Raw genomic sequence first — 72,089 nt, forward strand, 5'->3', positions numbered from 1 at the left:
CAGATGGGTGTTACCCATTTGTCTCAAGCTGGCAGACAAATTTTTACATGTCTCTGTAGATACTTATTCCAAGGCAATTTATGCCTCCCTACATTCAGGATAAAAGATGAAGGACGTTATTGCTCATTGTCTACAGGCTTTTGCCTATATGGGCATTCCAGATTTTCTCAAAACAGACAATGGACCAGCTTATACCAGTCAAAGGTTTGCAAAATTTTGCCAAGAATATCAAATTACACATAACTTTGGAATTCCACATAATCCCACAGGACAGGCCGTAGTGGAGCGCACGCATGCTACCCTTAAACAATTTTTTTGTAAAATAAAGAAGGGGGAGTATATCACCTCCCCAAATACCCAGTTATCTACAATTTTATACATTTTAAATTTTTTAACAGTAGATAAACAAGGTCTATCAACAATGGAGAGACATTGGCAGAAACCTTCCCAATCTCAGGGTTGGGTTAGATGGAAGGATAGTATCACGGGACAGTGGCAGTCACGCACACCCATGTTGGCTAGGGTGAGGGGGGCCGTTTGCATCTTCCCTCCAGGAACCAAAAAACTCATCTGGGTGCCGGAGCAGAATGTTCGGCCAGTGGAGCCAGGCCCTACTGGTCCTGACAATATGGATTCAAGTGAAGAACATCGAGGGAGCCCTGAGATGGGCACTGGTGAGGAATTCACCCATACTGATGCCAGTAACTAAAGTAAGGTCTGTTTTTCCATCCTTTTATTCCACCAATTATACTTAGGGGGTTCCTGCAGCAAATATAGCATTAGAAAGATCTTCATTGGGTAATTTAACGTTTGATATATCTCATGCCCTTTGCTTCCGGAAGATTAGCAATATTTCAGGAATGCCTAGTATCTCTCTTTCTGGACCATGTGTGGTCCTTAGTAATTATTCTCTGGGAGACTTTTCTTCTAATTCTTCTGGGCATCCTTGTTTTAGATTGAGAGATATCTTTTACCCAATAAATTTTATTTTTTTTAATATTTATGTATTTATTATGTATACAATATTCTGTCTGCATGTATGCCTGAAGGCCAAAAGAGGGCACCAGACCTCATTACAGATGGTTGTGAGCCATCATGTGGTTGCTGGGAACCGAACTCGGGACCTTTGGAAGAGCAGGCAGTGCTCTTAACCTCTGAGCCATCTCTCCAGCCCTACCCAATAAATTTTAAAAGAAATGTTTCTGGACTTCCAACTCCTCCGAGACCAGCTCCCTTATGTTGAAAGACGCCACAATCCTTCAGATTGTACTTACTATTATCTTGGGGAAATTGTACTCCCAAGGAACCATGGAAATTGGAGGGAGATAAATATATATGGTGGTTTGGTCACCAACCTACCTCTAAAAACTCCTTGAGAGGGGCCTTTGATTATTTCTATAGAAATCCAAATATGGTAGGAGTTTCACCTACGTTTGCGGGCATGTTTCTCTGTGGCCCTCATGCATGCACAGATATTAGGCCTTTAGCCCTTCAAAGGGGCTTGGCTTTCAATGCTACAGCCAGATGGAACACATCAGACATATTTGAAACATCCCTCCAGATTAATTATGCAGCGGAAATGAATTTCTCTATTGTCAGTCTGGCTTGTGTTCTGCCTCCCTTTATGTTTGTCTCCTTTAATGGGTCGGTCGGGGAGGATGGTGTCCTTGATTGTTCTTCCAGCTCCTGTTTTTTGAGCAACTGCTGGTCCCCGACGGATGAGTCCGTGCTGATGGTGAGAATTCCTGCTCTGGTTCCCCTGGTGGTAGAAGACCTACATGATGGACGAGAGCCTATCTTGTATCGAGAGAGAAGAGACTTTGGAATCACCGCCGCAGTCATGGCAGCCATCGCCATATCAGCCACAGCTGCCACCGTTGCGGGAATCACCGTGTCCCAGAATGCAGCTACTGCAGAGACTGTTAACACTCTTGCTGCCCGTGTTACCCAGACCTTAGAGACTCAAAATACCATGGACTCACATATTCAATTAGGGATGTTAAATTTAAATCAGCAAACAGCCTTATTGCAGGAACAGATTAATGTGTTGTGGATGGTGCAACAAGCCTCTTGTTCTTATTTTTATCATTCTGCCTGTGTGATCCTTATTCCTTATGGAAGTGAAAAATATGTCCTTTGAGGTGCAACACCTTAATGCTTACCTTAGGGAGCCTTGGAATGATTCCTTTGTAAACTTTACCCACTCTTTGGTACATCAGATTATTGCAATTAATGAAACCCGTGTTAAACCTATATCTGCTGAGGGATGGTGGAATGCCATGGCTCAGATTGGTGGTTGGGCACAGCGATGGGGAGGTGCCTTGTCCCTGGGGATCTTGGGACTAGTAGGGGTAGCAGTAGGTCTGCTCCTCTTAAAACAACTTCTAAACACCTTCACCAAGACTGAGCTTGTCCACCGTCAGGTGTTACTCAGTCTGGCCCATGACTCTCCCAGAAGTCATGAGGTATGGCTGCAGATGCTGAAAAATGAGGGTCTCCAAGAACGGGCAACCTGTGGGGTGACCCCCCCCCCCCGCCTAAGACAGGGTATGGGGGGCCCAGTGATGGGTAAGGGAAGGTACTTCCCTCGCAGGACCTAAGACAGGACCCCTCATTATAAAATAAAGTTGGGGGAATTGTGGGAATTGCTACCCTGAGTTATATTTCCCTGCCCCCATTCGAGATGCTTATCTGTAAAGAATCAGAACTTCGCTCTGCTCCTGGAGTTGGATGAGGAAGTTTGAGTGCACGTGATTATTCCTTGATCCCCCTCTGGGGTCAGGTGACAGTCCCTACTGGGGACCAGTGAACGTGGAGTGCATGTGATCAGTCCTTAACCCCTACTGGAGTCAGGTGACAGTCCCTTCGCAGCCCCCTCCCCATTTGGTGCCATGGTATAAAAACTAGCCCCAGCAGAACAATAAACAAGCTGCTGTTTCACCTAAACCTCGTGCTCTGTGGATTTCATTCAACCTGGACACCCTCCGCAGAGACTCGTGGTTCCAGACCGTGCTGGCGCACTAACTTTCACAGTAACAGTTTCCAGAGAGTAGGGCTGGGGATGTAGCTCAGTGGTAGAGTGCTTGCCTAAAGTGCATGGGGCCTGTGTTTGATATGCATCAACACACACACACAAACACACACACAAACACTGCTGTGGGGGTTTGATTCCCCACCGTACAACACAGCACTGGATTTTTTTTTTACCCTTGCCTTGTAGTCAGAGGTTGCTTGCTTGTTCCTGGCTGCCCAGCAGCTCAGACCCAAAATAGCCACACAAGAAACTGTACTATTTAAAACACTGTTAGGCCTATTAGCTCTAGTTTCTCATTGGCTAGCTCTTACATATTAATTTAACCCATCTCCATTAATTGGTGTATCACCATGAGGCTGTGGCTTATCAGGTAAAGGTCTAGCATCTGTCTCTGGCAGGGCTACATGGCTTCTCTCTGCCTCTACCTTCTTTCTCCTATATTCTGTCCTATGCAGGCTGAAGATAGTTTCTTTATGAACCAATGGTATTCACAGCCATACAGAGGAGAATCCCACATCATTGGCTGATCAACTTATAGTATAGCAAAGGTAGAACAATGTTGTGATAAAGATCCCTGAAGTCTGGACTCACTCCTAGGACCAAAACATACACTAGACCATGTAGGAACCAGGAGGATAGGTTTTGAATATCTTCTTCTGGACTGATTTTTTTTTATAATGCACATACCATTTCACTGTATCTGAAATACAGGTTTTATTTCTATTTGTTTATGTGTGTACATGTGGGTACCCCTCCATGTGTGTTGAGGTCTGAGGTCAAACTCATGAGCCCTGACTGTATTTTAAAAAATGTTTTTTGACACATTAATCATGCAAAACATGGTTTTATTGCGATGCATATATATACATCATAGTATATATATGTACACACATACATACATAATGTGTTTTGGTCATACTCACTCCCTATTACCTTCTCTTGTCCACTTTACATCTCTTCATTCCCTTCCTCTTCCCAACTAGTCCTTCTCTGTTTCTTTCTGGTTTTTTGTTTTTTTATAACTCAAAGAATGTTTAACATATCAGGACTGAGGGAGGTTATTCTCAGGCACCTTATCAGCACTTACACCAGTGAAGAAAATGTCTGTTCCTGTCCCCATCAACCATCAACTGGCTATAAATATTTGGGGAGGGTGAGCTTCATCACACTAAGGTGTTGACAGAACTGATTTGTGCATGATTAGCACAAGGTTTCCTTGGCTAGAAGAACCTAATTGTTTCTAGTTTTAGCTCCTTGGGAATAAAGGAGAAGTTCTCCCAGTTCCTTGTGGCACAGCATCTGATACAACTGAAAGGCTCCATGCCCTTGATAGGTCCAGCGTGTCATTGACTATGAGGCTGCACTGATAACCATCCATCTTGCCATCTTGACAGGTTTTACTGATTCTGGTGTTGAAATATCTGCTGCTTTTGTTTGAGACCCTTCTGACCATCTTCTCTGACACAGGGTATAGTCCTGGTTATTACCAAGTTCAGCTGGCCAAGATGAAGGGTATATTGATGAACAGTGTTTCTCCTTTGAAAAGACAGCTGACCATCTCTCTGATGCTGCCTACTTTGGGCAGAAAGACTCCTTTTGTGGTAGTTTTGCAGTGTCAAAGGCTTATTGATTACAGAAGCAATGGACTGTTTGTCCCTAGGTCCCAGCTAATGTACCTGCCATCAATATCTATTTACATACTTGTCTGTGTTTGCTGCTGACCCATTATGTACGTCACACTGACTAAAACATTGTTTCTGAGATCTCCATGTTTCACACTGTTAGGGATTAGAACTCCTGAGATGTGGCTGTAACTGTAGAACAATCACATATGATAAGGCATTTATTTAGTAATTATACAATCCGACAAAAGGGATTTCTTAATAAACACTCATCACAACATTTAAAATTCAAATAAAAAACTAATGAATTTTTTTTAATATCCCCAAAGCAGCATTTATTTACTCTTTTAGGTCCAAAACATTTATTTTAGCTGTCTGGCATTTCATAACCACCCATCATGATTGACACAGGCTGACACACATGACGCTGTCAGGATACACAAGAACAATAGCCAACGAGTTACAAAAAATAAATCCATGATTCTGAATACAACCAAAAAAAGAACGTTACACATATCAAAACTTCTGATGCATTGCATTGAAAAGAAAGTGTGTGCACATCATAATTTAAAGAGGCACAGCAAGGGTTGCTGAAAGCTCACGTTAAACAGTTTATAAAGCTGATGGTGAAGGAACAAGTTGTCGCTGTGTCAGTTTCCATTAGCTGAAGGAGGGGTGAGAGGGTCAAATTCATTTCTGCATGCACAAGATGTACTGCTTAACAGAATACTACCAGCTGGTTTTAAATAGCAGCCATAGCCTGTGTTGGCTAATTCTCCTTTCTACACTCCTCAATTACCATCACCTGGACTTGTCATACATCAACAGACATAATAAAATGCCTCATTCAGAACGCACTTCTCTGAACAATTCAAAAGGGAATGATGCCCTGTGGCTCAAAGCAACCATCAGTCCAGCAAATGCCCATGAAGGTTTATCTGAAACTGCTTCCCACGGGACAGGAGGGCAGATCTGAATAGCTGTGCTGCCAATATAGACAGGTTTAGCACTAGATATAGTGATTGTGGCAAGGAAGAATCAGTGATGGGGGTGATGGGTAAAGGAAGGGCCAGGGACCTGAAGGATCTTCAGTTGCCTTCTCCTGCTTCTTCATCCTGCTGGTCGCTTGTCCAGAGGGTGAGGTTGTCTCGCAGCAACTGCATGATGAGAGTGGAGTCCTTATAGGAATCCTCATTTAATGTGTCCAGCTCAGCTATGGCATCATCGAAGGCTTGTTTGGCTAAGAGGCAGGCCTGCTCTGGTGCATTCTGGATCTCATAGGAGAACACAGAAAAATTGAGGGCCAGGCCAAGCCGGATGGGATGCGTTGGCTGCATGTGCTCTTTGCTGATTTCGAAGGCTTTTTTGTATGCGGCCTCAGAAGCTTCCACCACGCTGCTTTTCTTCTCTCCAGAAGCCACCTCTGCCAAGTAGCGGTAGTAATCGCCCTTCATTTTCAGGTAGAACACTTTGCTCTCATACTGGAAATCATTGCAGTACTTGATGAGGAACTTTTCAAGAAGAGCCAAGACATCATTGCAAACCGTCTCGAGCTCCTTCTCGATCTTCTCCCGGTAAGCTTTAACTTTTTCCAACTTCTTTCCATTTCCATCTGCCATGGTTTTCTGCTCAATACTACTAATGACCCTTCAAGAAGATGGCCTGGCACCAACTACATTCTTGTAGGCCACAGAGAGGAGATTTCGATCTTCATTAGACAGAGGTTCATTCAGTTCTGTCACCGCCTTCATGGCGGAGGCCATGTCGTCGTAGCGCTCCGCCTGCTCCGCCTGCTCCGCCTGCTCCGCCTGCTCCGCCTGCTCCGCCAGTCGCGCCCCCTGCAGCAGCTGCTCTCGGTCCCCCTTGTCGCTCGCGACTCGGCCTCGCCACGCGCGCCCGAACCGCCTGCCTAAACGCTCGCTCGCTCGCCCGCCTGCCCGTCCGCTTCCCGGTCGCCGCCCGCTGTCCTCTCTCGGCGGCTCCGCGGCGCTCGCCACCGTGTGTGCAGCCAGCCAGCGAGAGGGCGCGAGCGGCAGCGCTGCCTGCACCCTCCAGCCCGCCGGCGAGCCAGTGCGCGTGCGCGGCGGCGGTCTGGACGGCGACCAAAAACTAATGAAATTTAAAGCTAAATTTCTTTACATTTTTTGAATGAACTGAAGATGTGACTAGTGGCACATTGGTTACCAAAGTCATGATCGCTTTTTACTCAATTAAATCATGTTTGCAGAAATGGAGAAATAGAGCTTGATCTTTAAAAGCTATCAGCTTTGAGTTAAAACAGTGGTTTTAGACACTGGAAACAGCAGAGTGAACATCTACAGCCACCTGTAAACCAATGAGGATTCCACGTGGGTTTCCTTGGCTCCTGAGGGGCTGACAGCTGGTACCAGCACTACTCATTGGAGTCTGTTTGAGAGGTCAGCGCTGCAAGGTTATGACTGAACAATTAGCTTCTGTGAAAAACCTGCAGCCACAAATAATATTTTTAAACAACCCGAGACAACACAATTTAGCACAAGAGATGGAATTTGCTAAGACCCTCATGGGAGAACACTTCATGTGGAACGAAGTCAGAAAAGATTAATTAGGAGGCTCTACCTGTCCCTCTAGAGCAGTGGTTCTCAACCTTCCTAATGTTGTGATCCTTCAGTACAGTTCTTCAGGATGTGGTGGCCCCCAACCCTAAAATTATTTTAGTTGCTACTTCATAATTGTATTTTGATAGTTATGAATCATAATGTAAATTTCTGACATACAACTCCTGTGATAGGGTCACGTGACCCCAAAGGGGTCAGAAGCCATAGGGTGTGAACTACTGCAGTCCACACCAAGATCCTTCCCCTCTAGAACATGCTGCTGGACTTAGTTGAACTCAGGCACTCAAAACCTTTATATATGCATTTTTATCTAGGGGTCATAGCCGATATCCTCAACTGATACCCTCTTGGAAGCTTTATAAATCCATTAATTCTTGAATTCAATATTAAACTATCTTGCTTAAAATGTTCCGCTGACCTTCATACCTAACTCTCACTGCTTCTTAGTAGCCTTCAGGTTTTCATTTTCCCACTGAGAGCACTGATGTAGCTAAATAGTAACCAGCCAGTTCAGTCTGCTTGAATGCACTGGTTTTCAGGTTCAGTCCTGGTTTTAAAAACCTTATGTAAGTGAAAAGTACCGAACTGCCTGTCCTTTGAAAAGTTCTTCCAATCAATGAGTTAATGTTTTAAAAATAAAGAAATTTTTTTTCTGATACTCTTGGAGCCTGATCTGGTTCTGTACACACACACACACACACACACACACACACACACACTCGTCTGTATGTATATACATGACACAGCTTGCTAAGTCAGTTATTGTGTAAATGGCTAAGACTGCCTGGAATTCAATAAAAATGATGCACAGCATCCCAGACTTATGGAACATAATGAGAACTCACTAAAAGGAAAGTTCATAGTGCTAAGTGCCTTCAGGAAAAGTGTGGAGAGATCCCACAGGAATGACTTAGCAGCATACTTGAAAGCTCTAGAACAAAAAGAAGCAGGCACTCCTAAGAGGAGTAGTAGATGGCAGGAAATAACCAAACTGAGGAATGAAATCAACAAAGTAGAAAGAAAGAAAACAATCCAAAGAAGTAATAAAACAAAGAATTGGTTCTTTGAGAAAAATCAACAAAATAGATAAACCTTTATCCAAACTAACTAAAAGTCGGAGAGAGAATACACAAATCAACAAAATCAAAAACAAAAAGGGGGACATAAGAACAAACTCTGAGGAAATTCTGAGAATAATAGCAGATTTGTGTCTCAACTCTATAACAATTCCTGCTATAAAAAATTTGGTATTTAATTGTTCTTTTTTTTCTAAAAATATTTATTTATTATGTATATCATATTCTGTCTGTGTATATGCCTGCAAGCCAGAAGAGGGCACCACACCTCATTACAGATGACTGTGAACCACCATGTGGTTGCTGGGAATTGAACTCAGGACCTTTGGAAGAGCAGGCAATGCTCTTAACCATTGAGCCATTTCTCCAGCCCCCATATTTAATTGTTCTTATCCCTATAGCGAGTAAATGGACTTTAGAAAAGCCCTCTGAAGGTGATTGCTTTCACTAGATTCTGTGTTCTTTCTGCCCTTCATTTTCTATTGCTACCTGTAGTGTAGACAAGAAACCTGGAGCTCTCGAACCCATCTGACAAATGAGAGATCCGTAAAATTTAAAATCAGAAAAACAGATGGGAGAAAGAAGTGGGTTAACAGAACCTAAAGTGTAAATACATGCTCTTTCAGACCAATACAACACTGACTGGGATAGTCCTTTATGAGTGTATAATCCTTTAACCACTGATTCCATCCTCATTCGTCTAGCGCTATATTCTTGTGAGGTTCCAAGCTTGTCCGCAGAAAGAAAAATTTAGATTATTTTCATATTTAGGTCTCCATGATTATAACTCCCATGAATATGATAATAATAATACTTCTTAATGCTAATCTTATTTCTACAGAAAATATACTGAGAAAGCTGCTGGTATCTATGGCGATTCTGTCATTATTTTAGTATCTGTGTATTGTAGACACACATAACACATGAATAGAAAGAGAATGTCTTGAAAACATTGTTTTCTCTTTCTTGCCATAATGGGGTTGTTTGGATGTAGGTAATATGTCCACATGCATCAGACTACATACACTAAATAAGTGTGATTTTATGTCACCTATCATAATTTAACATCTTCAAATGATTTTGGTTGGTATCTGTGGAAAACCCCAACCTACCGCTATCAGAAATTATTTTGCATGCCGCTACACAATCCCATGTCACATCCATATCCATTGTGAACTTCTGGAGCATCTTTTACTTTCACTCTTTTTGCTTTCTCAATTAAATTATACTTAGTAGGATACCTTTTCTGTGAACACAGCAATGCATTCTTTGTCACTAAATTACTGCAGTCCTCTTCCTATGTGTTGTACATCATTTCATATCACTTTCAGTTTCACACATTTACTGTAGTTTGCTAGACAAAGATGATAAAGAATAGTATCTTTTATCCTTTTATACTTTTGCAAACAACACTATTAAAATTATACATTTTCAACAGCAACGAAAAGATGTTGGGTATGTTCAATTTACAGCATAAATTCAATATAATCCAAAGGAAATTCCCAACAAATAATAACAGGAAAACTAGTTCCAAAGTTATGCACCATTCAGAAAGACAGAATTCTCAATAGGATTAAGGAAAAATAGCACAAACATCGACATAATGTGTCTTTTGTACTTAACACAAACCTACACTGAAGAACGTGTACGATATTTGTGAAAGAATAAGAGGATAGTGAGAAAAGGCAGGGAACAAAAGCACAAAACTAAAAGTCAGACTTTCATCAAAAGACATAAGAAAACAACTGGAAAAAATGTGAACTTCACCTATGTTACCTATAAATGTACATGTGCAGACTAACAAACACAGATTTCACAACTCCCATTGGGTTAGAGAGACTGTGTGCCTGGGCGCGTGTGTGCTTTCTCGCGGTCAGGAGAAACCTTGGTTCTCTCTTTGGAACTTGGAATGCCAGCTCCCAAGATTCCAGTTCCGCCCCATGCCCACTCCCACCCCTAGCCCCATCCCCAGTCCCATCCCTATCTCCTATCTCCAGCCAGCGGGGCCATCCTGTCCCCCATTGAAGATGCCTCCCTGTGAAGCGGGCGGCATGCCATTCTGCCCTTGGAGGGAGAAGAGAGAAAGGCAGGCTGTCCAGCGTGGAAGAGGCTCCTGGGCCGACCGGTGGGGCCCAGGGAACTTGGAACTTGGGTCTTGGCGCTCTCTGCCCGTGGACGGTGCGGGCGGGGGCGGGCACACAAGCACACGCACACTCGCGCACGCAGAAACACACTCAAGCACGCATGGACGCACGCACGCGATCGGAGCCTGCAGACGGACACACATCCACACAAGCACGCACGCACAGCAAGCGAACACAAGCCCGACCATGCTTAGCTTCCGAGAACAGAGGAGGTGGGGGGCGATCAGGGTGGTGTGGCCGAAGAGTGAGGCAGGTTGTCTCCGTGGCGCCACAATAGCCTCCCGCAGCTCTGGCCTGTGCTCCCTCATGCCAGCCCTCCCGCAGGCCCACCTGTGGCTGCCTACTAGCAACGGGAGCCAGGGACAAGTGCTATTGAAATGCAAATCTTCGCAGATAGGGGTGTAGTCTGGGTCTGCCCTGGATGGCTGGGTAGAACCTTTGTGCTGTTTCTTTAAGCACAGGGTTACCCAAAGGGAGGTGCTCTTGTCACTCAGACCTCACCAGCCCATCAGGGTTTCCACGCAAAACTGCGGGTCAGAGGCCGGGCAGGGTTCTTCCGGGAGCATGGATGTCGGCTTGGATTTGCTGAGGATCTGGTTCCAGTGTTTTTGTGTGCTGTGCTGTGAGCTCTGCTGCAAGCAGCTGTGAGGGGGCCATGAAGCCACAACACGGTGAGCGAGGGGCTGCAGTCCCCGATAGGGATGAGCAGATGGTGAGGTGCTGAACCCAGTGTGAGTGGGACTACCAGGGGCTGGGTTTGACTCTGCGGGCTGATTCCCTGTCTGGTGATTTCCTAAGCTGTCCCTGCAACTCCCTGTACCGTACAGTCTTCTGACTAACTTTGCTCTGTGCGCTGCACCTGTGCAGAGCCTTGGGAGCAGGGAGCTGTGTGTGGAACCGTGTTTGGAGTCAACACAATGTGCTTTTGGTGCAGGCGTGAAAGATGTGTTGCCTAACTTGGCGAGGCCTGGTTTCCTCAGTATCTTCTAGAAAGACATCTCTTTACATTTAACCTGTGCTTGTAAGGTCCGTTTACAGGTAATTTTGTGGAGGTTGTAAAAGGCATCTCGTGTGTCCACTACTTTGTTGTGATGTCCTAAGAATAGGATTTGGTGACTGGTGACATTAAGGACTTAATAATGCCGGCTAGGTAGTCTCAAAGTAGAATTTAGCTGCGGGAGGGCTGCTTCTAAAACACCCCACTCATAAGTATATGCTAACCTGGCCTGGGAGAGAGAAGCACACTGTTTGAACAGGATGATCCAGACATTTGGTGGCTCTAAACCATAACAAAGGAGACACCCCTGACTGATAACCAGCCTCTAGGCCCATTCCCATCTCAAGGAGGATTCTAACAAGCTGCTTAAGGCAGCAACACAGGGTCACAGCTGACCTGTGGCCTGGTGTGCCTTGAAGTTCCAGTTTTGTCCTTGAGAAAAGCACAGTTCAGACAGGAGTGAAACATGACAGCAGGGGAGGAGAATTTGAAAAGTAAGACAGTGTTGTGTTAAGGACTGGCCTGGTCAAGCAAGGCTTTCCTCTAGCCCTCAGGAAGGGAAAAGGAACATTTCTTTTAAAGATTTATTTATTTCATATATAATGTTCCGCCTGCATGTATTTATATGCCAGAGGAGGGCATCAGATCTCATTACAGATGGGCGTGAGCCACCATGTGGGTGCTGGGAACTGAACTCAGGACCTCTAGAAGAGCAGCCAGTGCTCTTAACCTCTGAGCCACCTCTGGAACATTCTGGGACTCCTCCTCTTCCAGTCCTTTTCTGTAACTAGCAAAGTTACAGGCACAGAATTAAAAATAGACTTTGGAGCCAAAATATCACAGAAATGACCTCTAGTTCAAACTCTTATGGAGTCTGTCTAGTTCTGACTGAAATCCTATCATCTCTATCTCCACCTTCAGCCATTACTCTCAATGTCCCCATCTTCCTGGTCCAGAAAGAACAGATAATTAAGTTCAGTGCACAGCTTTCTATGATTTTCGCCAACTAAAGTCTTGATATCTCCCACATTCTTCTGAAAGACAACATTCCCTGGCTTTCCCTAGGAACAAATTCAGTTTTGGTGTCCCGTTTTTGTTCTAACTTGCTTCTCTGTTGCTGTGATTAAATCGATTAACCAAAGGATTCCAGGCAAAAACAGGGTTATTTGGCTGATTCTTTTGGGTTATAGTCTGCCACTTTGGGAGTTTAGGATAGAAATTCAAGCTGGTCACTAAAAGGAAATTTCATGGGCAAAGATTGTTTCCTGCATTTCCTCTTGCCTACTCACTGTCTTATGCTCAGATAAGTACCTTATCCATCCCAGGCCCGTAGCACAATTAATAGAAAAACAGAGATAGATATTGGGGTTCAACCTGAAGGTCAATAAAGCAAAACAGTCAGTCACTGACTTTTACCTCTACCTCAGTCTGAAATGGCGATCCTGCCTCCAGGAATTCCAGAATGACACTGTCTGAGAACTGTCTCACCCCTTTATATCTTCCTCTCTAAAACTAGGATTAGAGGCGTAAACCACTACAGCCAGGTTTTTATGGCAAACTAGTGAGGCTACTATGCTTTGGTCTTGCTTTGGGCCTGACTTTCCTCATTGTATCTCCATTAATGTCTTTCAGAATATGAATAGTGTGCTGTGTGATTGTGTGTAGGAAAGATGTAACTTGTTTTCTGAATTTACAAGATGTTACTGTCAAGAGATTGACTTGTGTGTGTGGAGAGACTTGGGACATTGGAGCAGTGTAGGGGTTGTTGCAATGATGAGGATCATTGAAGTGACTAATTGTATTTTCTTCATGGATAACCATTAGCCTATAATGAGACAATGTAGTTGATTGAATCTAAAACTTACCAGATAATGATATATTTGAACATATGGGGGTTTTTTGGTCACTTTCTTTCAATTACTTGTGAACCCTTTTTTAGGAAGAGACATTCTGGATGGTTTTCCTCATGGGGGAGTGATATGGGTCTCTACAGCATCAATTCATTCCCTGTCCTTTGTGTCTACTGTGTTGTACTTGATACTAATCACCCAGCTTCCTTCTTGTGCTTTCATGCCTTCACTACCATTAAAGACTCTTATCTCTACATGTGTAAGATATAGGAGAAGCAACTGCTATTCAATGCTAAGCAGGTTTGCTACCCTTTCTGTTTTTTAATTGCTTCTTGTTTGTCAACATAAGGATTTTCTTTGTAGCCCTAGCTGTCTTGAAAGTAACTCTGTCCACCCAGCTGGCTCCAGAATGACCTCAAACTTACCGATCCCCGTGACTTGGTATCCCAAATGCTAGGATTAAAAGTGGGACCAATTTCCTGGCTTTTTGTTTTCATCTTATTGTGTGATGTGCCTGAAATGTAGGTTTTTGACCTTGTCAAGCATATGCTGTTAAACTGAGCTTCACTTACACTTTGAATTTTCAAATTTGGCAGAAGTTATCATGTGGTTTCCCAGGATGGCATGTATTCATGACAAAAATGCTGCCTGTGCCTTCTGATTCACTGGATTGCACATACATCACCTTCTTCCTGCCTGTTGCTTTTGTTTTTAATTTTTTAATGAAAATTCTTATTTCACCTATAAGCCTGGACATGCACTCCACAGGTACCTGATCCTCACAATGATCAAAGGTGTTTTCAAAAACCCTGAAATTGAATAATTGATATTTATGTTCCCTGAAGCAAATACTAGTAATTGAGCCCTCCTATATGCAAGACGAGCAAGAGCTCTTGACTAATGAGATATCTCTTTGACTCTGTGTTGATTATTTATTATCCACATCTAATTTGCTAATGTTTCCATATGTTCACTTGTAACTGTTTAACACACGTAGTGCCGTTTAGTAAACTCTTACTGATGTTACAGCTTAAAGTGGAGAAATTTAGGCTTTTGGAAGATGAATATGGAACCCTGTGTAGCAATGTCAGTAAGGTACTACTGAGTTCTGTCTATTTTTTGTTTGCTTGACTGATTTTTGCATGGGAGATGGGGTTGTAATATGTACTTCTGGCTGTCCTGGAACTGACTGAACAGACTAGGCTGGCATTAAACTCCAAGGCAGATTTACCTCCCTCTGACTTCTGATTGCAATGTTTAAAGGCATGAGCCAATAGACACAGCCTGTCCCTTTTGTTTTCTTTTCTGTATCTACCAATTGTTGATATAATTTCTCTCCTGTTTCTGCTATGCTGTTATCTATTTACTGGTCTCTCTTTGTTTTTTTAATAGTCGTTTCTCTTGCAAGATGATATCGCCTTTACAGGGTACAGTAATGAGAGAGGTGAACCTTCCATTCAGTTTCTTCCCAAAGTGACTTGGTGATTACATTATAATGTCTATTTAATGGAATAAGTATAAGGAGTACAAGAATTATATGACTATACTGTCAAAGAAGTGTATATTTTCAATGTTGCCATTAACATACTTCCTGTTGTACACATGTATGTGTCATTTCAGAATGCAGTGACCTATGATGATGTGCATGTTGACTTCACATGGGAAGAGTGGACATTGCTGGATCCTTCACAGAGGAATCTCTACAAAGATGGGATGCTGGACACCTACCATAGCCTTACTATCCTAGGTAAAACTGAATGTTCCATCATGGTTTTCAAGAAGGAGACAAGTGTTCCTTGGTTTTTTTTCATGATATTCTGTAATCTGATTGAGAAAGAAGAATGAGGTGAATAAATCCGTCATGGTTCTGAGTTCACTGACGGTAGTAATTTAAATGTTGCACAATTTTTAATAACATATCATATGTTTTCAACTCTATTGTAGGATACACTTGGGAAGACCGTAATATTAAAGAACATTGTCAGAGTTCTAAAAGACATGAAAGGTAATTATCATTCCCAAAACAATACAAATGTTCCTCTGAAGGAATTGTAATGTGTCCTGGAAATTTTGCACTAAAGAACAGTATAAATAAGAACAGCTTCATGTGGATGATGATTATTAAATTCTCACAAAATCATATGCCTCAATTTCAAGTAGATGAATTGCATTTGCAAGGCTTTTTTTTTAAGAAAAAAGACCAGAAACAATGCCTTAACAGATATCACCATTTGAATCACAGCTCAATGAGAGCTATTCGGTAGAATTGTTAATCCATTAACTTCTCACCACTCATATTACAAAAGGTAAACTTTTAAAAACAGATTTATTTATTTAGTGTGCAGTGTTCTGTCTGTCTGTATGCTTGCTGGCCAGAAGAAGGCAGCAGATCTCATTACAGATGTCTGTGAACCACCATGTGGTTGCTGGGAATTGAACTCTGGAAGAATAGCAGTCAGTGCTCTTAACCTCTGAGCCATCTCTCCAGCCCCCGAAAAGGTAAACATTTTGAAAAGGTAATGAGTCCATCCCTCAAACTTTCTAGTAAGCAAGCAGTCCACAGTAATCTACTGTTACTTTTAATCTTGCTGTGACTGTGCTGAGTTTAGTGAGATGGGCAGTTAGAATCAAGAGCCAAAAGGCAGTTGTTATGAAGAAACCTTACTTTGTTTTTTTTTAACTTTTATTTTATGTGCATTGGTGTTTTACGTGGTGTATGTCTGTGTGAGCATGTTGGATTCCCAGGTAGGAATTAGAGACAGATGTAAGCTGCCATGTAGGTACTGGGAATTGAACTAGGGTCTTCTGGAAGAGCAGTCAGTGCTCTTAATCCCTGAGTCATCTCTCCAGCTCCCAAGAAACCTCACTTTCTATACCATATGTCTATATATGAATTTTTCCATTTTTCTCCAAATACGTAAAAAATCTCCTATTGAAAAGATTCTATAAATGTGAACTCTTTATTAAAGTTTCTTTCCATCAGAGGCATCTTCAAAGATGCAAAACAACCCAAAATGAAGGGGAACAACATGAGTACAAACCTAGTAATAGAACCCTAAGATCTAAGTCCTCTTTACAATTGGAGTAAATTATAAAATGTATTCATAGAGATACAAAGATTCAATGGTGTATTGAACGTGGTTAAACTTTTACATGTGTCAGTTATCCTTACAGACCTGAAATAAATCATCCTGGAGAGAAATCTTCTGTTCATAATCGATGTGTTAAAGCCTTTGCATATGACAGACATCTTCAAAGGCATGAACGCACACTTATTGGAGAGAAACCTTTTGAATGTCATCAATGGGGTAAAGCCTTTGCTTATCACAACTATCCCCGAAGGCATGGAAGAACACATACTGGAGAGAAACCCTATGAATGTAGTCAGTGTGGTAAAGCCTTTGCCTATCAGAAAGGTCTTCAAATGCATAAACGAACACATACTGGAGAGAAACCATATCAGTGTAATCAGTGTGGTAAAGCCTTTGTAGTACAAGGTAATCTTAAAAAGCCTAAAAGAACACATACTGGGGAGAAACCCTATGAATGTAATCAATGTGGTAAAGCCTTTGCACGTCACAGTAGTCTTCAAATGCACAAAAGAACACAAAGTGGGGAGAAACCCTATGAATGCAATGAATGTGGTAAAGCCTTTGTTCAACATAGTCATCTCCTAGCACATAAAAGAACACACACTGGAGAGAAACCCTATGAATGTATTCAATGTGGTAAAAGCTTTGCTCATCACAATTCTCTTCAAATGCATAAAATTACACATACTGGAGAGAAACCCTATCCATGTAATCAATGTGATAAATCCTTTACATGTTACAATAATCTTCAAATACATAAAAGAACACATACCGGAGAGAAACCCTATCAATGTAATCATTGTAGTAAAGCCTGTACATCCCAAAGTAATCTTCAAATGCATAAAAGAACACATACCAGAGAGAAACCCTATGAATGCAATCAGTGTGGTAAAACATTTGCACAACAAGGTCTTCTTCAAGTGCATAAGAGAACACATAGTGCAGAGAAACCCTGAGAATGTAACCAATGTGCTAAAGCCTTTGCATTGTTCGGCAGTCTTTGAAATCATCTGAAAATGATGTGCTGCAGAAATACCCTAATAATATAGTCAGTGTTGCAAAGTTTTGCACTTTATACAGGAGTTAACCTTTTTGTGTACAATCAATCTGTTAAAGCCTTTGTTTTTTACAATAGTCTTTGAGTGCCTATAAAAAATTCTGAGGGGACTGGAGAGATGGCTCAGTGGTTAAGAGCATTGCCTGCTCTTCCAAAGTTCCTGAGTTCAATTCCCGGCAACCACATGGTGGCTTACAACCATCTGTAATGAGGTCTGGTGCCCTCTTCTGGTCTGCAGACATACACACAGAATATTGTATACATAATAAATAAATAAATAAATAAAATTCTGAGAGTGTATTATTGTAAAGTATTTGGTAAGCTCTTCTTCCAGCACACTTATATCCTTACGTAAAAGAGCATTCATTCTGTGGGAAATTTTGACAGTGTCAACAATCTGTTCAAGATTCATGATGTTGTCTTTTATATTGTTTCTATCTGAAAACTCATAGACAATATCAGTTCATGAATTTATGAAGCTCTATGTGAAGTTGTCAAAAATCAGATCTTGGTCCTGGTAATGAACTTTTCTAAACTGTCTAGCCCTGTCAATGTTTTAAAGTCTACTTACATCATTTTGAAGTCAGGAAAAAAGAACAAACTCATACAAGAGAAAAACCCTATTCATGTAATTATTTGGTAAGTACTTTATAGACATCATGGTAGTCTTTAGCAACAAGAAAAAACTCTTGTTTCTTTTATTATGCATCACAGTCTTGAAGGAAGTAAATTAATTGCCATGATCACTCAGGACCAGTGATGGAGAGCACTGCATTGTCCTTTCTATTTTGAAATACTAAAGTTTGCTCTATGTGTGACAAATCCTTTTAGTGAAAATTATTTTGTGTTCCTTATATTTCTTCTGCCACTTTTGTTCATCTTCTCTTGTGCTTTTACTTAGTGATTGGTATGTTTCTGCTGTCGTGTATAGAATGAGATACCCATCATCTAAGTGGTCCATCTTTTATTTAAAAATTAGCATGTGTTCATACTATTTCAGTAAGGGTATCTGTGAAAGGGTGAAGTTACAGAAGTTCTTTTGGTGTTCATGGTGTTAAACAGGTGACATAATCCATGTATCAGAAGGCAGACATTATATGTTTACTTAATTTGCTTATCCGGTCTTGATTTAATTTTGGTAAGTGATGTTTAACCAGCAAGTAGTCCATTTCAAATTTTTCAGTTTTGTGGAGTGTAGGGTTTTGAAATATGATCAAATGATTGTGTCGATTTCCTCCGCATCTGTTGTTATGTCCTCCTATCATTTCTGATTTTGTTACTTTCTGATTTTTATCTTTACTGATCTCTCATTTGTCAGATGGCTGTTCTAGTTCCACCCTTCTTGTCTACACTACATGTAGCAGTAGTAAATGAAGGGCAGACAGAACACAGAAATAATGAAAGCCATGACCTCAGAGGGATATTTTTTTGTTTTAGAGCCTGTCTTGTAACTACCTCTTGTAGACTAGGCCACCACAGCCCAGACAGAGGGCTTTTCTAATGTTCATTTGTTTGCTATGTGGAGGAGAGAAATTTAAATCCCAAGCTTTTTGTAGCTAGAATTGTTACAGAGATGAGATGCAAATATGCCATTATCCTCTGTGTTTCTTCAGAGTCTGTTGTTAGATGCTAGGATAGCTACGCTAGCTTGCTTCTTAGATCCATTTGACTTGAAAACCCTTCTCCAAACCTTTACTCGAAGGTAATGTCTGTCTTGGATGCTGAAGTGTGCTTTTTGTATACAGCAGAATGTTAGTTTCTGAGTTTGTATCCAGCTTGTTACCTTGTGTCTTTTTTTTTTTATGTTTTTAGTCCATTGATATTGAGGGATTCCAATGACCAATGATTGTTAATTCCTGTTATATTGTTGTTGGTTGTAGAGTGTGTGTGTGGGGGTATGTGTGTGTGTCTTTCTCTTTTGGTTTTGCTGGTGTGATATTATCCATTACTTCTGTTTATGGGGTTAGTTAGCTTTGTGGCGTGGAGTTTTCCTTCTAGTAACTTATATCGGGCTTGGGCTTTAGTTTGATACTGTTTAAATTTGACTTTGTTATGAAATATCTTGTCTTGTTTTGCCAATCTCTGATGGTTGAGCATTTTGCTGGGTATAGTAGTCTTTGATGACATCCTTAGTCTCTTGTAGTCTACAGGTCGTCTGTCTTGGCCCTTCTGGCTTTTAGGGTCTCTGCAAGGGAGCAGGTGTGATTATAATGGGTCTGCCTTTATTTGTTATTTGAACTTTTTCCCTTGCTGCTTTTAATATTCTTTCATTGTTCTGTATGCTTATCATTTGAGTATTATGTGGTGAGGTGATTTATTTTTCTGGCCCAATCTATTTGCTATTCTATAATCTTCTTATACCTTTATAAGCGTATTGTTATTTACATTGGGAAAATTTTCTTCTTTGATTTTGTTTAAATATATTCTCTGTGTTTCTGGGCTTGATTTTTCTCATTCCTGTATTCCAGCTATTCTTATATTTGATTGGTTCATAGTGTCCACCATTTTCTGGATATTGTGTGGTAGGGATGTTTTAGATGTAACATTTTTTTGATTGAAGAATCCATTTCCTCTGATGTGTCTTCAACATCTGAAATTCTTTCTTCCATCTCTTGTACTCTATTAGTGGTGCTTGATTCTGTAGTTCCTGTTCACTTACCCAGATTTTCTATTTCCAGGTTTCCTTTCACTTGTTTTCTTTAATAATTCTATATTTATTTGTAGACCTTGAAATCTTAAAATTTTTTGGTTTTCTATTGCAGATTTATTGATTTCTTCAAATTTTCTTTGTCTGTTCTTAAATTTTATTATGGGATTTGTTCACATCCTCTTAAGAATTTCTATTATCTTCATAAAGTAATTTTAAGGTCATTTTCTTGTATTTCAGCTCTGTTGCATTGTTTAGATCTTGCTGCTGTAGAATAGGTAGGCTCTGATAATGCATTATTGCATTTTATGTTTGGGTTCCTACCACTGACATTTATCCATCTGTACTTGAGGTGATTTTAGGTCCAGGTGTTGATTCCTGAAATTGTCTTTGTTACATGAGTGTTTTGTTCCTTGGTTTCTCTTTCCTTTCTTGTCTTCTGCCCTTTATTTAGGGCACCAAGAGTTCTGGTGGCAAGTGTTTTTTTGGGGGGGGTTCATTGGGGTCTGCTTTGGGTTTCATGAGGATGGCTAGATGAGGCTGAAGTCCTCTTCTAAAGTTGTTGACTAGGATCTGGAGCCCAAGAGTGGGTGTGCAGTATGGAGTCCCTAGATCTGGTCTGGTTGCTGGGGTCCCTAGGACCAGGAATCTAGATCTGGCCTGTGCTCCAGTAAGATTGAAGTCTTCTGATGTTTTAGACCTGGGATTCCTGGATTTTGCCTTTCATTTGAGAAAATAAAAATCTTCCAAAGGTGTACACCAGGATCAGGAGTGAAGAGTGAGAGTAGGGAAAGGTGTGTGCCGTCTGCGATATTTGAGCAGGCTTAAACAGGCACAGTGGGCAGTGGGTAGTGTCTTCCCTGGGGTTTCTGGGACCAGCCTTCCCTCCTGTAAAACTGCTGGGGCTGTGGGCCCAAGTTTGGAGCCCAGGGGAAGGTGTGCTGTCTGGTGCTGCTGGGCAGGATTTAAGGAGTGTCAACTGATGGGCAGTGTCTGACCTGAGGTTTCTTGAGCCTGTCTGGTCTCTGATAAAAACAAGGACACCTTCTAAATAGCCTGAGACATGGGGCCCAGGGGCAGGGCTGAAGTCTAGAGTTGTTGGACAAGCGTGAAGGGTTTATGGGGTAGTGAGCAGCGTGTTTGCTGGTATCATGAGAACTGCTCTGGCCTCGGTAAGCTGCTGGGGACTGTGGGTCCTAGTGTGGAGGCCAGGTAAGCAATAGATTGTAGGCCAGGGTTTAAGGAGTGTGAGTGGGAAGTGGGTGGGTTGTTCCTTTACTGGGTTTCCTAGATCAAGCCTGGCATCTGGTATAGCAGAAGTCTTCCTATGTTTCAGATCAGGCTATGGAACCAGGAGTGGGGCTGGGGAATTCTTCTTCCAAAGTTGTAGATGAGAGTATGGAGCCAGGTGTGGAGGTGGGGTAGTCTTCCTCCAAAGCTGTACACCAGTTTATGGAGCTAGGGGTGGGAAATGTGTGTGCAGTTTGGAATATTTTGGCAGGTTTAAAGGGGATCAGTTTGCAGTGGCTTACCTACAAAAGCCACAGCTTAATACTAATGCAGCGATTTCCCAGGGATCGTTTATTCAGTCTTCTATATTTATTTGTATTTTTGGTGTTGTTACAGTTGAACTGTAAAATTCTTTTAGCTTATTGGATAAAAATTAGTATGAGGACTATGCAGATCACTAAGCAAGTATTCTTGTGTGGAATGACTGGAATGCAGATAACCAAAGCAAATTTGGAAGCTCTTAACCACCTCCTACTTTGGCTCCAAAGGAATCTAATCTGTTACACTCTTCTCTTCTGTGGCATCTACAGACTCATGGGAGTCATTTTCTCACACAACCAAACAGGCACATAAACCTGGGGGTAAATTTGTTTTCAAAAGTTTTGTGAGTTATAAAACAATTAGAGCAAAACAAGTTGCTTTGCATGGTATATTATATAAATCTTACAAGAATTAATGTTTTCATTTCCTCACTGTTCTGCAGAATTACCTTCTATCATCAGTCATAGAATACAAAGGATTTCCAAGGGATCCCAACTGACACCATTTTCTTTATTATAAGGGAATGAAATGAATTTAGCAGTCAAAACTATTTTCTACTATGTTGAAACATAAGAATTCTTTAAGCAAAGAACTCCCATTTTGGTGACTGTCTACTCCCAACCCTTTCTCTCCTATTAGGCATGGAGAGAAATGGAATCCACAAAGTGAGTGCTGGCCGGTGATTTGTTTGATTTAGATTTTAATCTTTAGTTCTTGTTTAAAGGTTGGTATTATATTTATTGGTCTGTCTTTTATCAGTTGTGCCATTATTGTTGTATAGTTTTATTAATTATAGTCTATATTGTAGTTTCTCTGTAAATGGGGGACCTTCACCTATTTCTATATTCTGAAAATTCACTGTATTATGTCCTGTGTTCCTTGAGTTTTTGTTGGTTTGGGGACTGTCTCGGAGAAAGTTTCAGTTTGCTCCTTTTTATTTTAGAGTCTTCCCTCTGCTTATTTCTTGGCATATCTGTGTTTTCCAGTTTTTGCTATCATCATTATTTAGGATTTTGCTACCTCAGTGGTTTATCTGTTTAATATATTGGTTCTGGATTTTAAAAATACTAATATATATTGTCTTTATGTCCTAATTTCCTTCACCTATAAACATGACATAGGCTAGAGTCATGTGCGGGACTGTCAGTTGATGGTTTAACCATATCATACTGGTTGGCTGCAGTGACTGTGAGAGATTATGTTGATTGCTGGGTGATGTGGGAAGGTTCTTCTACTCAGACTTACTATATCACTAAGCAAGTGGGAATCTGCTGTCTAATGTGAGACACTGAGAAAACCAGGAAATCTTGTTTCAATGTGATTTTGCCTTTCCTTCCTAGCTAAAGCTTATATCCTAAGCTCCCCCAAGGATGGACTGTGTCCTGCGGTTGTCATTGAAATAAACCTGTTCATTACCTGTGTTGTTTTTAGTTAGAGAATTTAATCACAGCAGCAGAGAAGCAAGTTAGAAGAAAAAAATGGTTCCTCAAAAGTGATTTTGTTGCTGCCTAGGACTTGGAAATGTTGTCTTTTGGAAGAATGTGAAAGACATCACAGGTGTCGATAGAAAAAGCCATAGAAACCTGTGTACAGAGCTATTAGAGCCGTCAGCTATCTGTCGTTCCTGGAGGATGAATTGTAGTTGAGGTCAAGGTCATAGGATTTCATTGATAAAAAGTCTCCAAAAAAAGTTAATCTCGAGGTCATTTGTTTGATATTTTGCCCCAAAATCTTTTTTATTGACTGAAGCAGAAATAAATAGAAAGGGCTGATTTCTTAGAAAAAAAAAATATTACTCTACTGGATGGTTATAACCAATGAATCATTTAGCTATTTATTGAAAAAGAGCAACAAGTAGGATAAAAAGAAATCCAAACATCTGTGATTTGTAGGAGAAAACAGCACTAGGCATCTTCAGATGTCATTCAAGTACTGAAATACAGGTAGTGATTTTGAGGGTTATCACCATGAAAGAGACCGCCATACAGGCACCAATCTATGGACTTAATGAAGAGACAGGTAAGTCATCAGGAGTCAGTTTAATGCTGACCTCTATGGGTATTCCAAATGAAGCATACACATCTACATATTCAAAGCTCATGTCTACAAATGAGAGAAAACTTGCAATATTGTCTTACTATGCCTGGACTACCTCACTGGGAATGACCGTTTCTAGCTTTACCCCTCTACCTGTGATTTCATAGCTTAATTTTCTTATTAACTGAATGAAATTCCATTGTGAAAGTACACAGCATGTTGATTTTTGATTCATCAGTTGATGCATATCTGTGTGGTTTCCATTTTCTGCATAATGGGAATAAGGCAGCAATGACCATGGATGAGCGAGTGTTTCTGTAGTCAGATATAGTGGAGTCCTTGGGTAGTTGCCCTGCAGTGGTATAGGAGGATGATGTGGTAGATTTATTTCTAGCTTTTTGAGGAAGATCTTCACTGATTTCCATAGCTGGATACACAAGTTTTGCAGTCCCACTCACAGCGAAAACCTGTTCCCCTCTCCTCACATCCATACCAGCATTTGGTGACATTTGACCAAACTTAGTCATTCTGACTGGGGTGAGATGGAATCTCAAAGTAGTTTTAATTTCTCTCTCTCTCTGATGGTTATGAATATTGAACTTTGAAGAACTTTATTGGTCATTTGGTCTTCATCTTTTGGGAACTATTTGTTTAGTTTCATGCCTCATTTTTTTAATTGGTTGCTTTTATCCTTGCTTTTTATTGATGTATTTATGTATTATTCAGTTTCATTTGTTCCTGTTTCTGAATTCTTAGTCTTTATGTTTGTACTAGCAGGGCCCTATTCAGAAAATCCTCTCTAGTGCATCTAAATTCAAGTGCATTATCTAATCCTTTCTCTACCAAATCTAGGAAACCACATCTTATAATAAGGTCCTTGATTTGTATGGCTTTGAGTTTTATTCAAGCTGAAATAATTAGAACCAAGTTTAATTCTTCTACATGTATCTTCCCTGTTTAACCAGAAATATTGGTTGAAGATGCTGCCTTTACAACAAGGTGTGTGGTTGGCCTCTTCATCAAATATCAGGTGGCTGTACACACATAGAATGTAGGCTTTTATTCAAATTCTATTCAACTGATGAATGTATTTCATCAGTACCTTGTTTTTATTCCTACAGCTCTATAGTAATATTTAATATATATCCACATATATTAAATATATACATGTTTGCATTTTTTCATTTATGCTCAGTGTATCTTGCAAATATGTGTTATGGAAACCATATGCATTTTGCAATGAAATCTATGTTTTCCTTATTATTATGAGTTTTGCCTTAAAAGTACTCTGGATTGGGACTGTAGAGATGCCTCAGTGGTTATGAGCATTACCTGCTCTTCCAAAGGTCCCAAGTTCATTTCTCGGCAATCACATTTTGGCTCACAACCATCTATGATGATGTTTGATTCCCTCTTCTGGCCTGCAGACATACACACAGACAGAATATTGTATAATAAATAAGTAAGTAAGTAAGTAAGTAAATAAATAAATAATGTTCCTGGTGCGTCAGACTTCATGGCACAACCTGAAGACATTGCCCGTCCCTGATCCGTGGTAGTTCTCTGGCTACTAGTCTGCTCTGTTATCATTTTGCTTCATCTCAGTAAATGGTCCTTGGTAAATATCATTCAGACACTGAATGTGGAAGTCATAGGTTCCTGCCCAATACAAATCATTTCAGCTCTTAATAATATCATAGTGACTTGTGGGGAGTTAAGCATAGATATGGACAAATGTAACTAACTGTTTCTACAATTACTTTCTGCTTTCTCTGTGTCTTGTCTTGTAAAGTTACAGTCACTTTAAAACACAAGCTCTCAAATAAAGAACACTGAGGCTGAGACAAAGCAAATGAATCTTCCATCTTCTCCTCAGCAGAAAATGTTTCCTAAACAAGAAGTAAGGAATAAATGCGATAAATGCGGCATAGAATACACATGCGCAGAATCGGAACATCTCTTCAAAAAAAAAAGGAGGAAGAAGGAGGAGTGGGTTCCACTGAGAGCATTCCACTGTGCATGTCTTAGCAAACTTCTCAGGCAGGATTTAAAGGAGAAAACATAGAACATGAATGAAAAGGCTCAAAGTAATATCTGTTCTGACAGCACCAATTCCTGACAAACCTAAAGGGTGAGCACACTGACAGGTAAACCTATTCCCTCTGATCTGAGAAAATGCCCATTTGATTGTGTAGGAAAGATACATCTGGACTGCTGTCAGGGCCCACACTGACAGAAATCAGCTGGGGTTCCCTGGGAGGGGGCGCTGAGGCTGAGGAAATGTTTGATGAAGAGAAATGCAGACAGAAACATAGGGTAGGGTGTTTGTACCCAGGTCTTTTTCCCTTTGTTCGTGGCGGGGCATTTGACCTCTGGCTCCCAGGCTCTCCTACACTAGCACTGGCCTGAGGGTATAGCTTAGAAAGAACTTGGCTCTCTCTTTTTTTTGAAAGTAATTTTATTAAATTATAAAAGTTTCCATTTACGCCCCTCCTCCCAACACCCTCCCACTCCCCCCACTCTCTCTCCTCCTCCCTCTTCATCCCTAAAAGCAGTCAGGGTTTCCTGCCCTGTGGGAAGTTCAAGTTCCTCCCCCCTCCCTCCAGGTCCTGGAAGGTGAGTATCCGAACAGACTGGATCCCCAAAATCCAGTCTATGCAGAGGAAACAAGTCCCAGTGTCATTGTCAATGGCTTTTCAGAAAGACTCCGGGCCAGCCACATTCAGAGAATCTGGTTTGATCACGTCCTCGTTCAATCCCAGTCCAACTGGCCTTGGTGAACTCTCATTAGATCAGTCCCCTTGTATCAGTGGGTGATCGCATCCCTCGCAGTCCTGATTTACTTTTTCATTTTCTTCCTCCTTCTGCTCCTCATTTGGACCTTGGGGGGCTCAGTCCAGTGCTCCAATGTGGGTCTCCGTCTGTATCACCATTCATCGTCGGATGAAGGTTCCCTCTGCTCTTGCCTTCTTTGCTCACGATCTCTTTCCTTCTGCTTCTCGTTTGGACCTAGGGAGTTAAGTCCAGTGTTCCAATGTGGGTCTCTGTCTCTATCTTCATCCATCGCCAGATGAAGGATCTATGGTGATAAGTAAAATATTCATCAGTATGGTTATGGGCCAAGGCCGGTTCAGGCACCCTCTCCTCTGTCCAGAGAACAATCTGGGGATCTCTCCTTGGACCTGGGATCCCATATATAATCAAGTCTCCTGTAAACCCTAAAATGACTCCCTTAGTTGAAATATATTCTTCCCTGATCCCATATTCATCCTTCCTCCCTCCCCCACATCCCGGTCCACCTAGCTTTCCCCATTCCTCCCCTACTCCCTTCTCTCTAACCCTCTCCCCTTCCATCAACCCTCCCACCCACCCCCCATGCACCCGAGGTTACCTGGGACTCTTGTCTATTTCCTATCTCCTGGCGGATAGCTAAATAATCTTCATCAGGTTCATCTTCTTATTTAGCTTCTCTAGGATCACGAATAATAGGCTCAAAGACTTTTAATTATGGTTAGAATCCACTTATGAGTGAATACATACCGTGTTCCTCTTTTTGGGTCTGGTTTACCTCACTCAGTAAAGCGTTTTCTATTTCCATCCATTTGCATGCAAAATTCAAGATGTCATTGTTTTTTACTGCTGAGTAAAACTCTAATGTGTATATGTTCCACACCTTCTTTAACCATTCTTCTATTGAGGGGCACCTAGGTTGTTTCCAGGTTCTGGCTATTACAAATAGTGCTGCTATGAACATAGTTGAACAAATGCTTTTGTAGTGTGTTAGGGAATCTCTTGGGTATATTCCCAAGAGTGGAATTGCTGGGTCCTGAGGGAGGTTGACTCCCAGTTTCCTGAGAAACCACCACACTGATTTCCACAGTGGCTGCACAAGTTTGCACTCCCACCAACAATGGATGAGTGTTCCCCTCATTCCACATCCTCTCCAGCATAGGCTATCATTGGTGTTTTTGAGTTTGGCTATTCTGACAGGTGTAAGATGATATCTCATGCAAATTAATAAGATCAGAAATGAAAAGGGGGACATAACCACAGACACAGAGGAAATTCGGAGAATCATTAGATCTTACTACGAAAATTTATATGCCACAAAGTTGGAAAATGTAAAAGAAATGGACATTTTTTAAGATAAGTACCATATACCAAAGTTGAACCAAGACCAGGTGAACAATCTAAATAGACCTGTCAGTCGTGAAGAATTAGAAGCTGTTATCAAAAATCTCCCTACCAAAAAAAGTCCAGGACCAGATGGTTTCAATGCAGAATTCTACCAGAACTTCCAGGAAGAGCTAATACCTATACTCCTTAATGTATTTCACAATATAGAAACAGAAGAATCATTGCCAAACTCTTTTTATGAAGCTACAGTTACTCTGATACCAAAACCACACAAAGACACAACCAAGAAAGAGAATTACAGACCAATCTCACTCATGAATATTGACGCAAAAATACTCAATAAAATACTGGCAAACCGAATCCAAGAATACATTAGAAAAATCATCCACTATGATCAAGTGGGCTTCATCCCAGAGATGCAGGGTTGGTTCAACATACGCAAATCTATCAATGTAATCCATAATATAAATAAACTGAAAGAAAAAACCATATGATCATTTCATTGGATGCTGAAAAAGCATTTGACAAAATTCAACACCCCTTTATGATAAGGGTGTTGGAGAGATTGGGTTTACGAGGATCATACCTAAATATGATCTCCAACTCAAATGATTTCTTTAAGTCAGAAATGACTCCAGACGGAAACTGAGTCACATGTGGGCTCCCACAGACAGGCCATCCCTGCAGTAGGATAGATATTTTCCAACCAATCGCAAAATCCCATTCATGAAAATAACTTGCATTTCCTCCATGATCCGGATCCCAAGAATACACTCACCAGGCATCATCATTGTTTAAATAAACTAGACTCTGAAGATTGCAAACTGCAAAGCAAACATGCTTTAACACCATCAGGAAAATTCATTCAACAATGCTGAACATGAGTAATAGTAAAAATAAAGGCCCAGGAGTTTACAGTTGACATGCAAAGAACCAACACTGGGAGCTGGAGAAATGACTCAGTGGTTAAGAGCACTGGCTGCTCTTCCAGGGGTCCTGAGTTCAATTCCCAGCAACCACGTCGTGGCTCACAACCATCTGTAATGAGATCTGGCACCCTCTTCTGGCATACATGGAGGCAGAATGTAAAAAAATAAATAAGTCTTTAAAAAAAAATCTACACTGCAGCTCTGCCTCTGATATAGAACAAAGCGTCTCACAAGGAAGCAGAGTAGACACTTGGCAAAGTCTAGTAAACCAAAGGTATTCAGGCTTTCAGAGTCCTGGACCTGAAATGAAAACAGCACCATAGTTTTCCCTCTCTAGACCTAGCTACTTGAATAGTTGAATATTCTGGCTTTTTTGTCCCTTGCTTTTACATGAAATATTCCACAATTCGAATAAGCTTGAGTCTTAAAAGTATAAGTTTATTGAAATTTACAGATATTTACCGCCTTCAGTCCATACGCCCCTTTGTAAGTACGTCCACATTTCACTACGTAGACATGGACTCAGTTGTTCCTCTTAAGTTTTCTGGGTACCTTAGGTGTCATTTAACACGCTAAAGATGTTAGCTTTTACCTTTTCCCAGTTCTTGCCTGCCCGTCGCTCTGCTGTTACCTGTTTCCCCGTCCAAGTAAATAGCACCAGGACACTGAAGAGGAACTTCAGTTGGGAAGCATCTCCATCAAATTGCTTGTAGGAGAGTGTTTGGGGGTTTTTGTTGCAGTAATGATTGATGTGTGAGGGCCCAGTTCAGGATGGACCGTGTTTCCCCTGGGCCGACAGCCTGAGATGTATCTGAAAACAGGTTAACAAAGTCATGAGGAACAAACTCCATGCTCCTGCTTGAGTTCCTGTTTGAGTTTCTGTCTTGACTTTCCCAGTGGATTGTGACCCGGGACATAGATGCCAAATAATCCCTTTCCTCTCCATGGTGCTTGTTGTCATGCTTTTTTTTAATCATAGCAAAAGAAAGGAAACTAAGGCATCCATTGGTCCATCACCCCAGCCTCAACTTGCAGTATTTTTGAGGAAACTCAATATTAAAGATGAAAATATTTCATATGCATATATTTGATTTGTACTCACTATTTAAAAATCAAGTTACCAAAGAAGACATGTGGCCCAGAGAGGATACATGTAGTTACTTACAGAACCTGAATTGGCAATCAAAATCCCAAAGATGTCTTTAACACTCTGGATTCTCAGTTATGCATAAGGAACTGTGTTCAATGAGTGCTGAGCCATGTCCTTAATCATTATGTATGCAGGAGGTTCCCCCTCCTATATGAGGCATACATGCACATTGGATTGATAAAGATCCAATTTGTGCTTATTTCCTAGTTAATATTTGAAATAAAAATACAATTCCCTCATTACTTCCGGTCCCTTTCCTCCAATCTCTTCTCACATGCCACTTGCTCTCATATCCTCTGTTTTATTAATTGTTGTTTCTTTCTCTCCATCTCTCCTGAATATATGAATATAACCTGCCCAGTTAGTATACTTTTGCAGGACAGTGCTTGATTGACAGGGGAAAGATGCATCTGTGTTCTTGAGTCTGCAGTGCTTCACATAGTTCCCTATCGGGCACTCAATCATGTCCTGGCCCTCCTCCTCTCAATCCCAAGAATCCAACAACTGTAGGGTTTAGGATGGAAACAGCAATTAACCAGACAATGCTTGTGCCACAGGATGAGGCTGGCACAGCTTAGAAGAAGTACCAAGAGGAGAGTGCGATGGTAAGAGATGCTCACAGTGTAAGGATGGCAGTTTAGCATCTCTGGATGTCAGTTTCCTCCAGCTAGAGAAAGTAGGTTTCACATGGCTTATGGTGGAGAAAGTTGACAGAAAAGACACCTTCGAAAATCACTCACTTCATCAAGTGTGGCTTTTAACAGCCACAGTGACAGGTCTGTTTAACTTATGACCCACAATTTGCTATGGGCATTTTGGCTGTTCCCCCCAAGTTCCTGTCAGCTGAAGGCTCCTGGCCCCAAGGCTCCAGTTCCAGACCCCAAGGCTCCTGGGTGAGAATTATACTGCCCTGCTCTGCCCTGCCCCAACCTGATCTGACCAGACCTGCCCTGCCGTGCCCTGGCCTGGCCTGACCTGCCTTGCCCTGCCTAGCTTTTTTCTCAGTTTGGCCTCAGAAGACAGTATTGTGAACCATCCATAAAGCTGGATCTTCAAGGTAGAAGAGTCCCAGAGCATGGTACTGAGAACCTGTGGCTGGATCATTAATGAGGGCTCCTGGGTGCAGAGAAGTTAGGTGATTAGGTGGAAGAGAAGGAGGAGGCTGAGGTGGGGCTGGGAACCTGGTTGTGTCTCAATGCTCTCCCAATGTGCCTCCAACCCATAATTCCCCTTGCCATGGCATGTAGAAGGAAAGTCACTGAGCACCCAATGGCTCTGCAAACTTTATCACCTCACCCTGCATAACTGCAGTCTGCACCTACTGCCTCTCTTCTCCCTGGCCAGCCTTCTGGATAAAGGACGAGCTTAGTGACTGAATGAAGTGAGCACAGTAAAGACACTAAATGGCAGCTCTGCACACTGGGTAAAATGGGGGAACCACGGGTTTAACAAGTACCTGTGAGTAGGCACTGTAGGAGCCTAGAGACTTGCTCAGCCCTTGGTATGCTAATCTGCACTCCAGGTCTCTGCACTGAAGAGCCAAAGGTCATTTTAATAAGAAACAGAAGAAAAGTCCTTTTTAGGAGGTAAGAAATATTTTCTCAAGTCCCTGAGAAAATGTTGGTTTTTGTCTAAATGTCAGAATACAAAAAGTAACTTCTTCTCCTAAACCTGATGCTGACCTGTCCCTCCTCCCCACCCCAATCCCAGAGCCCACTGTGCTGTCTGGGAAGGGAGCTGGTGAGGGGAGAGAGGTTAGCCCAGCCCCCAAACTATTTGAAGAAGCACCCCCTCCGATTGTCCTACTGCCCCTAATCTAATGTCTCCCGAGAATTACAAAATAAACCATGGATACAATAAAACCACAACCCCCAAACTTAGACATCTCCAATTTAAAAAATGTCACCAACATCAGTGTGAGTTCCGAGAATTCCTCACAAAGAAAATCTTCCAACAAAATCGCCCAACCTGCTAAACAGACAAAACTAGCAACCTGCTCACCTTATCTGAGCCCCTGAGTCAAAGAAAGTTGGATGTTTGCAGGAGTCGGAATGTGCATAAGGAGCTTGTGCTGTGGCTCTTACAGATTTCTGGCAAGAAAAGTGCTCTCCCCCTGGAAGTCACTGTGAGTTGTCCTAAATTGCAGAGCTACCCTGCTTCCCTTAATGACTTCAGAAGCACTTAATCAGGCTTTAAGACCAAGGACATCTACCTTCACTGGCAGCCCTATGTGCACACTACTTACCCATGACAGAATCCAAAGCAACTGCTCTCAGCAACCTCCACACTCCTGCTGTGGATCTGCATCCCTGGAAACACTGCAAGCATCTGCGTTGCAAACACTGGCTCGCTTGTTAAGACCATCAAAGAAATCTTTGTATGGCACTTTCTATGCTTTTGCTGTCACTCAAAGCAAATGCATGTTAAATTTCCCAATTCTTTGAAAAAAATTCATGTTTATGTTTTTGTCTGTAGAGTGGTGAGACAGGACCAGACTGTGCCCTTACATTGTCCTGTACATTCGAATGATGTTCAAGGTAGAAGAGAACCAATTACCTTTGCTCCTCTGGTCTAGGCATTCTTGTGAGCATGTGGTTTTTTTGAAAAGCATGATAGTTTATCAGTTTCTTCAGGCTTCTACAATCCAGCACGGCTTACAGTGGCGTAGCAAAACTATTTGGAGATCCCTCTGTGTTCAGATTGTTCGGGCTTCTGTAGCTCAACTTCACTAATTTTATTCTGATGCTGTGGCAAATACCATGGGCAAAAGAAAATTTAGGTGAAGACATGATATATTTCACCTTACACTTCCAGGTTACACTCCCTGTCCTGGTAGAAGTCAGGGTAGGAATTCCACTCAGGGCCAAGAAAGTACAGGAACCAGGGAGGAATGGAGCTTGCCTGCCAGGCTCTTCTTCAGCTAGTATCCTTATCCGGCCCTCATCACCAGCAAGAAGGGAGATATGCATAGTTAGTAAACAAAACTTACACTTTATTATGCTGATGGTCACCACACAAGGCTCATATCATACTTTCCTAAGTATAGTCCTAAGCCTGTCTCCCCAAGGTAACATATCTTAGCAGAATGTCAGGTCCAGACTCTAACAGAAGACTCCTATTATAGGTTAGCTTCCTGGGAGAGATGCTCTAGACGCAGAGAAGATCAAAGTGGTATCTCTCCAGATGTGTATTACACAGCATTTCCCATAGTCTTTGCTTTTAGACTGTCCAGTGTGTGGGATGGTGTCTGCTGGTCTTGAGTGAGTGATGTCACTGGGTTAAGGTTATCAGGTCCAGCCTTGGGTGTAGTGAGTTTCTGACTAAGCTTTTTTTTTCCATGTCTAAAAGTCATTTTTTACTTTGTTCATTACAGGAAGTGTTATGATCTGTTCTGTCTCTGTTGGGGGCCGGTGCTAACCTGTACCATAAATTATTTCTCTTGACCAGACCCCAACATAAACTGTCTCTGGAAAGGCGTGGAGGTGTGGGAATAAAGACACAACTCATATGGCTTCCTCGGGAGGGAAATTCTCAGTGGTCCCTCATGTAGTCCTGAGTTCACATCCTGAAGAATTCCTCTCGTTTATTCTCCAAACAGCTTTTATACCAACACATAAACTGAGCGGGAACTACACCAACATTCTATCTCCTAGGTAACCAGGTGAATGGCATTTGTCATGTCCCCATCCACCTGTCTGCTGTGTACTCCAGCTGTCACTTAGGCTTAAATTAGCATCTCTATCAGGCATCCTCCAAATTACAAAGAAAGGAGCAACAACATCCTGACTTTTGTTAGCAGCTAGGGCTTAGGGCTTCAGAGCCTGGCTGCCACACCATAGACAATTATGGGCCTTCAGTCTCTTACAGTAAGGCTTCTGATTCAGTTTCTTTTCTGTGTAATTGGGACACAAGGAGCAACCTTGCCATTATTGCCACTTTGGGTTAAATGAAAGCTAATACTACACATTATCTATCATGGAGTTTTGATCAGCCCCACCAAAACTTTCATGATCTATTAAATTATGGCGTGGAAACAAACTTACAGTATGCATTCAGTGTTTCCTCACCTAGCTTTCAAAACAGGAGTAGAGATCTTACTTCCTTATTGTTGGGGACCAACCTCGAGAAAAATACCTCTCGCTGGCGTAAGGGCATGGGGATTTAGAAATATTAGTAAAGAATATGAAGATGTGAATGAAAATAATAAAATGGAGGAACATATAGGATAGTATCAGTGAGTATAGAAATTTGCCAGTGTTTAATTTAGAACTGCTTAAAATACTGACCGCGAAGGGTAGGAGTAAGCCAAAAACAAAAACAAAAAAGAAAACAAAACAAAACAAAAAAACAAACAAAGAAAAACCAAATACTTAACAAGAGATGAGGAAGTGCAGACACCAACTGAAGGTCATGGGCTGCACCCATAGTTAAGCCTTCTGTTCTAGAAGAAAACGAATCACACTCACACCCTAGACCAAAACATTCTGTACACAAACCTCTCCCTGGGTGGAATCCAAAGTTACCTCCTTAAAGGAACTGGACCTTAGTTGGGTGCTTAGACTTTTGCTTGAGGTAAGAACACACCTACCTCTCTATTCCAGAAGTACAAAGGCTGGCTATAAGCCACACCTGTTGACAATAACTGTGAGAGAACAGGACTCTCCTTTCTAAATCTAGGTGGGAGCTTTCTTTGTGGTAGAAACATGATAATCTTGAAGGAGTAGAGGCAATTTCCAATTCTCTGACCTTTGTTCAGCGAGGAAATGGACTCACATTTTCGGGCCTCCACACCTTGTGAACAGTAATACTTAGTACCTGATTCATTACCCTTCAGAAAGGAAATCTATGAGAAACAATTCAAATTTTACTTTGGACACAACGAACAAAGAATCCTACTATGCACAAGCTTATGTAGTTTGTACTCATGTGTAGTTAATAGAAAGCCAGGAATCCAGTATATTCATTCCATACATCATGTAACCATAATTACTACTATTGAACTCAAATTGTTGTTAGTACAAGAAATAACACAATAGTTGTGTTTCAATGACTTCCTTTTCTCTTTTGGATCCTAGTAATATAAGAAAAAGAGTGATCTTCCAAAATCTTGAATGCAATGCTTAGAAAATTTCTAACAATAAAAAAAAAACATTCTTTTTAGTTTTCCTTTATTACTTAAATTTTTATTTTTTATTTAAATTTTTTCATTTATTTTACATCCCGCCTGCTGTTTCCCCTCACTCCTCTCCAATCAGAAAGGGCAGGTCTCCCACGGGTGTCAGCAAAGAATGACACATCCAGTTGAGGTACTACCAAGGTTCTTCCCCTGTATTAAGGCTGTGAGAGGCAAGCCAATTTGAGGAACACTTTTCCCAAATCCAGCTCAATGCCAGGGACCAGGGACAGGTCTTGAACCCACAGCTAGAATCTGCACAAACATTCTAGCTATACAACTGCCAAGCACATGCTCCCTAATGTGTGCTCCAGCGTCCATGAGTTCCTCAGAGCCCAGGTCAGCTGTCCCTGTGTGATCCTCTGTCATGACCTTGACTTCCCCTGGTCTGTACAGCCCTCCTTACTCTCCTCAGTGGGACTCCTGGAAGCTCTGGCTACTACTTGTCTATGGAGCTCTGTCTGCTTCTGCTAGAGAAACATACTTAAGAAGTCATTTGTTTACTTGTAGCTGGAATATTTACTTCAATAGTCTTCCATAGTTTCACCTTCCATAGTTGGAGTCTTAGCGTTAACACAAAATGGGAAAACAGCACAATTTACAAACCAACTAGTTAAATGTTTCTAAAATCGAAAGAGTTCAAGAAAATGATTATTGATTTCCTAGAATGATTGGATGAAGGAAAACAATCTATAGGCATGTGTTTCTCTTTCACCTGCCCATTGATGAAGATGAGCTGCCTAACACTCAAAGTGCCAGCTAGTACTCCTAAAGACAATATTCCTAACTTCATTATTTTCTAAATATTCAATTTACCCCAAGACTACACTTTTTATTAGTATTCATTTATCAAGAGTTTGCCCTGAATTCTGGAAGAAAACTTTGAAAACAATGGAGCCATCATCCAGCCCTGTGGTGGGAGACAGATCTTTTTTTTTTCTTGTCGGATTCTTGTTCATCTCTTCTGGATCTCTGTGTTTCACATAAAAAGTACCTTCAGTTCACCTGACCTCTTAGTAAAGCCACAGAACAAAGATCTTTTGTGTCCTTAAATTTCTCTTTAGAATTGTTAATATACTGGCACCCTTCCACCTGTTGGACAGGGATCCCTCCACTCCACCTTGAGGTAAGGGCTGTGAAAGCTGTTCCCACCACGAGTGGGAGGTAGAAGGGAGCATGCCTGTGGAGTCCAGGGAGTTTGCAGAGTCTGCAATGGAGTCAAGGGCTATAGTTATTGAAATGCAAATCTCTGCAGGCTAGGCGTGGTCTGAGGTCTGAGTCAGGGGTGAAAGGCAGCATGAGGAATCTATGGAGCTCTGCCATTAAGGACCCGAAGGGCGGGACTCTTGTCACTCAAGACTCACCAACCAATCAGAGCACCCAGGCCGAACTTCCAGTCAGAAGTCGTGTGGAGCCCTTCCGGGAGAGGCGGTGCTCGCTGAGGTCTGCAGGAGGACCTGGGGCCGGAGATTTCTCGCGTTGTGCTGCCAGTGCTGCTGCAGAGAGCTGGGAGAGGAGCATTGGCTAGCGGGGAAACCACGACATGGTGAGCGAGGGGCTGCTGTCCCCAGTTCGGGAAGATCAGATGCAGAGATCCAGGATCCCTCGTGGCGGGTCCTCAGGGCCGGGTGGGAATCTGCAGTCACATTCCGTGTCCTATGAGCTCCCATGTGGTTTCTGCTGCTCCCTGGAGCCAGGCACAGTCCTGTGAATAACTGTGCTCTGTGGGCTGCACCTATGCAGAGCAATGGGAGCAGGGAGCTGTGTGTGGGACCGTGTTTGGAGTCAACAACACTGTGCTTTTGGTGCAGCCATGGAAGGCAGTTTGCCTAACTCGGAGAGGCCTGGTTTCTCTAGTAGGTACTAGACGTTCAGCACTTTGCATTTAATCTTTACATGTAAGGTTCATTTACAGTTAATTTTGTGGAGGTTGTAAAGGCATCTCGTGTGTCGGATAGCATTCCACTACTTTGTTGTGATGTCCTAAGAGTAGGATTTGATGACATTAAGGACTTAAAAATGCTGGCTAGGTAGTAAGTCACAAAAAGTAGAATTTAGCTGCTGGAAGGCTGCTACTAAAACACCCCACTCATAATTATATGCTAACCAGGCCTGGGAGAAATGAGCATACTGTTTTAACAGCATGATCCAGACATTTGGCTCTAAACCATTACAAAGGAGACACCCCTGCCTGATAACCAGCCTCTAGGCCCATTTCCATCTCAAAGAGGATTCTAACAAGCTGCTTAAGGCAGCACCACAGGGTCACAGCTGACCTGTGGCCTGGTGTGCCTTGAAGTTCCAGTTTTGTCCTTGAGAAAAGCACAGTTCAGACAGGGGTGAGACCCGACAGCAGGGGACTAGAATTTGAAAAGTAAGACCCTGTCCTGTTAAGGACTGGCCTGGTCAAGCAAGGCTTTCCTTTTGCCCTCAGGAAGGGAAAAAGAACATTCTTTTCTAATTTTTTATGATTTATTTATTACATGTACAATGTTCTGCCTTCATGTATTTCTGTATGCCATAAGAGGGCATCAGATCTCATTACAGACGGTTGTGAGCCACCATGTGAGTGCTGGGAACTGAACTCAGGACCACGGAGCCACCTCTCCAGCCAGTAGAAGGAACATTCTTGAATGAGGGACTGAGTGCCTGATGCCTAGGTATTGGGAGCTTTACTTAACCTAAGGCTTTGATGTATTGAGATAAAAACCAGAACTCAGAACTCTTCTAAAACCCAAAATGTATAACTGGTAATGGTTTGGACGCTGGGCCTTTGTGGAGGGTTCCTTCAGATCCTGAGAACCCCACTCTTCTCACCACCGGGAGCTATGGTTATCAATCCCAGGGCCAGTTTCGGCTTCATCAGTAGCATTCTTGTCATACTCTGTGTTCTTTTGCAACACTGCTGGATCAGCCTCCTCCTGAATTTGTCCCATTGTAGGGTAGCTTCTGCTGACTTCATAGAAGCTCCCCATTTCTTTCCATCCTCCCCCCCCCGAAAGTAGTAGACAAGATGCTCTTCTTCTTAAGAAGCCTACTTGGCAGGAGACACAGCATGTGCAAGGCCTCCCCACCCCAGCTTTTACCTTTTCCACCTTCTCCTCTTTCTGTCGTCCTCCTTCCCTGGCGCTTTTCCCCTCAGGACTCTGTCACTTCTGCATCAGGTCACTGGTGTCCTTCAGAAATATTCCTGATAATGACTTTGCTGTGTAAATCTCCCATCTGCCTAGGTGACTGGACCTGCAGTCTCCTGTCCCTGTCTAAATTGTTCAGAGTGTAGCCTGGCACATGACCCTTAGAGAAATTAAGGATGACAGCAAATGTGGAATGCAGAATCTGTCTGGGCTGCTCCGTTTTGAGCTTTAGATAGAGATAGGTGCAGGCTCATTACAGAGATTTTTCTCTATTAATCTCCTAATTGTGTGGAGTGATTTCTCCTTGGGAAGTCATATTAATTCTAGTGCAGCTGCATTTCCAGCCTTTTAGAGTTGGGTCCAGGGGGGTCACACAAAGATGAGAGCACCACCAAGTCTAATAAACCAGAAGCAAACTTTATTCCAGAAACCAGATCCTTGGAAAACCGGAAGCAAACTTAAAAATAAAAAAAAAATAAAAATAAAACACTGCAGGGCACAGAAGCTTATCAGCTAGCTGAAACCACAGCCAGAGATGGTGTTTTTTAGGCTGTGGCAAGAGGACGGTTTCTGAACCCACTTTTTATAGTAGGGACACCAAGTATTAACTCTGAACAAAAGAATTTTTACAACCTTGCCCTGACCCCTGGGTTGGTCAGGGGAGACCCTAAAGAGGGGAGTGAGTGCTAATGTCAATGGGTAATTAGGCAGCCATCATGAAATATATTTCAGGGGCGATTACAACATAGGTCACTAATTGCGAGAAAACAGATATCTTTAGCAATTAGTCAGAAAGGGACTGCTAGTAATACTAGAAGTTTAATAAATTAGGATTAACTGGTTCTTAGGCTGAGAACTTTGGAGATAGCAGAAAGCTTTTCACATTATCTCAAGGTAAAACTCAGATACTGACTGCCATATTTTATAACCTCCATTATCAGAGCTCATTAATTAAATCATTGTATTTGTCCACTGTCTCGTGGTACCTCCAGGTGGAAACTGGACTCTTATGCCTCTCCTCTGGTTGCACCAGTTTTCCATAACCGAGACAGTGTCTAACCCAGAGGTCACATATCTCTGTCTCCTAAAGGTTAACTCAGTTCATATTTGTCGTTTATCAGGGATGGCCAGGACACTACCCTCAATTTGTAGAGAGGGACCCTCTGGCCTTGTAAATAAAACAGCCAGTTGTAAAATGACCTAAGCTTCCCAAGCATCTGAGAAAATATCTCACTGTGAATGAATGATCCTTGATCTGCTGAGAAAGCTACTGACAATCTGTTCTCATTCTCCTAGACTTATAACTTTATTATTTCTCTATTTCTACATTCTTATTTTTGGAATCTACATTTTTATTTTCTTATTCCTGGACTCTTCATTAGAAAACTGTTTCTGAGACGAGCGCTCTTCCACTGACTCAGGTGCCCTGATTTCAGACTGCTGCACTCCAGGGCAATGACTCTGTCATCCTCCATATTACATCTCCAAACATCTTAGTTTAAATCACTGTGCTACCTCAGAGTTTTAAAAATATCCTTTTGAGTCATGGAGTCGACTGTCCTTCGCTGTTACAGGAAATTGGTTTGCCTGTGGAGCCTTCGGGCCAGAATAGAAGAATAGTTTATTGTGTACAGTGAAGGGGGAAACAATACGCTGTCAGCTGCTGGAGTCACTATTATGAAAAAGGATCCGAATCTGGCAGGGGGAGTTAATCTGTAATTTCACAGCATGTATTAATTCATGTCATGTGAATGAAGACAGACCAGATTGGTGGGTGTACAATTTGGAAAAGTTACCTTGAGGCAATGAGTATTGAATTTGCAATTAGGAAACTCTCCTGCGCAGATCTGTTTAGTTTGCTTCACACAGTTAAGTCAGCTAAGAGATTGAGAAACAGATGATTGACTGGAACTCGTGTGTCAGGTTACAGATTGCAGCAGCCAACGTGTGCATATAGCCACGATCACTCCATCTCTTAGTAATGGCCTTCTGTCTATTAGGGAAGGGCCTACTCTTTTTCCAAGTCAGTATAACTAAGTTTTTAATCCTGAAAATGCATTATTTTTATCATTTTAAAAAGTCACTTAACTTGGTACCGTTTTTAACCTTTTCTTTCTGTACATTACTGTTCTTCTCTCTATTTATTTGTCTCTGTTCTCCAATGTTTTGTGATTATTAAGAATTTTATTCCTTTTTTCTCAAGTGCTATTGATTAATTTCTTTCTCCTGATAGCAGTATTTCCTACAGCCCAGGCTTGCCTGGAACTATGACGTTGAGAATTGCTTTGAACACCTAATCCTGCCTCTGCTGCCCAGTGGTGGGAAGACAGTCCTGCAACGCCTTCCAGGCTGGGCCTTGGCTGATCAGTGAGTAGGGTAGGAGACCAGGGAATGGCGTCCTCCAACCTCTCTGACTTTTCCTGGGGAGTTACAGTTGAAGAAGGACGTGTGCAGGAACTGAGTTCACTGATGAACTCTGAAGCTGATGCAGGCACAGCACAGAAAGGGAATGGCAGGAAGGAGACAACAACTTTCCTGCTTTGGCAGTAGTTAATATTAGCAATGTGGTGTCAGGTAAACAATCTTAGATGCTTCATAAATATTTTGTGTGGCCATTTCTGGAGGTCCACAGTCCAGGGCATCAAGAATCTGCATAACCAAATTACTGCAGTTGCACTAGTTTAACCAAAATAGAGGATCTTTGTAAGAAATTCTTACCCTGTTTACAGGACTGTTATTTTCCTGGTTTAGATCCACAGGTTTAGAGAAAGGTGTGAGCAATCCTTGGTGCACTCTCACACAGATCCCTGGACTCTGGAGTTTATGGCCCTAAAACCTGCTTCAACTTTTGAAAATAATTATTTGAGATAAAAACTACATCATCTCCAGAGTCTCTTTCTTGGTCTTGTTGTTGTTAATCTATGAAAGACTTTTGGTATATTGAATAAAATGTATTATGTGTCTTGGCGGTGTCTCAGCACATACTCTTCTTTGGGATGACCCTAGTTCAACCAACACTCAAGTTGGGAGGCTCCAGTTAATCTGACACCCTCTCTATTTGTGCGTCACCTGTATGCATGTAGAAAGTATTTTCTTCATGAACAAAAATACACAAAAAACAATAATAAACTTGTTTCAACAGTGCTTGTGACTTATAAAGCAATTAGAGCAAAACCAGTTGCTTTGGTGCATACTGATTCTTTCAAAATCTGTTATCATGCATTTTATTTGGAAACTTTTTCATTGGCTTCAGTGGGTCATCTAGCATAGAACACAAAATGCTGTCTAAGTGATCCTAACAGATGACATCCTTTCCTTTATCAGAAGAGAATGAGATTCTTTCAGTAGTTGAAACTATTTTCTACAAAGTTAAATATCAGAAGGCTTCAAGCAAATCTCCAATTTGGGTGGAACAACATCCTTGCCCAACTAATTTTCTTTCTTTTTTTTCCTTTCATTTGTTTATTTATTTTTTATTTTTCAAGACAGGGTTCTTCTGTAGCTTTGAAGCCTGTTCTGGAACTCACTCCATACACCAAGCTGTCCTCGAACTCATAGAGATCCACCTGCCTTTGCCTCCCAAGTGCTAGGATTAAAGGTGTGTGCTACCACGCCAGGCCTTCCAACAATTTTTTAAAATATTTATTATGTATACAATATTCTGTCTGTATGCCTGCAGGCCAGAAGAGTGCATCAGATCACATTACAAATGGTTGTGAGCCACCATGGGGTTGCTGGGAATTGAACTCAGGACCTCTGGAAGAGCAGTCAGTGCTCTTAACTACTGAGCCATCTCTCCAGCTGCCAACCCCAAAAATTTTTCCGTGTGAGTGGCAAAGGAGAGAAATGAGAGCATAGGATGAGTGGTGGCTGTGGTTACTTGGAGTTTGATTTTGATTAGGGTCTTGTCGTTCTTGTGTAAGGGACCACCATACATATTTGTAGGTCTGCGTTTGTGTCTTGTTTTGCCAGTGGTGTCATCTGTGCTGCTGATTTTATTAATTGTAGTCTCATTATGTTCATTTTCTGGAAAATAATGGACCTTCACCAAATTTGTATTCATAAAATGTCTTGTCATGAGTTCCGTGAGTTTTTAATTAGCTTGGGAACTTTCTGTGGAGAGACAGTTTTAGTTTTCTCTACTTGATCTTAGAGGCTTGCCTTGTCTCATTTCCTGGCATTTCTGTGTTCTCCATTTGTTGCTATCTTTGTTTGGTTTTTGCTGCTTTAGTAATTGGCTCTTCCACTGAGTTGTCAGTATCTCTCAGCTAGTGGGTGTGGGCTGGATTAGAGGGAAAGCTGAGCCTGAGACAGTGACTAAGCAAGAGAGAAAGCCAGGAAACCATGTTTCCCATGTGTTGCCTTCAGTTATTAGCTTGAGTTTTTATCCTAATCTCCCAAAAGGAGGGATTGTGAACTAGGGTTATCAACCACATAAACCTGGTTCATTATCTGAGCTGCTTTTGGTTAGAGACTTTAATGACAACCACAGAGAAGAAAGTTGGAACAAAAAAAAATGGTGCCTCAAAGGTGATTTTGTTGTTGCAAAGGACCCGTCGTGAATGTTGAAATCTGGGGGAATGTTGAAGGTAATAGGACTCTAGACGGTAAAACCGTAGAAAGCTGTTCACAGAGCTACATCAGCTGTTCTAGAAGGACCTGGAAAATTGTAGTGTTGAGAGTAATTGCCAACAGTAGAACTCAAGGGTATAGGATTTTAGTGGGTAAGGCTCTGCAGGGAACCGTGGACATGGCCTGGCCTATCTCCCTTGAGAGACATGCCTCATAGGGTTTTCAGGTTAAAGTCCATGGCTCCTGAGGCACAATGTACCTTCCAGTTCCTGATGCACCCCAACCCCCAGCCAGTGAAACATTCAGACTACTTTGTGTTTCTCCTTGTGGTCCCTTAGTAGTCAAGGAAGCATGGAAGCTTCACAGGACAATTGGTTTTAGAGATTAATCTTGTGTACCCTGTACAGTTTCGAACTTCCTTATACCATGGCAAGTATAATTGTATTGATCCTGGAAATTGCCATTATCTTTTGTTTCTGATAAAGGCATAAAAGTCTGGTTGCTGTTAATAAATCAGTCACAGCCTTGACTTGCTGTCTTTCCACTATCCAAGGACTGGCTTCATTCTTTGTGGCCCTATTAGGTGACCTTGGCCTGGTAAGTTAGCACAAGTGCTTATCATACTCCATGAGAAATGTAGCTAGAGCTCATGTGTGGGATATTTTAGCCCCAAATTTTTCTTATTCTCACCATGTACTAAAAAAGTAAGTAAGATGGTATTAAAAAGTAATGGGCTGATTTCTTAGATGAAATATTGCCTCTGTTGGGTGGTTATTCCTGAGACTCACTCAGGTCTACAGTGAAAAACAAATGGGCTTAGAAAGAAATGAAAAGTCTGTGTTTTGTTGCGTAGCTAGTTTCATATGGCAGTCAGGTGATGGCAAAGAGGCAGGAATTTTCAAGGAGTTTGGCCCCATTGAAGAGAAGACCCTGGCTCTGCAGTGGAAGTTTAGGAATGTGCCCCAAGGCTAAGACTCCATCCAGCTGAGTCTTTAATTCATGGGGATCCCAAGCTATGAGGCATCTATCATTTCTCAATGTGTATGGGGATTGGAAGTAACAAAAGACAGAATTGTGAGAAGTTGCAGAAATAGAGCTATCTATACCCTTTGAAAATGAAGCCCCATTGGCTGAGACAGAGGCACAGGATTTGCCCTGTTGAGTTTTTGTCTTTCTTGGATTCTATCTTCCTTTGCTTCTTCATATTCTGCTCTTTCATTTATGTTTTTTTTATTCTTCTCTCATCCCAACTGCACCATTTCCTTCAGTCCTCCACCTTTTCCCCAAACCTCCCTGTCTTCCATTTTCCTTTAGAAAAGACGAGGTCTCTCATAGATACCAACCAGACATGGTGTCTTAGTTAGGGTTTCTATTGTTGTGATGATTTTGAGGTCTCATATATGCTCAGCCACACCCAGTCTCATCTCTCTTCATGTTGTCTGTGGGTCAAGATGTACAATGTCCCCAGCATCGTGACTTCCTGCATGCTACCACGTGGCACCGTGATGATAATGGACTAAATCTCTGAAAACGTATGCTGCCCAAATGAATTGTTTTCCCTTTATAAGAGTTGCCATGGTCATGGTATCTCTTCACAGCAATAGAAACTCTAACAAAGGCTGTACATGTTTTATTATTCATTAGAGAGAAAATAATATGAGAATCACTGCTAATAAACCTCTGATACAATCATATTGCTCATAGGCTTGCATAGTTGCCCCTCATGTGTTATTAGTAGAAAATCTAGTGGTCACATATAGTCATCCTTTAGTTCATGTTAAACAACAATAGCAACTATTAACTCAGTGTGTTGATAGTACAGCACATAGTACTATAACTGTGAACCAACAACCTCCTTTTATTTTTCACCCCAGGAAAATTTAAAAGAGAGTAGTTTCCCAACAATTCCAATTCAGTAATTGGAAAATTTCTACCTATTTTAGAAAAGTATTCTTCAAAACTCCTTAATTTACTGGCAGGTGGAATATTTACTTTGGTAAGCGTTGTTTCAGCTTCTATAGTTGGAGTCTTAGCATTCAAGCAAAACTTCCAAACACCTCCATTTACAATTCGCTAGTTAAAATGTTTCTAAATTAGAAAAAGCTCAAAAAAATTGATATTGATTTCATAGAATGATTGGATGGAGAAAAACAACCTAAGAACATAAAGATTATGAAATTCTCCCACTTCCAGTTCTCTTGAAATATAAGTGAATATAAAGAAAGTTGTTATAAGCTCCTTCTTGTGTAGAAAACTGCCAGGCTTTGAATAATGAGCCAATGGCATAGAATGAAATGTTTACTGGAATTTGTTTTAATATATTCAGTATATAATTATCCATTATGAGTTCTAGGCCAACTGGAGCTTTCTAATGAGATCTTGTCTCGAACAATGCAAAATTATATTCCGCTATATTCATGTGCCTGTGTTTGTGTGTGTATGTGTGTGTGCTACTAAGACATTTCTTACTATCATACTCACTTTGTAGACCAAACGGGCTCAAATTGAAAAAGATCTCTCAGACTCTCATACCATGCTTGTCTATATTCATTTCTGATAATGGCATGACAGGGAGCAGCGGCTGACACCTGAAATGACTAAGAGATATTGTCCAGAAACCTCTGTGCTGGGAGCCATGTGACTTCTTTGTGGGACAAGGCTTGGAAATAGCATGAACAAATTCTCCTTTTTGGCAAGGTCAGGGAGAATTTAGCCCATTTTTGGCAAGGCCGGTGGATAGTTTGCTGTATAATTCTGGACTTCACCGCAGGAGCCTATGTGCTACCTGCTCTCCTTGGTTTTCTCTTTCCTTACACAAATCATATTGCTGGCTGCTCCTAGTTTCCCTTTCTTAGAACCATAAGTGAGATGGGTATTGCAGTAGGAAAATCGTCCCTTGTTGACTCTCAGAAGTAAAGAAACAATTGAGTGGTGAGTGTATTATTTGTTAAACCATTTTCACAGCTCTAAAGTTTATTAAGTAGTGATTTTTCTCATGAGTCTGTTTGGAGACACATTCTCACTTTCTAATGCTGTTTGGCCTGGAACTCATTATGTAGTAGATAGTCTAGCCTTGGAAGTTGCAGAGATCTACGTGCTTCTGCCTCAAATGGCCACACCTGGCTAAAAGAGATGTTTATCATGGCCTTAGCTCAGATATTACTAGAAAAAAGGGCTTTGGGAGTGTATGGTCTTGTGAGGGAGAGCCATACTTAAGAATTGGTAGAAAGCTGAGCTCTGGCCACATCACTGGGTGAGGTTTCAGCAGGGGTGGCAGGCAGCTGCGTCTAGCAGAGCAGGAACGTTGGTACTTTGATGGGTCACAGAGCTCAGCAGTTAGGGTACAAGGAAGGAAGTTGGCCAGGCCTGGGAAAAGACAAGACTCATCATGTGGAGACTGTAAGTTGGGGTGAAGAGGGGGCAAGAAGAGCATGTTCAGGCCATGATTTTTGCAGAGTGAAGGTGTAAGTCACAGACTATACCAGTTTGGAATTATGATTAATGGAATGGTTATTTATTCAAAGGGGAAAAACTTACAGATTACCGTCCCAGACAACAGCCCCTCCACGTGAACAGGAAAGGATTCTAGGAGCCGGCAGCGGAGCCAGAAGCCAAAGACTGAGTAGAGGACAGGTGCTGCTTTTTTAAAGAGAGAGAGAGAGAGACCACGCCCCAATGGGCTGGTAACTCAGCAGCGATTGACTGAAGGAGCGGAAAGAGCTCCCGCAGCATCTCCCCCTTTTGTTTAAGTAAGAGAGTTCTAAGCCTACTATGAAATTATATACAATAAGTACAAATCTATGAAATTATATACAATAAATACAAATATTCTATTCTAACTAGCTTAAGTCTTGTATAACAAATAACTTGGCCAAGTCATGAAAGGAAAGTAACTATGTTTATATAATCTTCAATCCCATTAAAGATCTGAGAAGGGAAATAATGTTACCTGAGTAATTGGGAAGTGCAATCAAACAACTTTCAGAACATGTAACAAATCACAGAGACAACTGGCTACCTGGGCAAACACCCAAAGTCACATTTGCAACGTTGAAGCAACCAACTTTGGCTAAGGCCTAACATAACTGACATACCATTTTCAAAGGCAAGGAACTTTTCAAAACTATCTTACCCTGTCTTGGCAGGATATGACAGTCCTGTTTTATCCATTTATGGATACTCTGTAACTCTGTCAGTAATTGGGGTATGGGCATTTCTTTACCCAAAGGCCAGTTCAGCCAAGAAGAAAGGCTCCAGGTGGAATGTCTTTGGTGCTCAACATTCTCTTGAGAATAGATCGGTGTTGCCAGGAGCGATTGTGTCTCCCTACCACAGAGCTCTGAATTAGATTAAAGGCTATTTTCTACAGCTCTTTGAAGAGGTTGAAGATTATCTATCTATACTGAATATAATCTCTGTGTATTTAAAGAACTTGGTTAGTCTAATTTTAAATGACAAACTTAGATGACTGTTGATCTATATAATTCTCAATATCTATCTAACATAAAGACTGAGATAATAAACAACTGTGCAATAAATGAGGACAATGCGACCTCCAAATATAACCAATGTGCAAGTATACATTGCAATATGGTAAATATATATCAATACATAAACATAAATCAGTTTTCTTGATAGTCCCTATTAGGCCATTTTTTTCCATCTGTCAGTATTCAAATATCCAGGGTCCCTTGAACTTTTCAAAAATCAGTGTTTTCCTGTGAAGATAAGAACAGATCCCTGCCCCCATTCTATATGTTTTTCTTACCAACTGCATGAATATCATCATTGTAGATGAGCTGTCATTTTTCCTTCCCAAGAGGTTTCTCCTCTTCAAATCGAACCTTTATTAATTTTGATGGTATCCACAATTTTTCTTCTCCTGCGGAAACAAGAGCAAAACCCCTTCCCCAACGTAGCACATCTCCTGGCTTCCATTGAGAGGTCAGCACGTCTTTGAAATAAACAGGTTGGTTTAGTTCAGAAGTTTTTTCCATTAGCCAATGCCTCTCTGCTGCTGTCGTTCCTTTCTCATTAGCATTAAGAAAATTCAAGGTTAATAAAGCATTATGCAATCTATTTCTGGGGTTATCTTTCATCCCTTTCTGTTTGTTTAGCATATCCTTTATAGTACGATTTGATGTTTCTATAACTGCCTGACCTGTAGGATTATTTGGTATACCTGTAATGTGTTTTATATTATAATAAGTAAAGAAGCGTTTCATTTTCTTAGATACATTTGCTGGACCATTGTCTGTCTTTATTTGGGCAGGTATACCCATGATGGCCATAACATCCAATAAATGTGTGATTACCGAATCAGCCTTTTCTGAGCTCAGGGCAGTTGCCCATTGAAAACCTGAATATGTGTCTATGGTGTGGTGTACATATTTTAATTTACCAAATTCCATAAAATGGAACACATCCATCTGCCAGATTTCATTCCTTTGAGTACCCTTTGGGTTACTCCCTGCAGGCAATGGTGTTTGATTATAGAAAGTACAAGTAGGACATCTCTTTATAATGTCCTTAGCTTGTTGCCATGTAATGGAAAACTCTTTCTTTAAGCCTTTACTATTGACGTGATGTTTTTTATGAAATTTTGAGGCCTGAAGAACGCTTCCAATCAATAATTGGTCAATTTCAGCGTTACCTTGTGCTAGAGGGCCAGGCAGACTAGTATGGGACCAGATGTGTGCTATGTACATTGGACAAAGCCTATACCTTATTACGTCCTGTACCTGGATAAACAATGAAGTCAAGTCTGTCATCTGGTATGAATTCAGCGGTTTCAATATGCAAGATAACTCTTTCTGCATATTGTGAATCTGTAACTATATTAAGAGGTTCTTTAAAATCCCTTAGCACCATAAGAATGGCATATAATTCTGTCTTCTGGACAGAATTATAAGGGCTTTGTTCCACCTTACTCAATTCTTCCAATGTATAACCTGCTTTCCCTGATTTATTTGCATCTGTATAAAATGTCCGGGCTCCAGTTATTGGAGCATCACGTAAAATTCTAGGAAGAATCCAAAAAGTTCTCTTTATGAGGTTAAGTCTATCACTTTTGGGATAGTTGCTGTTAATTTCTCCTAAAAATTCAGCACAAGCTCTTTGCCATGGTTCATTATCTTCCCATAACTTTCTTATTTCCTCAGTAGTAAAAGGCACTATAATATCTGCTGGATCTATACCTGCTAGTTGACGAGGTCTCAGTTTACCTTTTATAATTAATTCAGAGACCTTTTCCACATAAGTTTTTAATTTTTTACTTGGTTTATGAGGTATAAATATCCACTCTAAAATAATATCTTCCCTCTGCATTAAAATCCCTGTAAAAGAAATTCTGGAAGGCAGTATGACTAGGATGGAACTAAGATTTGGGTTCACCCTATCCACATGTGCCTCCTGTAATTTTTCCTCAATCATTGTCAGTTCCTTTTCTGCTTCAACTGTCAATTTTCTGGGACTATTCAAATCTTTATCACCATCTAAGGTTTTGTTTAAATGAACTATTAGATCAGGTGTTATCCCAACAGCTGGTCGTAGACTGGAAATGTCACCTAACAATCTTTGGAAGTCATTAAGAGTCCGTAACCAGTCTCTCCTAATTTGTGCCTTTTGCGTTCGAATTTTTTCTAACCCTATTCTGTAACCTAGGTAATTAATAGAATCTCCTCTTTGAATCTTTTCAGGGGCAATTTGTAATCCCCACCTAGGCAAGACTTCCTTTACTTCTTCAAACATACTTTCCAAAACATCTTTATTTGAATCAGATAATAAAATGTCATCCATGTAATGATAAATTATGGACTTGGGAAATTGCTTACGAATTATTTCCAATGGCTTATTAACAAAATATTGACACAATGTGGGACTATTGAGCATCCCCTGTGGGAGAACAGTCTATTGGTATCTCCTAGTAGGCTGAGAATTATTATAAGTAGGCACTGTGAAGGGAAATTTTTCTCTATCCTTTTCTTGCAACGGTATAGTGGAAAAACAATCTTTCAAATCAATAACTATAAGCGGCCATCCTCTTGGTAATAGAGAAGGCAAAGGAATTTCAGATTGTAGTGGACCCATAGGTTGAATTACCTTGTTGACAGCTCTTAGATCTGTCACCATTCTCCAAATACCAGATTTCTTTTTTACAATAAACACAGGAGAATTTAAGGGCTGGTTGATTCTTCAATATGGTTAGCATCTAGTTGCTCTTGTACCAGCTGTTCCAAAGCCCGTAATTTATCTTCAGCTAGAGGCCACTGCTTGATCCATATTGGGTTCTCAGTTAGCCATTTTAAAGGTAGGGCTGTTAGTACCTCTAAAGGTTTGCTATTGACTGTATGTTCTTGTACAGCCTGAATGATTGGTGACGTTTTTCCATACTACCTCATTATATCCTTCCCAGAATTGTGATGATGAAACGACTTTGGACTGATAGCAGGACAGATCTTAGGTAGGCAGGGAAAACTAAACTGAATGTTGGGAGAAGGAGACAGAGTCAAGGAGAAGCCATGGAGCTGCTGCTGGAGACAGATGTGCTTAAACTTTGCCGGTAGGCCACACCCTCGTGGCGATGCACAGATTAATGGAGATGGGTTAAATTAATATGTAAGCCTTAGCCAATAAGAAGCTAGAGCTGATGGACCAAGCAGTATTTTAATTAATACAGTTTCTGTGTGATTATTTCGGGGCTAAACAGCCAGGAACAAGCAAGTGTCCTTACTGCAACATGGAATGATGGATAATTGTGATCCCCCAAGTAGGTACTGGCAAGTGAGCCCACCTGTATGCAAGACCAGCAAGAACTCCCTGCTACTGAGTGTTCTCTACTGCACTGTGCTGATTATTTATGCTCCACGTTTGTATTGCTCATGTTTTCATCTGTCATTTTGTAACTGTTTAAACATGCTGTTGGGGACAAGCCTTGCCAAAACCGCTTCTTGCCAGGGTAGGGGCCTGGGGATTTAGAAATATAAGTAAAGAATACTAAGACTTGAAAAAATAATAAAAAAGAAACCAAAGAAAAGTCCCAGGAGGTGTTCCTGTGAATACTGAAATCATCTGTGTTTAATTTTCCATAAGGCAACGAAAGACTTTTTAAACGTGATATAAATGACAACTTGAGCAATGAATTCCTTCAAAACTTTGAGACACCAAGTCATTAGCATTCTGTTGTTTAGGCCATGAAGCTGCCCTAGACCAAATATCCTGAAGGTAACCACTCCCCAGGTTTGAATAACCTGACCATTTATGAGGATGGAATGGGTCTACTTGTATGAGCCATTTTAATGTCAAAAGAACCAAGTAAACACATCCTGAGTCGGGACATGTAGCTACACTTGTCAACCATTTTGAACAACCTCCAAACTCTTTGAGCATCAGACAAGGTGGAAATAGGCTCATCTTTTTGGGCCTCCACAACACGCAGTGCTATTTAATAAAATCTCATTGGTGTTACAGTTTAATTTGGGGTAGTTCAGGTTTCTAGAAGGCGAATGCAGGACTGGAGTGAATACATAACTCTGTAAAGTCATCACTAAAAAAAACTCTGTTTTTTGTTTGTTTGTTTGTTTGACTATTTTTGCATGGGAAATATGGTCTTTATTTGTTTGTTTATTTATTTATTATTCATTGTTTTTTCAAGACAGGGTTTCTCTGTAACTCTGGAGCCTGTCCTGAAACTAGCTCTTGCAGAACAGGTTGGCCTCAAAGTTACAAAGATTGGCCTGCTTCTGCCTTCCGTGTGCTAGGATTAAAGGTGTATGTTACTACTGGCTGGCAGGGTCTTTATTTTTAAGATTTATTTATTATGTATACAATATTCTGTCTTCATGTATCCCTGCAAGCCAGAAGAGGGCACTCAAGCCAGAAGAGGGCACTCGATCCCACTATGAATTGTTGTGAGCCACCATGTTGTTACTGAGATTTGAACTCAGGACTTCTTGAGGAATAGCCAGTGATCTTAACTGCTGAGATATCTCTTCCCCTGGAGGCAGGGCCTTAATATGTACTTCTGACTGTCCTGGAACTGACTGCATAGACTGCAGAGACTGAGTTGTGAAGCTCTCAGTTTTTCCAGACTAGGTTGGTATTCACCTCTGGAAATTCTGAGTGTAGTGGTTAACGGTGTGAGCCAATACACTCAGCTTGCCCATCTTATTTTTCTATTTTGTAGATAGGAATTGTACACTTTTATTCATGCGTACTCTGAATTGTTGATTCGTTTCCTTTTGTTGATCTGTTTCTTTCTCTCTCTCTCCATTTTTTATAATCATTTCTCTTGCAAGGTGATATCTTATTCGCAGTGTACAGAAATGACAGAGGTGAACTTCCTATTCAGTTTTCTTCTAAAGTGTCTGTATCATGGAATGAGTATGAGGAACACCACAATTATATGACTATACTGTCAAAGAACTATGCATTTACAGTGTTGTCAGTATCATGCTTTCTGTTGTACACATGTGTGGGATATTTCAGAATGCAGTGACCTATGATGATGTGCATGTTGACTTTACTTGGGAAGAGTGGATTTTGCTGGATCCTTTCCAGAAGAATCTCTACAAAGATGTAATGCTGGAGACCTACAGGAACCTCACTACCATAGGTAAGACTGGATTTTCCTTGATGTTTTATAATAAAGGGAGAACTATTAATTGGATTTTGGTGTTTTTCTGTAATTTGATTGGGAAAGAAGAGTGAGGTGAATAAATCAGGCATGGTTGTAAGGTTCACTGAAGATAGTAAATTAAAGTTTGCATAATTTTCAATAATATAGCATACATTTTCTGGTACTGTATTTTAGGATACAGTTGGGATGACCATAATATTGAGGAACACTGTCAAAGTTCTCAAAGACATGGAAGGTAATTATCATGTGCAAGATGATACAAATGTGCCTCTGAAGAAATTGTAATGTGTCCTGGAAGTTGTAAACAGAAGCAACAGTGTAAATAAACATAAATTCATGTATATTGAACATTATTAAATTCTCACAAAATCATGTGCCTCAATTTCAGGTAGGTGAATTGTATTTGCAAGGCATTCTTCTAAGAAAGAAGACAAGGAAACAATGCCTTACCAAATATCACCATTTGAATCATAGTTCTATGAGAGCCATGCTGTAGAACTGCCCGAATCTATTTAGTTTCATACCAGTCATATTACAAAAGGTATACATGTTGAATAGGTGATAACTATATCTCCAAAACTTTCTAATATACATACAGCCCATTGTAAAACTAGTGTTACTAATATACTTGCTGTTCCTGTGCTGTGTATAGTGAGAGCTACAGTTAGGGCCAAGAGTCAAGGTGCTGTTTTTTTTTGAGACATCTTAATCCCTGTATCATATGTCTGTGAGAAACAGAAAGTCAGACTGTGTGAATCCAATATGGAGGCCTTTTATTTGCTATTCTTCATATGTCACTCTGGATATAAGTCATAGGAGTATAGGGTTATGGGCAGGCATAACACTCTTCTCTCTGAGAACAATTAGAAGTTATGTAGCAGTCGCCACATTGAGTATACTTCTTGGATTTGATTCAAGTATACAAGTATTCGGTTTCCCAGCTTCATTGTTAATACATCAACTAGTTCACACTGCAGAAAAGCCCTATGAGTACTAGGACTATGTCAAAACTTTTGTTTGTCCTAGGTGATTTAACAAAGAGAGTATGAGTCAAAAGTATAGGATGCTTTATAAATGAAATGAGTGGTGAAGCTCTCAGTTTTTCCAGTTCTTTTGAAATATGTGTAAAATTTCATATAAAAATATTCTGGGTGCTGGAGAGGTGGCTCAGTGGTTAAGAGCACTGGCTATTCTTCCAGAGGTCCTGAGTTCAATTCCCAGGAACCACATGGTGGCTCACAACCATCTGTAATAAGATCTGGTACCCTCTTCTGGCATTCGGGTATACATGGAGGCAGAATGTTGTATATATAATAAATAAATAAATCTAAAAAAAATTCTGTATATGTGAACCATGTAACAAGGGATCTTCCCATCACAGGTATCTTCAAAGATGCAAAACAGCCCTTAATAAAGGGGAACAACATGAGTATAAACACAGTGATAAAATCTTAGATTTTATCTTTACAATTGGACCAAATTGTAAAATTTATTCATGAGATATATTGATTCAACAGTGTTTTGAATGTGGTAAAGGTTTTATGTGTGCCAATTATCCTTGCAGGCATGAAAGAAGTCATACTGGAGAGAAACCTCCTGAATATAATCAGTGTGTTAAAGCCTTTGCATATGACAGTCATGTTCAAAGGCATGAAAGAACACATGCTGGAAAGAAACCCTATAAATCTAGCCAATGTGGCAATGTCTTTGCACATGGTAGAAATCTTCAAATGCATAAAAGAACACATACTGGAGAGAAACACTATCAATGTAATCAATGTGGTCAAGCCTTTAGAGAACAGGGTTCTCTTCAAAGGCATGAAAGAATACATACTGGAGAGAAACCCTATGAATGCAATCACTGTAGAAAAGCATTTGCACGTCTTGATAATCTTCAAGCACATAAAAGAACACATACTGGAGAGAAACGCCATGAATGCAATCAATGTGGTAAGGCCTTTGCACAACAAAGTACTCTTAAAAGACATAAAAGAACACATACTGGAGAGAAACCCTATGAATGCAATCAATGTGGTAAAGCCTTTTCTCGCCCCAGTCCTCTTCAAATACATAAAAGAACACATACAGGAGAGAAACCCTATGAATGCAATCAATGTGGTAAAGCCTTTGCACAACAAATTACTCTTCAAATACATAAAAGAACACATACTGGAGAGAAACTCTATGAATGCAATCAATGTGGTAAAGCCTTTAGAGAACAAGGTAGTCTTCGAAGGCATAAAAGAACACATACTGGAGAGAAACCCTATGAATGCAATCAATGTGGTAAGGCCTTTGCACAACAAAGTACTCTTAAAACACATAAAAGAACACATACTGGAGAGAAACCCTATGAATGCAATCAATGTGGTAAAGCCTTTTATCGCCCCAGTCCTCTTCAAATACATAAAAGAACACATACTGGAGAGAAACCCTATGAATGCAATCAATGTGGTAAAGCCTTTGCACAACAAATTACTCTTCAAATACATAAAAGAACACATACTGGAGAGAAACTCTATGAATGCAATCAATGTGGTAAAGCCTTTAGAGAACAAGGTAGTCTTCGAAGGCATAAAAGAACACATACTTGAGAGAAACACTATCAATGTAATCAATGTGGTAAAGCCTTTAGAGAACAGGGTTCTCTTCAAAGGCATGAAAGAATACATACTGGAAAGAAACCCTATGAATGCAATCACTGTAGAAAAGCATTTGCACGTCTTGATAATCTTCAAGCACATAAAAGAACACATACTGGAGAGAAATGCCATGAATGCAATCAATGTGGTAAGGCCTTTGCACAACAAAGTACTCTTAAAACACATAAAAGAACACATACTGGAGAGAAACCCTATGAATGCAATCAATGTGGTGAAGCCTTTAGACAACAAGGTAGTCTTCGAAGGCATAAAAGAACACATACTGGGGAGAAGCCCTATGAATGCAATCAATGTGGTAAGGCCTTTGCCCAAAAAATTTATCTTGAAATACATAAAAGAACACATACTGGAGAGAAACCCTATGAATGCAATCAATGTGGTAAAGCATTTTCAGGCCACAGTAACCTCCAAAGACATAGAAGAACACATACTGGGAGAGAAACGCTACAAATGTAATCAATGTAGCAAAGCCTTTTCATGTCATAGGTATCTTAAAAAGCATAAAAGAAGACATGCTGGAGACAAACTATGAATGTAATCAGTATGGTAAAGCCTTTGTACAACACAATCATCCCTAAATAAATAAAACAACATATTGGAAAGAAACCCTGTGAATGTAAACAATGTGGTAAATCTTTTGTTCATCCCAGTAATCTTCAAACACATAAAAGAACATGTAATGGAGAGAAACTCAATGAATGTAATCAGTGTGCTGAAGCTTTAAATGTGTCAGTAGTCTTCAAAATTGTGAGAGGAGTCATACTACAGGGAGTCCTGAAAATAGAGTTGGTGTGGTAAAGCTTTGCATTGCATATAGGAGTAAAAGTTTTTTGTGCATTCAATCTGTTGAAGTCTTTGCATCTCACAATAGTCTTTGAATACCTGTAAAAATACCAAGGGCTTATAAAGTATTTGGTAAGATCTTTATTCAACACACTTGCATTCAGTTACACAAGAATATTTTGTAGAAAAACTGTTGACAGTGTCAACAATCTGTTCAACTTTCAGGATGTCCAAGGCTACATTGTTTCCCTTGCAAACAAATTTGAAAAATGAATTTATGAAGCCATTGTGTGGGGTAAAGTGGCCAGTCAAAGAAACACGCTCTGACCCTGAAACCAGAGCCAAAGATACACACTCCATCCCTAATCAACTGAGCATGAAACCAACCAGTGTCTGGGCAGGACAACTAACAAACTTTTGAACACCTTTGTTTATTGGGTATTTCTGAGTTATGACTACAGTATATTGTCTTCCTGGAGAACTGGATCCAAGCTGAGAGGTTTCAGTAAGTTAGCGCTTGTTAATCTGAAATAGATCTTTATAACCTTAAATATTTATCACAATTTTTTAAAACTACATACCAATTTATAATATCTGAGACTTGTTTTTTTTTAATTCAGAAGGAGATACATTGAACAGAGCTCATTAGAACTGATTAAGACATTTTAACACATATATTCACAGCTGAATTTAAGTTACATACACACATACACATAGACAGAATTGAAGCTAGATTATATTCACACATATAGGTTAAATCAAAAGCTGTATGTATACACACAGCCATATATTAAACAGAAGTTAAATAAAATAAGAAGAAAGGGAAAATTGATGTGTGTTGGGTGAAAGGAAGGGTGCTTCTCACTCTCTGATGCCCACATTACATACCCAGTTGCCGATACTGGATGAAAGGACAAACAGATTTGCTACAGGTAGAAAGGAGCTGGTACAGGAGGGTAGGATCCCCATGTGAAATGAACGCCTAACAGTAGTGCCAATCACTTTGGGGCCACTTTCTTTCAAGCCAACACACATGAATTTGCCTGGGTGTTGGGTTGAGGATCTCTGTGAGAGAATGTTAGTTTGGTTTTTAAAATTAATTTTAACTGACAGATGAAAATTATATACATAGTTCACATCTGTATGTCAGGCATGCCTCATAGTGCAAAACTTCTATCTTGTAAGCTAAGAAGCCAAATGGAAAGTCTGCTCATGTCGAGATCTCCAAATCTCCACTAGGGACACATCCCTAGCCACCTGGTGCCCTCCCAACCTCCTAGAGTCCACTACTTGTAAAAAGCAACTCCTTGGGAAAAAGTCCTTTACATTTCTGCTATTCAGAGAATTTTAACACCAAAACTATAGCACTAGAAAACCTTAATTATTTTTCCATTTAGGCTTTTTCTTAATGGAGCTTAGTATTGCTATTTGTATATTTCTTTTCTTTTTCTGTCTTTTTTTTTCTTTTTAAGAGACAGGGTTTCTCTGTAGCTTTGGAGCCTATCCTGGAACTAGCTCTTGTAGACCAGGCTGGCCTCGAACTCACAGAGATCCGCCTCCCAAGTGCTGAGATTAAAGGCATGTGCCACTACTGCCCGGCGCTGTTTGTATTTTTCTTATAAGGTGAATATGCCCATTTTGATTAAGATTTTATGGAAGCTGAATTTAGTAACCAGTAAATTATGAAGACAAAACTACTTCAATATTACGGCTTATTACTTAAGAAAGTAAACAAATCATTATTTATTAAAGAATTTCTTACTGATGTGATTTCCAGAAGCTAATATTTGAAATCTATTAACTAGTTGTTTATGTGGAATTTAGTGTCCCAATACACTTTTTGAAGCTATGTAATATATTTGTTTAATCTTACTATTTGAGCTATGCCTATTATGTTTTAATTTTACCAATTTCATGCTTTGAGCTACTTGCTCAAAAATAAAAGGCTCTGCAATCATCTCCATGACAATTATCATTGCCCATATCTTTCACATAATTCACTCTTATATGTCACTCTTAATTTGTATTGTTAACCTGTGGGAACTGCTGCACCAAGTTACTTATCCCTGCCCCCATTTGAGGTGCTTATCTGCAAAGAAAACATAATTAATTCCCTCTGCTCCTGGAGTTGGGAAAGGAATTTTGAGTGCATGGTGATCGTTCCTTGATCCCTGCTGAGGTCAGGTTACAGTCCCTTCGCAGCCCCCTACTCTTTTGGTGCCATGGTATTAAAAGCTAGCCCTAGCCGAACAATAAAGGAGCTGTTCCACCTCAACCTCGTGCTCTGTGGATTCATTGAACCTGGACATCCTCCGCCGAGACTCGTGGTTCTAGACCATGCTGGCGCGGTAATTCTAGGCCCCCCTGAGATCGAAAAGGTGAGGAAAGTGGGCCAGGCCATCCTGTAGCCGGCCAGGATGCATTGGGGATTAAGATATAATTAAGAAATAAGAGATATTTAAGATAATTAAGAGATAAGAGATAATTAAGCAATGGCAAATTTCCCAGGTAAATCAGAGTTAAAGTTTCAGTTAAAGAGGTTGTGGAAAGAACAGGGAACAACTGTAAAAACTAAGATTTTAGAAGATTTTCTTAAAACTATAGAAATGTGGAGTCCCTTGTTCATCACCAGTGGAGCCCTCAATATTTCTGAATGGGAACAAGTTTGCGGGGATCTTCAAAAAACTTTGAGAAAGGAGGGACCTAAAGTCCCACCAATTGCCACATTCTCCCTTTGGAGACTGATTGGGGATGCTTTGCTTACAGAGAAAGTACGGGTTAAGCAGGCTTTGGAAGCAACAAAAGAGGTGTTATCTGAGATTCAAGATAGTGAGACTAAGGCTTCCCTTTGTTCTGATGTGGCCTCTGACACAGAGGCAGAACCAGTTCCTCAGCCTGCAAAGGGGTGGCCCGGTAAGGTAGAGGAGAGGATTAAAAAGAAAAAGCCTCCAGACAGGGAGGGGGAAATGAGTCACGGGACAGAGTTTCCTCTCAGAATTTATGGGCTCATTCCAAGCTCACAATTTTCACCTACTGTCCCGCGCTACCGTCTCGCCTGCAAGAACCACGGGGGACACAGGATCCTTCTGCAGAAAAGCTTTATGTCTCTTGGGAGCTAGAGCATAAGCCACATGGCGGAGACCCAGATAAGATGGAACCCATCCCTTATATAGGAAACAGACCCTGCTTCGGACGTGTCATTCTTGGATTGGTCAACTGCTCCCAGTCCCAGGTGATACCTTGGGAGTAGTGGAAAAATACCAACACATGTGAGCTTTCTAGCTCACCTGGCGGTGCAGCGCCATCTATGGTGGAGAGTGTGGTTGCGGCCTTCTACATCTCCCCCTAATTTTACTTCTTTACAGAAAGGCAACTCCCTCAAAAGGTAAAGATAGAGGTCGCACTTCCCAAAATAGAAACATTAAAATGGGCTTACACAGAATCTGTCCCTAGGCTCATGACACCTGGAACCTATCCGGCCTGCCCTCTGCCATTTTTTTGGGAAAGGGAATATACGGCAGGAAACCCTTATGCAGAGCGACTTATCTCTCAGAGAGGGCCATTCTCTATGCGATGCTCTTTAGCTCGACAACCTTCAGGGCTAGCTAAGCCAAGCACTCCACCCTGTGCAATGGATCACAGTCCTAGGGGTGCAGGAGCTGGTTGGCTTAAACCTTACTGCTTTAACATAGATAACCACATATAAGCAGAGGCTCCCTATTCCAGGGCAGACAGTGCTGTGCAAAAACCACTTTATCCCTATGGCTTTGGGATTTGAGTCAGCAGACCATCCAGAGGAGAAACACTATTCCATAGCGTAGGACCGTTCCAAAACATTTCCACCCCCACCCATTCTTTGAAGTAGGGGATGAAGGACATGATCCAGGACTGGAATCCTTTGGCCAGGCTTATGTCCACTCGCGTGGAGTTGATTGTCACGTTGGACCATCTCAAGGAGGACAGCAAATCATCAAAATTTTCCTGCAAGATACAAAGACAATTCTCGGGACAAGTTAGCCATTTTTATAAAGTTCTCATATGGTACATTGGTCACACATAAGGCTGGAGTTTTCCATTCATAGCCCAATTGGGCAAGCTGTCATAAGATATCCACCTGTTCTTTATTCTACCTCTAATAGATGTATCTATGGTAGCCTGTTGATCCAGGGCTGTAGCCACTGTGGTAGATAACTGATTGAGGGTCTCTGTTTTTTATGATATAGGCCGTGCTGCCCCAGTGGCGCCTAGGAAAAACCCAGGCCCTGTTTGTTGATATTAGGTTTAAGATTTATTGGCTCCCGTATTCCTTGCCGGTACGGTGGCCTCGGGCTTCAGAGCCCCCCCCGCCATCCAAGGGGCTGTGTGCAGCCCTGGGCCTGCTTGCTGCGCGGATCCCCATGTCCCAGGCCAGGAAGTGGCTGCTCCACCCCCAGGCGCCCCTGCCTTCCCCGCGGGGCTAGCCTAGTTCTCTGAGGCTGTGTTGGTGGCGGAGTGTGGCGGGAGCCGACACTCAGACCGAGGCGGCACAGGCAGGTCCGCGCCAGAGCCGCTGCGGCTCAAGGGGCCGATGGGAGAGGCGGCGAACAGGGCCGCTTTCCTACTAGCCAACTCTCAACACCTGTGCCATAGCAAAAGCGGCTGTAAACTCTCACAGATCCAGCCAACGACCCAATCACCCCAAAATCCAAGGGCCCTTCGCATCCATCTCCCTGCGGATCCTGAAACACCAGACAAGCCAAGCGTATACACAGCAATCTTTCAGGAGGACTTGAGTTCTTAAAATCTTAAGTCGCACTATGTAGATGTAATACGGTACTGCCTGTTTACTGCATCTAAACCTTAATTGCGCTTTTATTATGATAATTACGGCCAACCCTGCCTGAAGTCAGCATCGTTTAGCATAGCCAAATGGAATCAAAGCCATTTTACCCTCAGAGACCAGCATAGTTTTAGGTACATTGTAAGCCTTTTGGCCCGGCTGCCTGTGGCACCGCTGTGACATCCTCCAGGCCAGGCACCAACCGAGCCGCACCAATTGAGCTGGCGCAACGTGCTCCCCACCATAGCCATAGAGCAAAGCTCCGTTCCAGCCGCCCTCCAGCCCCAGCTGCACCCATTCCGAGCCCAAACCGGTGTACGGAGCAAAGCGGAACTCAGAAAAGCAGGCTTGCAGATCTGTAATCACTGAAAGGACCTCATTTAAACAATCTTTTAGGGAATTTGGGCATCGTTAGTCTCTCTGGCTGCTTCCTGCTGTTATTGGGCCGCTGAATTTCAGGGGTATACACTACAACATTTCAGGAGGTCTCGGTGATTCAAACCACATAAATCCCAAGTACACCCTTAGGCTCTCCTTTTCTGTGGAGACGAAAACAGAACCTCTTTCCCAAAACATCATATCCTTAGCAGTTTCTAAATTTAAATATCTTTCTCCTATCCAGTACACAACAGACAACACAAACAACATAACATAAAGCTTTTGACCTTGTAAATCAGCCTTCTCCCCCATTTTTACTTTTTTAAAATCACTGGGGGGGTCCTTTTTAACTTATTTTCTTTTTTGTCTCCCCCATTCTTTACCGGAAGGTCATTTTTAACTTATCTGGGTGCGCGCACAACCTCCCACTGCTGCTCAGTTTCTGATATGCTCTCTGGACTTTAGAGCATACCTCTCTGAGCACGCATGCCTGCAGTTCTGAATCCTCCTTGTGTCCAAGGGGTCTCCGGCGGTGCAAAGTTCTTCTTCTTCCTTCCGGGTATGGCACCAGATGTCCCGCGCTACCGTCTCGCCTGCAAGAACCACGCGGGACACAGGATCCTTCTGCAGAAAAGCTTTATGTCTCTTGGGAGCTAGAGCATAAGCCACATGGCGGAGACCCAGATAAGATGGAACCCATCCCTTATATAGGAAACAGACCCTGCTTCGGACGTGTCATTCTTGGATTGGTCAACTGCTCCCAGTCCCAGGTGATACCTTGGGAGTAGTGGAAAAATACCAACACATGTGAGCTTTCTAGCTCACCTGGCGGTGCAGCACCATCTATGGTGGAGAGTGTGGTTGCGGCCTTCTACAACCTACTGGTGTTTTCTTTGCCAAGGGGGACCCATTTATTGACTACATTTACCCTCTTCCCCTGAGAAGGTAGTGACCCCATTTTATGAAATGGTGCTACAGCTCCTATGGAAGGCATATGATTTTAGTTTACAAGTTTTTGGCAGAATCTCAAGTAAATTTCTAATCCCTTATCAAAAAGAGGAAATAACAAGGCTACAGAGGGTTCAAGATGGATGGACCTTGTTCATCGCAACCACTGGAGCCATTTTTGATAACCATTATCCTAATTCTCATTTAATTTCATTTTTAAAGAATCATCCTGTTATCTTTCCAAGAATTATTAAAACATCCCCCCTTAAGGGAGTGCGCTCAGTGTTTACTGATGATTCTTCCAAGGGCTTTGCAGTGGTGGTCTCTGGTTCAATTAAAGAAAAGCAGCCCCTAGGTCCAATTGCTGCTCAAGCTGCAGAACTCATGGCCTGCCTTATGGCCTTTTCTCTTTTCAAGGATCAACCCTTCAATTTGTTCACTGATAGTATATATGTGGCAAGGATTGTTGGGCCATTGAAAACCTTGCCATACATATTACCTACCTCTCAGGTTTTCTACCTTTTGGTTCAGCTGCAAAGTCTTAAATGCCAAAGAGTGTTTCCTACCTTTGTTGGCCATATTCGGGCCCATACTGATCTGCCAGGGCCCTTGACAGAAGGAAATAAGCTTGCAGATTCCCTCACCCACCCAATGACATTGTTCCTTTCTGAGGAACAACGAGCCCATCATCTTCATGGAAAGTATCATTTAAATGCCTCTTCTCTAAAGTTTCACTCTGGCTGTACACTAGCCACAGCTACTCAAATCACATCCCAATGTCCAGCTTATGCTCCATTTCATAATGCCCCCAATGAAGGTGTTAATCCTCGAGGCCTCCATCCTAACCACCTTTGGCAGATGGATGTTACCCATTTGCCTCAAGCTGGCAAACTTAAATTTTTACATGTCTCTGTAGACACTTATTCCAAGGCAATTTATGCCTCTCTACATTCAGGATAAAAGATTAAGGATGTTATTGCTCATTGTCTACAGGCTTTTGCCTATATGGGCATCCCAGATTTTCTCAAAATGGACAACGGACCGGCTTATACCAGCCAATGTTTGGCAAAATTTTGCCAAGAACATCAAATTACACATACCTTTGGAATTCCACATAATCCCACAGGACAGGCCATAGTGGAGTGCACACATGCTACCCTTAAACAATTTTTTTTGTAAAATAAAGAAGGGGGAGTATATCACCTCCCCAAATACCCAGTTATCTACAATTTTATACATTTTAAATTTTTTAACAGTAGATAAACAAGGTCTATCAGCAATGGAAAGACATTGGCAGAAACCTTCCCAATCTCTGGGTTGGGTTAAATGGAAGGATAGTATCACGGGACAATGGCAATCACCCACACCCATGTTGGGTAGGGTGAGGGGAGCCATTTGTGTCTTCCCTTCAGGAACCAAAAAGCCCATCTAGGTGCGGGAGCGGAATGTTCGGCCAGTAGAGCCAGGCCCTACTGGTCCTTATAATATGGATTCAAGTGAAGAACATCAAGGGAGGCCTTAGATGGGCACTGGTGAGGAATCCATCCATACTGATGCCAGTAAGTAAAATAAGCTCTGTTTTTCCATCCTTTTATTCCACCAATTATACTTAGGGGGTTCCTGCAGCAAATATAGCATTAGAAAGATCTTCATTGGGTAATTTAACGTTTGATATATGCCATGCCCTCTGCTTCCGGAATATTAGCAATATTTCAGAGTTGCCTAGTATCTCTCGGTCTGGACCATGCGTGTTCATTAGTAATTATTCTCTGGGAGACTTTTCTTCTTATCCTTCTGGGCATCCCTGTTTTGGATTGAGAGATATCTTTTACCCAATAAATTTTAAAAGAAATGTTTCTGGACTTCCAACCTCTCTGAGACCAGCTCCCGTATGTTGGAAGACGCCAAAATCCTTCAGATTGTACTTACCTTACTTACCTTACCTTACCTTACTTACTTACCTTGGGGAAATTGTGGTCCTAAGGAACTGTGGAAATTGGAGGGAGATAAATATTTATGGTGGTTTGGTCACCGACCTACCTCTAAAAACTCCTTGAGAGGGGCCTTAATTATTCCTATAGAAATCCAAATATGGCAGGAGTTTCACCTACGTTCGCAGGCATGTTTCTCTGTGGCCCGCGTGCAAGTACAGATATTAGGCCTTTAGCCCTTCAACGGGGCTTGGCTTTCAATGCTACAGCCAGATGGAACACATCATACATCTTTGAAACATTCCTCCAGATTAATTACGCAGCGGGAATGAATTTCTCTATTGTCAGCTTAGCTTGTGTTCTGCCTCCCTTTATGTTTGTCTCCTTTAATGGGTCGGTCAGGGAGGATGGCATCCTTAATTATTCTTACAGCTCCTGCTTTTTGAGCAACTGCTGTTCCCTGACAGATGAGTCCATGCTCATGGTGAAAATTCCTGCTCTGGTTCCCCTGGGGGTAGAAGACCCACATGATGGATGGGAGTTTATCTTGTATCGAGAAACAAGAGACTTTGGGATCACCACCGCAGTCATTGCAGCTATTGCCATATCAGCCACAGCCACCACCATTGCAGGAATCACCGTGTCCCAGAATACAGCTACTGCAGAGACTGTTGACACTCTTGCCATGTCACCCAGGCCTTAGAGACTCAAAATACCATTAACTCACATATTCAATTGGGGATGTTAAATTTAAATCAGCAAACAGCCTTATTGCAGGAACAGATTAATGTGTTGTGGATGGTGCAACAAGCCTCTTGTTCTCATTTTTATCATTCTGCCTGTGTGACCCTTATGGAAGTGAAAAATATATCCTTTGAGGGGCAACACCTTAATGGTTACCTTTGGGGGCCTTGGAATGATTCCTTTGTAAACTTTACCCACTCTTTGGTACACCAAATTATTGCAATTAATGAAACTCGTGTTAAACCTGTATCTGCTGAGGGATGGTGGAATACCATGGCCCAGATTGGGGGTTGGGCACAGTGATGGGGAGGTGCCTTGTCCCTGGGGATCTTGGGACTAGTAGGGGTGGCAGTAGACCTGCTCCTCTTAAAACGAGTCCTAAACACCTTCACCATGACTGAGCTTGTCCACCATCAGGTGTTACTCAGTCTGGCCCATGACTCTCCCGGAAGTCATGAGGTATGGCTTCAGATGCTGAAAAAATGAGGGTTTCCAAGGATGGGCAACCTGTGAGGAGACCCCCCCCCCACCTAAGACAGGGCATCGGGGACCCAATGACAGGTAAGGGAAGGTACTTCTCTCCCAGGACCTAAGAGAGGACCAATCATTATAAAATAAAGGAGGGGAAATTGTGGGAAGTGCAGCCCCGAATTACTTATCCCTGCCCCCATTTGAGGTGCTTATCTGCAAAGAAAACGTAATAAATTCCCTCTGCTCCTGGAGTTGGGAAAGGAATTTTGAGTGCATGGTGACTATTCCTTGATCCCTGCTGAGGTCAGGTTACAGTCCCTTCGCAGCCCCCTCCTCATTTGGTGCCATGGTATAAAAGGTAGCCCCAGCAGAACAATAAAGGAGCTGTTCCACCTCAACCTCATGCTCTGTGGATTCATTCAACCAGGAAAACCTCCGCCTAGACTCGTGGTTCCAGCCCATGCAAGCGCGGCATTAACATATCATAATAATAACTAATAGAGAAGTTACTTATGTGGCTGTAATGAATTTCATCACATTTTGACAACTCCTTGTCATATTTCTGTTGTATTCCTCCCATTTTCTCTGATAGTTTTTCTTTTTTAACTAACCTCCTGAACAACTTTGACATCTTGTTTTGTTGATGGTGAAATAATGGATTTAAATGGAGTGGAGATGTTTCCGGAATCATTAACAGATCTTCAACACCCTAGAAATTCCTTCATCAATGAAAAACATGGGTCCCCCTCCCACACCAATAACTGCATATGTCCTCAAGGATGAGTCCGATTCTATGAATCCCTCGTTCTTTTGTGAAAAGATGTTCATGAGGGTTAATATTACCTATATCTTATACAGGGTTTGAGGACTCTCCATATCTGATGAGAGTTCATGAATGCAACATGGGAAGACCATAATCATGATCATGAAACTGACACACCATAGTCTGGAGTGAGGAGTCTGTTCTAAAAATGGGGTCTAAAAAATAGCTTTTCATAGCAACCTTTCCCTAGCTGATGACATGATTTATTGTAGACCTGAAGCTTATTCATTAGTGTGACCATTGCTTCATTCATTGTCTTAGCCCTTTACTATGATCTGATATTTCACTCCATTACTTTGTATTTGAATTAAGAAACTATCCACTAGCCCTGGAAGTTTGAAAGCAATGAAATGAAAGTTAGCATCAATAAAATGTTTCTCAGTTGTGCTGAACAATCCATTGACTATATATTGTATTTAGAATATTATGTATCCAGTTGTTATCTGTTAATAGCTTCATTCTCAGCTAGCATCTCTGAGAGTTGACTACATGAAACATGAAATCTAGTGAGAAGCATGTGGGAAGTATCTGTCTTTCTCCCCTCCCTTTCCCCATCATTGTGGTGAGATATTGTGCCCTGCTAAAGCATTTTACACTAATGTGATGGCTAATTATGAAATCCCTCAAATTCCCAAGAAAACCAACTAAGGAAGGAAACCCTTAAGTGTTGCATGAGTTCTAACTGGTCTAAATAATAAAAACCTGAACTCATATATTTGGGCAACTGCTGAAATATCTGAGAGAGAAAAGAGCAAGCCACAACCAACTCTTATCTTGCTAACTCTTCAGCTGATAAGGGCTGATATTCTGTCTCCTCCCACCTTATATTCTTCTCTTCGCCCAGCCATATCACTTCCTGTCTGTCAGACCTTCAGACCTCTATGGTTAAATAGTGACTAGTTCCGACTTCAGTTCTTCAAGAAAGCTTTATTTGTTAGAGTACAAAGAAATATCATCAGATTTTCCTTTTTTGTCTAAAATATAAAAGTGGGTTATCATGTAAGAAAAACTATATACAATAAGTCAATAACTATATACAATATATACAAGCAATAAATAGATTAATGATATCTAGTCCATTAACAATAGACAAATTCAGAGAAAATACTCTATATTTATCCTATTTTGATGAGTTCAAAGGTTGTACCTAATTGACTTTCTTTTCTAATTTGCATTACCAAGACTATCTTTTAATGTCTCTCAGCCTTATACACTTTTTTAGAGAATTTCTTTGCTGAATCTGGTAACAAGGAAAACTATAACTATAAAGTCTTCAATTCCGTGAGAGACCTGAGAAGGAAACAATATTACCCAAGTAAGCAGGAAGTGCAGGAAAGCAACATCCAAAAAATGTGAGAAATGACAGAAACCGCTGGCTGCCTGGTTAGGCACCCCTCCCCTCCAAAAAATCAATGTTCCTCTGCAACATTGGGGCATCCATATTTGGCCCACATGACCAACATAGGTGACAGACTTTTCTGTGAGGTAGGATATTGTGAAGGGCTGTCCTACCTCGTCTTGGAAAGGTTCAGCAAGTCCTTTCTTTGTGAGTCTTGCTTTTCCAATTTGGACAGCATATTGCCAGCAGTTGAGGCAAGAGCACTTTCTTACCCAGTGGCTAACTTTTGTCACAAAAAAAAGTAAACTCCTTGTGGGGCTTCTTCAGTGTCCATTATCTTCTTTGAAGTAGACTGGTGTGGCCAGGAGCAGATATATCTTACTGTTATAAAAAAGAAAAAAGCTTATGTTATTAAAACAACCTAAATGCCATATACTGTAGATTTATGAAGTTTGTGAAGATAACCTGTGTGTCTAAAATATATCTCTGTCTGACCTTGAAACCACACCTGATGACTACACATTTGATAGTAATGAATAACTATTAACTTGCATTCTTTTGTATTCTACTTAGTTGGTAATAATAGGACTAGAAATTTGCATTAATTGAGCTGTATATGTACAATATCTTGAACAAGATTAAAAAGGTATATACAGTATGTTCTAACAAAATTAATCTCAAATTTATATCAATATACAAAGATCCATATCTATGTAAAATATTTAAAACTAGTAGTTGCTTTCTTGATTTAAAAGTGGAGTCAATAATCTACCCTTTTTATCCTATTATATCTATACCCTCTTTTCCTATCCAGAGTAGATTTAATCTATCCTTATACCCTATCATATTTATATCCCCCATTTTTCTTTTCAAAACAAGAACCTTGAATCTAAATTTCTTTGTTCAGCTTTTTTTCTGACCATTACCAATAACAACTTGTAACCCTCCCAAACAATGGCAAGTATCCATAACCCAATTAAAACCAAACCAGAAACCAACCACCCTACATCTTGAGAATGTAGGCATCATGTTCTTAAAGTTATTTCTTGCTGTCTGGAGGCAAGAGAGTAATTAGGGGATCATGAAAAGAAAAATTTGGATTAATTGTCAAGTCCTGGGAGAGGTGAAGGCCGTGCTTGCTGCTGAGCCCAAGTGAGTGACAGCAGCTGGACAAGGAGGCAGGAGGTTCCATGGAGGATCTGCTGTTCCATTTGCTCCTGGCCAAGGAGCAGGACAGTCCCCAGGACCAGCACTCTTAGCCACGAAGAAACAGCTTCACCTCCTGCCCATCGTCTACCTGGATGACATCATTAGGCCGCTACAGTGCACTGAGGGCACTAGTGAAGATCAGTCCTGCACAGCTCCACCCGTCTACTGGCCATCTCCTCTCTTGCAGCTTATGGAGTGGGTCCAGAATCTGGTAGTGGCTACTGCTTTACTGGAAAGGGTGACAGTTTATCTCTTAGCCTGTTTTAGGGTCCTGAGAAAGGCATCATTTCCTGTGTCAGGGTGGAGGTGGGAGAACACCTGAGAAGTATGTGGCTCATCCCCCTTTCTTTTTTTTAACTAAATACTTTTTTATTTAATTTTTTTCTTTTTACGTACCAACCACAGTTTTCCCTCCCTCCACATCTCCCATCCCCATCCCACCTCTCCACAACCTAATCCCCATCCACTCTTCAGAGAGGATAGAGCCTCCCATGGGGAGTCAACAAAAGTCTGGCAACCCAAGTTGAGGCAGGACCAAGCCCCCTTTTCCGGCATCAAGGCTAAGCAAAGTATCCAATTAAATGAAAATAGGTTCCAAAAAGCCAGTTCATGCACCTGGGTTAAATTCTGGTCTGACTGCTAGGAGCCCCATCAAGAGACAATCAATATGCCACAACTGTCACCTCCACTCAGAGCACCTAGTTCAGTTCCATGCAGGTTCCCCAGCTGTCAGCAAAGAGTCCATGAGCTGGGGTCAGGTGTCTCTGTTGGTTTTCCCATCATGATCTTGACACCCCCTTCCTGTCTATATAATCTCTCCTTCCTCTCTTCAACTGAACTCCAGGTGTTCAGCCAAGTGCTTAGCTGTGGGTCATTGCATCTGCTTCCATCAGTTACAGAATGAAGGTTCTATGAGATCATCCCTTTTCTAAGCTCCTCACAATTTGTTAGTCCTTTGGGAACCAGAGGTTGAAATTAGCAAGAAGGGAAGAAAGGCAGGGCAGAAAGCCTAAGTTTGAACACTACCACCCTGTTTTAGGACAACTAGTGCCTTCTCACTTTGTGACTATTTCCTTCTTGCTTCCTGGAGCTCAGTCTCTAGCTGGCTCAGATTAGCTATGAATTATGCAGAATACCTTTCCCATTCTCCTTTAGAAACTAATGGCCCAGAAAAGTTAAGGAAGTTACACTGAACCAGTGAAAATCCTAGCTGTGGTTGGTGAGGCTCAGCTGAGAGCTGATGTCCTTCCCAAGGAGAGCTGGTGATCGATTCCTGTGAGTGGTGCCCTTTGGAACTCTGTGTATTTGAGCTGGAAGTGACTGATCTATTAGTGTGTGTACGGGGAGGAGTACTGCTGGGAGTTTGTTCCTGGTGGTAGGCTTGTCCTGACTGAGCTGTCGAGAGAGAAGGCAGCCTCCAAGACAAGGAAGGAGACATTAGGCAGCGGAAGGAGGAGGGCCCATGCATGGTCTGTGTTTTAGTGGGAACACTAAATTATAACGCTTAACTGCAGTTAAAAGTACGTGAGCTATCTGTTACTCCTGCTTTTCCAGAGAGAATACTGTGGCTTGCAGTGTTTAAAATTTTCAGGAAGGATTGAATGCCAAGAGTTGTGAATTAGTGTGTATTGATATATTTAACATATTCAGAGTCTTGAAACAGCATGTTTGTCTTGTGTAAACAGAGACTGTTTTTTTGTTCCTGGCTGCCAAGACCTGAATAAATCACACAAAAGTTATATTAATTACAATACTCGTTAGTCATTGGCTCAGGCATATTTTTAGCTAGCTCTTATATCTTAAATTAACCCATTTCTATTAATCTGTGTATCACCATGAGGCTGTGGCTTGGCAGTTGGTTCTGGTGTCCTTCTTCGGCAGCTACATGCCATCTCCCTGACTCTGCCTTCTTTCTTCCTGCAATTCAGTTTAGTTTTCCCGCCTAGCTCTGTTCTGCCCTACCATAGGTCAAAGTACCTTCTTTATTAACTAATGGTAATAAAATATATTCACAGCACGCAGAGAGGAATCCCACATCAGTCTTGTGTGGGTCTTGCCTTTTTTTATAGTGAATTAATATGCATAATGCAATCAATAAACACAAGCAAGTAAAGGAAAGAGAATGAGGAAGATGTAAAAACAGAAAACAAGACAGCAAAAAATAATTCCTTTAGCAATGTGAGGGCCACAGGTTGAGAATTCCCATTTCTGTTGCTGAAATTTCCCTCTTATGAAGGAAGTGGTTCTATAAGGTATACCCAGTGGTATGGACTCATGTCCATGGTCCATCCAACCTTCTGGAGGAAATTGACACACAGAAAGGCTAAACTGCCAATCAATAACAGAGCATTTCATGGGTGTCCCTGCTATCTCCCCCTTGGACTTCTGCCTTTTGCACTCTCTTCCTTAGAAATACATGCTAACATGCTATCCTTGTTCATGTGGTATTGGATTTCCTGGGCACAGCCTGAGGTCCTTCTTGCATAGCCCTTTGAAGTTGCTCAGAGGGGGCTGTTACACGTCCTACCTAGGTGGATAAAAACATCATCAGAGTACCTTTTTCCTTCTAACTACTTTTATTGATTTTTGAAGTGGGAAGTTTGTTAAAGCTCTGTTCCCAGAAGTCTTTCTGAGGAAGCCCAGAAGTTAGAGGGCAGCCAAGACGTCCTTACAGGGATGTATGTACATCAGCCCTAGGATCATTATCTGGACTAGAGAAAAAATGGACAGAATGTCAATTCATATGTCTGCCCACTACACCTGCCAGGTAAAGTGCTTCTCTGGTTTCACCTTTAAGGTGCTTCTCCTGGCCTCTAAGGAGATGTGCATCGTAAGGTTGAGATTCATCTTCACAGCTGTGATTTGAGATCCATCTCCCCATATTTCAAGATTCTAATGGTCAGGAAAGCCATAAAAGAATACCTTCCAATGAAGTCAAACTTTCATTTAGTATCTAGAAAAGAATTAGGATAGTACTTGTTACGTCAAGGCAGTATCTGGAGCCATTGCTGGACAGGGTGACATAGTGTGTGTCAATGGGTGTCAATTTTTCTTGTAATATGGAGAAACACGGTGTGCGGTCAGGGCAAGCAGGAGCACTTGGGGTACTGATATGCTGTGGTTAACATGCTATTTACTTTCACACTTCCCTGAATTGTGGCAACCCCAGAGTCCCAAAGTGATGTCTTAGGATCTTCATTACATTGAGTTCACATGCACTACATCTTAGGGAAGAACTGATTTTAGCCCAGAGTCCCAGGTTATAGTCAATCTTGGGGAAGTGAAGGCAGAAACATCATCAGCAAGTCACATCACATCCACAGTCAGGAGCAGAGACTGAATGACCCAGGCTGCCTGCCTGCTCTGCTCATTCTCCAGGCTTCTGCACTGTTTCACACTCAGTCCCAGTCAATGAAATGATTCTGCCCATTTCAATGAACAATCTATAAACCCTACAGACAGAGCCAGAGTAAACCTGATCAAAATAATTCCTCATTGTGAGTCCTTCTTCCCAGGTGGTTCTAGCTTTTGTCAGTCTGATAACA

General features: G+C 41.4%; 2 protein-coding genes and 1 pseudogene across 2 annotated transcripts; 2 read left to right on the top strand and 1 right to left on the bottom strand.

Annotated features, from left to right (window-relative positions):
* Positions 1-4,964: 4,964 nt before the first annotated feature.
* Positions 4,965-6,462, bottom strand: LOC148118600 (14-3-3 protein eta pseudogene; annotated as a pseudogene).
* An 8,447-nt stretch (positions 6,463-14,909) lies between these two features.
* On the top strand, positions 14,910-55,555 carry LOC146890205 (uncharacterized). The gene is given in 5 exon segments (XM_087900571.1): positions 14,910-15,067; positions 15,265-15,325; positions 16,495-17,400; positions 25,354-25,359; positions 54,157-55,555. Coding segments are annotated over 5 exon segments (2,517 nt in total). The 5' UTR covers positions 14,910-14,922.
* On the top strand, positions 49,099-53,994 carry LOC148118601 (zinc finger protein 431-like). Its single transcript, XM_087900570.1, has 2 exons — positions 49,099-52,412; positions 52,611-53,994. The coding sequence occupies exons 1-2, from the start codon at positions 52,250-52,252 to the stop codon at positions 52,673-52,675; spliced, it is 228 nt and encodes a 75-aa protein (XP_087756696.1). The 5' UTR covers positions 49,099-52,249; the 3' UTR covers positions 52,676-53,994.
* Positions 55,556-72,089: the final 16,534 nt, after the last annotated feature.

Source organism: Myodes glareolus, chromosome 22, assembly GCF_982192425.1.
Source record: "Myodes glareolus chromosome 22, mMyoGla1.1, whole genome shotgun sequence".
Classification (NCBI taxonomy): Eukaryota; Metazoa; Chordata; class Mammalia; order Rodentia; family Cricetidae; genus Myodes; species Myodes glareolus.

Bases quoted from the DNA above. Each gene is read 5' to 3' on its own strand.
- LOC148118601 (XM_087900570.1), top strand. From the start codon at position 52,250: ATGCTTTCTGTTGTACACATGTGTGGGATATTTCAGAATGCAGTGACC. The intron at 52,413-52,610 runs GTAAGACTGGAT...ACTGTATTTTAG, and splicing joins CAGGAACCTCACTACCATAG to GATACAGTTGGGATGACCAT.